The sequence below is a fragment of the Myripristis murdjan genome, chromosome 13, assembly GCF_902150065.1.
Source record: "Myripristis murdjan chromosome 13, fMyrMur1.1, whole genome shotgun sequence".
NCBI classification, from domain to species: domain Eukaryota; kingdom Metazoa; phylum Chordata; class Actinopteri; order Holocentriformes; family Holocentridae; genus Myripristis; species Myripristis murdjan.
This window is the reverse complement of record NC_043992.1, coordinates 2,423,929-2,496,017: the sequence shown is the minus strand read 5'-3', so window position 1 is coordinate 2,496,017 and position 72,089 is coordinate 2,423,929. Positions and strand designations below refer to the sequence as shown.

Genomic DNA, 72,089 nt, shown 5'->3' with positions numbered 1-72,089 from the left:
CAGGTCCTGATCTGATCAATTCTTTGGTGGGAGTTCTCTGTCGCTTTAGGAAGGAAGCAGTTGCCATCATTTGTGATATCGAGAGGATGTTCCATCAGTTCCTTGTGACACCTAAGCATCGCACTTACCTGAGATTTCTATGGTGGGAGCATGGAGACCTCGACAGCGAGCCCAAAGAATATCAGATGGCAGTTCACCTCTTCGGCGCTGCTTCTTCTCCAGGGTGCGCTAACTTCGGCCTCAAATATCTGGCACAGCAACTTAAGTCAGATTACCCAGCTGCTGCATCCTTTGTTGAAAGCAGTTTCTACGTCGATGATGGGCTGGCGAGTGTCTCTACAGTTAAGGAGGCCTCTGACCTGATCGTGAAAGCACAAGAGATGTGCAAAAGAGGAGGCCTGCGACTTCACAAATTTAACTCAAACATGAGTGAAGTTCTTTCCTCTGTGCATCCATCTGAAAGAGCAGCTAGCACAGAGCATATTGAGCTCAATTCAGGCTTGGCTTCAGTGGAGCATGCCCTGGGGATCCAGTGGCTAATAGAAAGTGACAGTTTCAGTTTCAATATAAACTTGAAAGACAAGCCAGCTACACGCCGTGGCATTCTATCTGTCATAGCTTCTCTGTATGATCCACTGGGCTTTGTAGCTCCATTTGTCTTGAGTGGAAAGTGTGTTCTGCAGGAGTTGTGTCGCAGAAGTGTTGGATGGGATGACCTGCTTCCGGATGATTTGCACCCACGGTGGGAGGAGTGGAAGGCTGGTCTTCAAAATCTATGCAGGGTGTCAATCCCAAGGTGTTACCATCCTAGAGACTTCGGCAAGATCGTAAGGGTAGAGCTGCACCACTTTTCAGACGCGAGTAATGTGGGATATGGTGCATGTTCTTACCTGAAATACAAGAATGATGAGAATAAAGTACACTGCAGTCTAGTCATGGCCAAGGCAAGAGTCGCTCCAACAAAGATCACAAGCATCCCTCGCTTAGAACTTTCAGCTGCTGTGACCGCAGCCAGACTGAGTATTCTGTTGAAATCAGAACTTGACATTAAGATTGATGAAGAATTCTTTTGGACAGATTCTCAAGTCACTCTGGCATACATCAACAATGACGCACGGAGATTTCATGTGTTTGTGGCAAATCGTGTCCAGTTGATAAGAGAGAACACCAATCCAAGCCAGTGGCGTTATGTTGACACAGCCAAAAATCCAGCTGACCACGCTTCCAGGGGTCTTAGAGCCTCTGATATTTTGTCAACAAACTGGCTGTCAGGGCCTGAATTCTTGTGGAAGGAAGAAGTTCATGAGGGAGTTAGACCATCAACTGACCTGCTGGTCGGCGACCCTGAGGTCAAAACCTCCAAGACCTTTGCCACGAGAATCAGTGATTGTACAGACATTCTCAACCGTCTGTCAAGATTTTCATCCTGGACAACACTTCTGAAGGTGGTGGCAAGAATTAAGAGACTAGCTTTAAGGCCAAAGTGTCTTATAAATTTTGTGACTGTCAAGGAGCATGAGAATGCTGTTGAAACTGTGATAAAGCTTGTTCAACAGCAAGCATTCAGCAGAGAGATGAAGGTGCTTGAGGCTGGGAAAAGCCTTCCTTCTTCTAGTCCCCTCTTCTGCCTCGATCCATTCTTGAAGGAGGGTAGACTGCATGTTGGTGGAAGACTTAAACATTCTTCTCTCAGTGAAGAATTCAGACATCCGCTTATTCTGCCGAAAGACAGCCATATCACTCAGCTTATCATATCTCACTATCACGTTCAAACATGTCACCAAGGTCGAAGTCAGACTCAAATGGAGCTCAGAGCAAATGGCTTTTGGATTATCAGCTGTAGCAAGTTGGTCGCTAAGTTGATCCACAAATGCGTTCTATGTAGGAAAATGAGGCGTCCAGTTGAGGAGCAGCGAATGGCTGAACTTCCTAAGGAGCGCATTGAAGCATCTGCCCCATTCACACACTGCGGCATGGATTGCTTTGGACCATTTGTCATTAAAAAGAATCGCAAAGAGCATAAGAGGTATGGCCTGATATTTACCTGTCTCTATTCTCGAGCTGTCCATCTTGAAATGTTAGAGGATCTATCCACTGATTCCTTCATCAACTCCTTACGGTGCTTTATCGGTCTGAGAGGGGCAGTGCGACAACTTTACTGTGACCAAGGCCGGAACTTCATAGGAGCAAGTAATGCACTAAAGGAATCACTCAAACAATGTGATCATCAAGCGTTGCAAGCATTTCTGGCCGAAAAGCAATGTGAGTTTATCTTTAATGCTCCATCAGCAAGCCATGCTGGTGGAGTTTGGGAGCGCCAGATACGCACTGTTCGAAATGTACTGAATGCCACCTTGGCTCAAAGCCTAGGAAGACTTGATGATGCTTCTTTAAGAACACTCTTTTATGAGGCCATGGCCATTGTCAATAGTCGGCCCTTGACTGTAGATGGGTTAAATGACCCCAATTCCCTTGAGCCCTTAACGCCCAATCATTTAATTCAAATGAAGTCAAAGATTGCTCTTCCACCTCCAGGGAAATTTGTGAGTGAAGATATGTATAGTGCAAAGCGCTGGCGTCGTGTTCAGTACTTGATTGAGCAGTTCTGGAGTCGATGGAAGAGGGAGTATCTCCTTAACATCTCCACCCGGCAGAAGTGGCATGTGCCTCGGCGCAATCTCAAGGTGAATGATGTGGTTATTGTGAAGGAGGACTTACTTCCAAGGAATCAGTGGCAGTTGGGACGAATAGTGGAAACAACTGTGGACAGTGACGGCCTAGTGAGAAGAGTGAAACTACAAGTGGGAGAGAAGGACTCAGGGAAGCTTCATTCCAAATCAAAGCCCACAACTGTGGAGAGACCAGTTCAAAAGTTAGTGTTGCTCTTTGAAAGTGAACAGTGAGATAGAATACATGTACACATATTTGCACAGACATGCACATTTAGCCCTTTACATAATGCAACCTTTTGTTTACTTGCACAACTCAAGGGTTAAATGGTCCTGAAGATTTTGAATCATTCAAGAATTGGATGTTTATTAATGAATGATTGGTGGGAGTGTAAAGGACCATATAGGCTAGATGGGATTTTGTGTTTGTTTACTTGAAATCAATAATAATATGGGATTGTTTCTGGGCATGTCTGTAATTTATTTTGTAACATTTTGAATGTGTTTTTTTTTTGTTTTGAGTGACCTCTATGTGTGACCCGGAAGCTATTCACCTGTGCCATTTGAAATTTGTCCCGGTAGCTCCGTAGTTCACAGCTTTCAAGGCAGCCAGCAGGTGAACACCTCGCTTGGGCCTGCTGGCTTATTGTCACCTCGCACGCATTTCTTTTGCCTGTCTTCCATACATTTATGGCTGAAAGAAGGACTACGGTATTTAATATGTGCATTCCTTGGAGAGCGCAGCGAGGTATGTTTGATTGTTATGACTACATGTGTATAAATTTTAGTGTAGCGATTTTATTTATTTACATAATATTTTTGGTGTGCTATTTGTGGGTGCGCTATTTTGTGAAATGTTTGCATATCTTTTTCAATGCAGTTTTCACGGTGTCGTATGAAGTGGAGCTTGATTAATAAAGAGAACTACGCATCAGTTGAGACTCTCAGTCGTTTTTACTCCGGGGGACTGCTACTGTACTTAACAAAAAAAGGTGAAATAACTGAAAACATGTTTTATATTCTAGTTTCTTCAAAATAGCCACCCTTTGCTCTGATTACTGCTTTGCACACTCTTGGCATTCTCTCGATGAGCTTCCAGAGGTAGTCACCTGAAATGGTTTTCACTTCACAGGTGTGCCTTATCAGGGTTCATTAGTGGAATTTCTTGCTTTATCAATGGGGTTGGGACCATCAGTTGTGTTGTGCAGAAGTCAGGTTACTACACAGCCGACAGCCCTATTGGACAACTGTTAAAATTCATATTATGGCAAGAACCAATCAGCTAACTAAAGAAAAACGAGTGGCCATCATTACTTTAAGAAATGAAGGTCAGTCAGTCCGGAAAATTGCAAAAACTTTAAATGTGTCCCCAAGTGGAGTCAAAAACCATCAAGCGCTACAACAAAACTGGCACACATGAGCACCGACCCAGGAAAGGAAGACCAAGAGTCACCTCTGCTTCTGAGGACAAGTTCATCCGAGTCACCAGCCTCAGAAATGGCAAGTTAACAGCAGCTCAGATCAGAGACCAGATAAATGCCACACAGAGTTCTAGCAGCAGACCCATCTCTAGAACAACTGTTAAGAGGAGACTGCGTCAATCAGGCCTTCATGGTCAAATAGCTGCTAGGAAACCACTGCTAAGGAGAGGCAACAAGCACCCAGCTGTGCTATATTTTTATTTTTAATATTTTATTTGCCCAATCTACCTTGTCAATAAATTAGTTTACACATAGTTCCACCTCTGCCTCTTGTGTGTCTGTGGTGTGGCCCGGGGATTTTACTCAATCAGTACAACCTTGTGACACGTCCACTTGGACACATGTGGCTCCACCTCCCGAATTAACTCGCCTATAATAAAATATATAATATGTATATAAAGCCAACTTGCTTTAGCCTCAGTAGAAGCCCTGAGAAAATCTACCTCCCTCTCTCCATCGCGGATTTAGGATTTAGGATTTAGGATAGCGCAGTCTGCCCTTAAAGGCAATGGCACCTGGCACACTGATTGGTTTAACTGGCGTAACACCCAGAACACGCCTATGCATAATATAGCGGGTAGCGGAGGTGTTTTGCGGATAGCGGGAGGTGCACAAGATAGCAACTTTTACGGGGGAACGCCTCTTCCTAAATCCTAAATCCGCAAATAGCGGGTTTAGGGAGTCTGGCGCAAGATAGGGCCCATAGTATACAATATAATAATACTGTTTGAAGCCATGACCACACACATCCTCAAATATCTACACTATTGCTGTCCCACACAGTATCATCTTATTCTTACAATCAGGCTTAGAAATCTGATCTGATCTACCTGTTGTTCCAGTACTTCCTTTTTCATTTTCATTCATTCTATATATTACAGATATGTTTTTTTTGTAATTATACAACACGTAGATCCGACCGAGCAATCTGATTGGTCAATCAGATGAGCAATTGAGCACGGCTAGCCGTGCTCAAATGAAAAAAACCTCTTCACTGAAAATATTACTCCGCCCGGCAATGTTATTGCCCGAGTCTGTGTGGTTTCCATGGCAACAAGAAACGCTTCACTGAAAACCCGCATCAAAAGCCGCTGTCAACTTTGTTAGTCTGCATAATGGACCGTTTTGTTGTCAATTTTGATATATTTGGCGACCTAAGTTTGGATAAACGGCTGAACGGGGAAGACAAGACAGAAGAGAAAAAGAAGAGAGTACGCGAGAGTGACGAGTGAAGGGCTGGACCAGCTGGAGAGGTCAGGAAATGAAGCCGGTACGGCCCGGTCAACGTCTTGGGCCGTCAAATGTCTACAAGACTACCCGACAAACACCAGGCAAACAGCTGATTTCTCACCTGTAAGGAAAGAAGAGCTAAACAAGATCCTCCGTGAATTTTATGGAGCTTTAATTTCTACAATAGAGAATGAAATGCGGAGTCAGCACCACGGACAGTACCTGTAAGATTTTCCACAGAGATGTGCGGCTATAGCTTTTTTCTTGTTATTAATGTGTTAATGTTATCAGTTATTAATTAGCCTATTAATCGTTATTAATTTGTTTAGTCTTTATGAGTTGCCTAGGCCATTGATTGAATTAGGCTAATTTGTCAATTTGTTTGCATCTGTACATTGAAATGAACATTTAATAAAGCAACACATCTGTGAAAACTGTCGTCTTTATTTCAGAGGTAAATTGATAACAGCCTGAAAAGGTGATTAGCAAAAGCCCCTGAAAGGTGGGGTTGAAATGATATAACTCTGTTCAGCCTTAATGTGACTGCTTAGGCCTACTGTTACTTTTGCTGCTTCGCCACATTAATCGGAGCTGACGTTAAACTGGAGTGACACACCGCCAGCTGAAATAAAACATCTGCCGGTGAGTTTATGAAAAGATTGTTTGTTGTGGTGCCGACACTGAAAAGCAGTAGCCTATATTTAAATATAGCCTAACTGTTCATATAAGATGGTTGTAGATAGACTAAAGATCAGCTATGCTGCTGAGTCGTTGTCACGGCACCTGTTAGATTAAAAATGACTGAGAAGTCGGCAGAAGTATAACTATCAGTCCATGAAAAAATATTTTTTCCCAGCGGATATTCTAGTAACAACATGATTGAGCTATCAGAGCAGTTTTTTTGCTATCTATCTGTGGTATTTATTCAGTTTTGGGAATTCACGATGTCTAGAAAACATGGTAAGTCCAAGTTGGCTGGCTGACAGGGACTAGTTAACGTCAGATCTCTCAGATTTCCACTGAAACGGAGAGAATAGGCCTACTAGCAAAAAAAAAAACTTTTACATTTTGGCAGCGAAATGCCCACAGTATGAATACATTTTGATTATACATTTTATTTTGTTGGTAATAGGCTAGTTGTATAATCGCATTATTACACTCACTTCAGTGATGCGGCCAGGAACGAGGCGCTTGACAATAATAACGGTCAAGCACACCCTCTCGTGTAATAATGCTTAAATGTATGGTATAGGAGATCATAAATAAAGCCTACGCTGCTGCGCAATAATCCATTTTTGTTTCCACTCTGGCTGACGTGTCACTGTGCTCTGACATATTTTGACTAGGCTACCACCAAAAATACAAAACAACACAAACAAACAAACAAACAAACAAAAACACATAGCTAACGGCAAGCCAAGTTGCATGGTGGACTTGGATGAGAGATGAAATAAAGTGAAATGTAAACTGTGTCAGGTAGGAATTATGTATCTAACACAGTTCAGTGTAACACGTTACAGGTGCAATAACCGCTTACGATCTCAGGTCTGTCAGTACTAAAACATTATCTGGCACCATACTGAGCTGACAAGTCAATCAGATTATGTTTTGGGTATGATTTTTTATTTTATTTTTCAGACTGGTATTGCTCATGTTTATACTCAAACAGCTTTTCCCCACCAACCTGTTATTATATAACAGCAGCAGACCAAACATGGTGACGGCCAGGAACATCAATCGTCTGAAAAACCTGCGCCTACACTGCTGCTGCTGATGGCCCCTTACGTCCATACTGGCTGCTTTCTGTAGGATGTGGTTTAGATGTGACTCCCAGAACCTGCCGAGAAAACCTGTGAAGAGGAAGTGAGTGAGTGTTTCTTGTCCTTTGACTCTGTTGCAGAACAGCTGCACAGTGGGTAGGAACTGTGCATTTGCATATATCAAAGTCTCACGAACTGCTGTATGGAACTTTCAGGGCTCTATTTTCACAGACCAGGCGAGGTGGGGGCGCAGCGCAACTGTGCTGCGCCAACTGGGTGTGGCCAAGTGGATTTTGCAATTTTAGCACGCCGTGCGCAGTGGCACAAGTACTCCGCCGTTCCTCCTACCGGCACAAGGGAGGAGAGAAGGCATGGAGTGGGTTTTACACAGCCCATTCACTTTAAACCAATCAATTGAGCCCCTGTCCTTGCCTTTAAAATGCGCTGTGCAAAGGCGTGATGAACGTTTACACAGTTGACAAGGAGGTCTACTGCCGCAGGCGGAGCAGACCCAGTGTAGTGCAACTTTGGCTGACAGGCGCGCAGTGCGCACACCAAAAACCTGGTCATGGGCAGGTTTCCAGAATGTCAGGCACATTAACAATGCAATAAATACCGACAAAAAGCACTATTCCACATTAATTTATCTCCATATCGACTGTCCCATCACAACTGACGTCAGGTCAAAGGAAATTGGCACCGTTTGTGCTGATTGTGAGGTTTGGTGACGTGTGCTCACTGCCCGCCTGTCAGCTGAAATTCCACTATGCCGCCCCGCTGCGCCTTGCGCTGAAAGTAGACGTGGTTTCAGATGGCGAGCTTTTGGCGCACCTCGGCGAAGCCTTTTGGCACGAAAATGTCACTGTGCCAAGCTGAATCTGTCGACACCTCCCCCTGCTGCGCCGCCACTCCCATCTCAGCGCACCTCGGTCTGCGAAAATACTAAACTGTGCGCGCCTCGGGTTGCGCTGGTCGAAAATAGCTCTGCACGGGGTGCGCCTCACTGTGCCACCCTGCGCTGCGCTGGGAAAATAGAGCTCTCAGTGTCAGCAATTATTTGTGGTCATCACTTCCCTTTTCCACAGTAAGTGGAGGAGGAAGATTCCATTGTGAAATAATTACTAAAACTGACTAAAGCTGGTCAACTGACCAAGTAAATGAAATGAATGCAGGGACTTTTATTGAGGAATTTCTCCAAAATGCTTTATTGGGGAATATCATTTGGTGAGTTTTATCAAGAGCTGAGTGTAATCCACTGGCAGGCAGTGAGTCAGTGAAATGAATTTGGGTCGGCAGTCTATTGGCTCCACAGATACAGAGAGCTTTGTATCATCAGCGTAAAAATGGTAACCCCCATATTTACATGGCCTAAAGGTAACATATAAACATCGCACAAAAAGTAAGGAAATGTGTGTTTGGTAGATTATTTCTTTGTTGTAACAATGCTTTTTGGCAATAAAGCCTGTATATTTCCCTTTTAAATGGTGCCACATTTGTAAGGAACATGCATTTGTGGGATGAGCAGCAGAGCTGAGTGTGTGAGTTGTGCCTATGAAAAATTTGCAATAACCACACCTGCAGTAACATAACCAAACCACACCTGTAGTAACAGAACACAGAACTACCGATAGTCGTCACATTTGGGAGGGAAAAAGCTCAACCTCCCACAAGAACTCTGATGTCTGGGGTGGTACATAAAGTATCTGACTCATAAACTTGGGTAACAATTTTTATTAAAATAATATTCTGGAGGTTTAAGTTGCTGGGCTCATATTGATCCTGGTTGATAAAAAAAGGTAACAGGAGGGTTAAAAGCATTTGGGAAAATACCAGATAATAAGGAGGACTTTAAAATGGGAAGCGCATGTGAAGAAAGGCTATGCAAAATATCCTTTAAGAGTCCAGTGGAAACAGGGTCAAGAAGTCAACAAGTAGATGACTCCATTCCATCATTACTATGCCAACTATACGTCTAGCTATTGGGGTAAAGTTATTCTGTGTTGCTATCAAACTCCACTGGAACTGTATTTTTGCCCTTCCACCACAGCACAGTTAGGTTAGGTGTTAAACCAAATTTCCCCTTATTGGACAGTAAAAGTTTGAATAGAGCTTGAGCTTTTAACTGAGGCAAAATGGCGTGGATCAAAAACAGAAGTGGCTCTTGTTCAACTGTGCTGAAGGATGGATTTTTTTTTTTTTAATTTTACATATCTAAGTGTTAATTTGCCTGTGCAGTGGCTTGAGGGCTGCGCTGAGCTCTGTGTTAAGCAATGCCTCCCACTCTCTCTGTGTTTCCTGTGTAAAGAGTCACTGTGCTGCAGACACAAACAGTCCCTGAGTGCTTTAGGCACCGCTATACTTCAGACTGATCTGTGCAGCACCTGAGATTCTCTCTTCATCTCTTCATCATGTACATTAATGACATATGCAAAGCATTGCCACTGCTCAAGTGTGTGCTATTTGCTGATGACACCAGTCTACATAGCTCCGGGAAAGATCTTGGGCAGCTCCTGCATGTAGTGGAAAGAGAACTAGAGATACTTAAGAAGTAGTTTGACGTCAATAAATTATCATTAAACCCCATCTAAAACGAAATGTATAATCTTTTCCATCAGGAAAATTAATACACCTGTCAAATTAATAATCAATGATGTTGAAATAGAACGTGTTTACAAGCATAAATTTCTGGGACTAACAATAGACAACAGACTCAGTTGGAAACCACACATAGATAACATTAAAACAAAAATATCAAAATCAATTGCAATACTACACAAGATGAAATATTTAGTAAATAAAAACTCACTCCGGGTGTGGGAGTATATGTATATGTGATTTGTGTTTTTATGTGTACTTGTGTGTAGGTGGTTTATGATTGGGTATGTACCCATCCAGGCTCTGTGGCCTACTAGCCACAGATTGTGGTGAGGCACTGTGGTTGATGTCCCTGGGAGTGGAGCCATGCTCTGGTTGATAGGTCATGTAGTAGGGTGCGGCATGTGAATTTTGCATTCTGCAAAACCTGACATCCTTTTTGTTTTTAAGTTTTGTTAATCCAGTGTTGATTTATTTAAAATTATGACTATTATGTACAAACTTTTTTCCTCAATTTGTTTTCAGTATATTTATACAATGTTTTAAAACTGTGAGGTTTTAAAACAGGTATGAATTCTCTCCTCTGCTATCAGTATTTATGATTTTCTGTAACAAGGAATACACATAGTATCTGACAGTTTGCCACAGAATCATTTTTTTTTCTCCAGTAAGGGTGAAGTGGACGGTACTTACATTTCTCATGCAAATGTCCATTCTTTTGAAAAGTCTCCAAGTCAGTCTTCTACAGAAGTGGTCATTTTCATGTGGCTCGGTGTGTTATTTATACTTTGGTGTGAAAAGTTTCTTTCACAAATTCCAAAGTTATTAGAGTAGCCTATCTCTGAGCTAAGTCTATCCGGTATCTAAAAAAATCAGTTTTGTTGTTTTTCCTCCCAAATAAATGCCAATTTTCATTTCTCTCTGTGAAAAACACCATCCGTCAGATCCACTGCACTGCAGTCTAACAAGTTAAAGAGGCAGGGGGAATTTTGTGTTATCAGTAGAGGAAGAGGAAGAGGGCGGAGGATGTCTCACAGTCATATTACAATAAACCTATCTAGACACCGCCTGCAGCACTGCAATTCATAATTATTATTTAACTGAAAATACATGTTACAAGAATGCTCCTATGTGTCTATGAGGTTACCATAGGGTTATTACAGGACAATTATTTCAAGACTATACACAGTGGTCACTGTAAACTGCACAATGTGTTGCGGTGTGACAGTGTTGCCGCAGTATAAAAGTCAAGTTATATATGTGTGTGTATGTTCATATCTATCTATCTATCTATCTGTGTGTCTGTGTGTGTATAATTATAAATGATCATTATAATTATATTATAATAATAGTAATAATAGTCAATGAACATAAAGTTACAATGAGAATGAGGGTTAATTGCAGAGCTGTGGGTCTGTATTTCTCATATCTTGTCTGAGAAGGTTCAAGAATCAAGTCAAATACATCTAACTACTGTAGATCCTTTGCACCACATTTGTTTTTCAGTTTACTACTAATACACACCCATAAAGCCAAGTAAGTCTTGTGATCACGTGTGCTGGGATTAGTCTGGTGAGTTTTGTCTTGTGTTAGGGTCACTAGTGACCCGTTTGAATTTTTAAATAATTAAAAACACTATATAGATATTTTTTATTGCATCAAGACTCCTTGACTTTGTCAGAAACATCAATTTAACCCCCCCAAAAAAATAATTAATTTTTTTTTAAATTATAAAATGCTCTGGTTAAAATACTGACCTTAATTGTGTTAGGGTCAGTTTTGACCCGGTTATAATTTAAGACTATAAAACAATAATAAGTGCCAAAACTGAAATCTTATTCACACTGTCAGCCAACAGCCCACAGCCTGGCCCTCCCCCAACCACTTCAGCCTGCCCAGGACAGCTGCAGGAGTGTCAGGCCACCACAGTTTACAGCTGGTGTCAGGTTACACACCAGGCTGTAAGACACTGTAAAAAAGCTCTGGATCACTTATTTGCTGAGAATGAGTCAGAGCACATAGCAATACAGATGAGCATTCAGCTCAGTTAGTTTTTACAGACACCACCACTGCTTTTTCCTACTGATAAGTAAATAAATAAATAAATACATAAATAAATAAATTAAATAAATAAATAAATGAATGAATAAATAAATAAATAAATAAATATGCTGGAATGTGATACTTATCTCCAGTCTTCACCCACTCTACTGATCTCCAGTCTTAACCCACTCTTCACCCAGTCTTCAAGAGGTACAAGTCCCCCCCAATGTTCAGGCACTCCAAAAATGCCCCCCACCCCGCCACCCCCACCCCCCCCAAAATATTGCAAGAATATATTAGCAATTCAGTCTTCAAGATTTCCAAAATGTCTGCCCCCACCAATACCCAAAATGGTGGAGTTGGCAGTGACTGTATCTACATTTACAGCAGAGCGAGCGTGAGCTCCCTCTGCTGGCAGCCCTGTAAATATATGCAAAATAGATGTTATTATAGTTAATAATATTAAAATAATAATAACAAAAATTATGAACATTTTAGAGATGTGTTCTAATACCCCTCAGTAATAGTCAGGTAGCATAACAACCTTTTATTTATCTATATAATTCTCTTGGGAATTTTTTGCAATTTTTTAATATTGAAAGCAAGCGGTATGGTGTCAAAGAAAGGCCCACAAAGGGGCACTAGAAAAATATTAAAACCAATCTTTTCATGGAAAAGGAAGCCTAACAAGGTAACCAAGAGATAAGAAACACAATGGATGAAAAATAATTGTTTTTTGTTGGTATTTTATGGCTGATTTAAACCACGGGTCAAAACTGACCCTAACACCGGGGGTGTTACCATGAAATCAACACAAGAGCAAGGTGAAAGAAGGAAGCTGTAAGACTTTGTTTAGTAATGTAACGCTATAGTCCTGTGACAGGAAACTGAACCGCTGTGTGTGTGTGTCTGTGTGCGAACTTGTATACAAGATGTAAAAGGTGAAATTATGAGAGAAACATATGGGGACAGACAGACGGACACACACACACACACACACACACAAAACAAGGAGATAGTGTCGTGGCAGAAAAGTGGCAGTTCAACGAGGAATCAGATGGACGAGACACAGGTATCAGATGGGGAGCTTTCTTTATTCACAGCGGCCCTACTAACAGCACAGGTCACAGACAATTCTTCTCCCCAATTACAGATCGTGCCATCCTTTTTTATACCTTATGTGCGAGTTGTTTTCGTCTTGTTTTGGTCGGACTCTCATAACACTTTGGCAAGCACAACTTCCCGATACGTGTGAGAACCCTTTTCAGTCTTGCTTATCTTGGACTCCCACCCATGGTCTCTGGTTACTTAATACCATAAGTGTGTGTGTGGTGTGCCTGTCCTTTTCCCAGAAATCGCCAGATGTTTCCCACTCATGTTTTCAGCCTATACTTGTCCGGTTTGGTGCCAGTGCTGGTCACAAGGACCTGGCAACACATACTTCGTGCCGCCAGAACAGAACATGATTTGACCTGTGTATTTGACCCTATCACTCTCCTACAATAGAGTGAGGCAGGAACAGGAAGACAGACTCAAATGAGACACAAGCCCAGAATCTGAGTGTATAAACTGTTGATGGGTAGCGCTGATATGTTGGCACGTGGCTTTGGCAATAAAGTTTTTTATTACAGCTGTGTTGGAAATGAGTTGTTGACGTGGTGTGGCCTTTTCGTTGTCTATAGCATCAAACACAAATACATAAAAATTCAATTTGTCAAAAAACTTTTTATAAGTTTTTAAGTTTGTCAAAAAACATTTTGCTTTATTTGAAATTTCTTTATTTGGATAAACCTTTGAGACGCATCATCTCATTTTCAAGGAGGTCCAGACATATAAACAAACATGGACTCAATATACAGAATACACAGAAACAGAAACGAATAAACAGAAAACAAAACAATACAATGACAAATAATAATGTGGCAAAACGGGTGGTTGAAAGAAATATTACTAAAAGGTTTGAATTTAAATGTGCTCGACAACGCCACCTGGGGGAATTTCACCCCCAGGAACTTAATTTACAGGTTCGTATGCACCCAGACCAGACGTGAAATCAGTATAAAAATATAGATTTATTATCACAATATTAAAACAAGGTGGAATACAACCAGTGACAAAAATTTCTTTTCAAATACTATAATACTGCAACAACAGAAACCTCACTTGGGGTCACCAGTACCAGTATGCTCCAACAAACAGGAAATCAAAGCAATTACAATTGAGAAAAAAAAACTCAAAACAACCAAAGGAATAAACAATGAATTAAACACACTCAAAACGAAAGAAAATAAAAGATAAAGCAAAGCAAATAGTAATAAACTCAAAACACCACAATATTCATAACAGGCAATATACAGGGAAACAATATAAAATGAATCAGGGCTTACTGAGGACTGACCCGAAAGTGGGCCAATTGTAGTTAGTCTCAGTGCACAATGGTGCGGGAGATCGGCTAATCACAGCACTTAAGGCTGAATTATGCTTCCGCGTAGGAAGAGCGTACGGAGGTTGTGCGAAGCTTACGGGGGTTGTGCGACCGCCGCAGAGCCTTGCCGCGCGCCTTGCCGCGCGCCTCCCAAAAATTGTAACTACGCGGACCCTCCGCAGCCCCACAAGAGCTGTGATTGGTCCGCCGAAGTACACTATTTCCGGCATTTCGTTGCAACCGGCATCACATTCCTGTTGTTGTGCCGTCAGCGCCGTTTTTTTTTTTTTTTTTTTTTTTTTTTTTTTTTAAACTGTTGTGTCTCGACTCGTCGGTTGTGTTTGAAAACTTTGGAGAGTGCCCGCACCTATACGACTCGTCCACTCGCCACAGAAGAGCAGCGACCATACGTCACAGGGTCTACGTTGGTGGGAGGAGAATTGCTCTGTGTTTGCAGAGGTATGTTGGACACACACGCGCTGCGTAGGAAATGCGTGCTTCGCACAACCCCCGTACGCTCTTCCAACGCTGAAGCATAATTCAGCCATTATAGTAGTCACTGGCAGTAAACAAGCGAAATAAAACAAAACGGTGGCGTGATTAAGGCCACAGCGGGAGACAACAATATATAGTGTAGCTGTGCAAAGCAGTGTAATGCAACTCGATATAGCACAAAAAAAACAACAGCTACAACAATAGCTACATGGCATAGATATAGACAAGACAGTGCAAGACACGACAAGACAAGATCCTGTTACAATTGGCCTTATAGTTCAATGTTTCTTGCATTATCCAATGTATTACATAGTTCAGGGCAGCTTGGCTGCTAAGCAGAGGATAGACACAGCAGGAGCCAGATGTACTTTCTCTATCTTGTTATTTAGGTCTGTTGCATTAGATACACACCCAGTCAACATTCACACACATAGCATCACACATTCCAGAAACAAGGCATGGACAGTGGTTGGCCTGTCCATGTCCGGGTAACTGGCCAATTATTCTCGGTTGCGTTTAAGTCCAACCTATGTACGGGGCAGGCCCAAGTCCAAGAACATAAATGTGTATCATTTCCTGATATTGGGGCTCATTCTGACTGAGATCCTGCGGGAGCTCTGTCACACTGAGACCAGCGCTGCCTTGCTTTATATGTGACCATAATAAATATTGCATCAGAAAATTGAAGACTGACTCCGGTCTGTTCTTGGGCTTTCAACAAAAGAATCGGGAGCTAACAATCCTAGACAAGACCATAGACAAGACAGCAGTAGAGTCCCGGTGCACTGGAGCGTTGACCGCCGGAGAGTGGAGCACCGCAGCGCAGTCAGGCCAAAGCGTGCCTATGAAGTGCGCACACAAAATAGCATTTACAGTTATGTTTGTTACAATGTGAATGACCAGGCGTAACCTGGCTACAGGCCACCTACCACAGAGCACAGGCACAGCGTCTCCCCTGGGGAGGAGAGGGAGAGCAACAGGCCGCAGTTAAACGCTGCTGAGAGACCAAGAAAGAAAGTTTAGCGGCTAGCCAGATAGCAGCCACTAGCGAGCTGGATTACAGCTGCCGTTGGGTTAACTGAGCCAACATACCTGGAGAGAGCGAACAACAGTGTAGACAAACTCCAGTCCCACACAGCCACAGCCAGCCGACAGCCTCACTGCAAGCACAACGTAAAGCAGGTGTAATGCCCAGAGACCGCAGAGACACCCAAACACCACAAGGCGAAAAGGACTTACAATTTCGGTGAGATGGAGAAGACCAGTCTGGCACAATCGGGAACGCCAACCGCCACACGGTTCAAACCACATGGAATGCCGTGACACACACGGACGCCAGCCCCGAGGGAGACAAGGTAGCACACTGAGCAAACACACACACTGGAGCAGGTAAAAGGCTAGCGGCTCCACCCCGCAATTAGTGCCGCGAGATGACCCACACCTGGTGTGGAGCAAGCAAAGAGGAGGGGGAAGGGGAGGAGTAAGAGACTATCCTGCTACAATAACAAAACAAAAATAAAAAACAGAAACAAATGACAAAAGACAAGCCACAGTTAACATCATGATGACATTAGGACAGTACAACCATAACATGGCCACAGTGGCCAATACTGAAACACCGAACAACAGCAATTAAATTCACCAAATCATTGGGATCAAGGAGCTTCAATGAAAGCAAGAGCAGGCCACCTTAAAGTGAGAAGACAAAGAACTCTTAAATATAACAAACGAAGAAATAGATCTGATATTGGAAGGAAAGTTATTCCAGTCTGTTGGTGCTTTAAACATAAATGATCTTCTGCCAAAGGATTTATTAACACTAGGAACAGAAAAATAAAGATGGGTAGAATGTCTAATGTGATAATTTGATGTATACGGTATAGTGTTGCAAAGGGGTGGAAAGTTTCGGGTAAATTTCCCGGAAAGTTTCCGGATATTCCTGTGGAAATTTTCGCTCTGGAATATTGGAAATTTTCAGAAGATTTTTGCTGTCACTTTTTTTCCCAATTTTTCCAAAAATTCCCGGGAAAATTCAGCTCGGGAATTTTGGGAATTTTCTTCTTTTTTTTTTCTTGTCATCAATTTGAATGAGGTTTTTAAAAAGTTTCCATGGAAATTTAAGCTTTTAAGAAATTAAGAAATTTCTTTTTTGTTGTTGCTAACTTAAGGTGAATGGGGCAAAAATAAACAATAATCAGTAAAATGAATGTCAACATCAATATCACCATTTTGGAAATGGAAACCCTAATCTCCTGAACTCAGGACTCACCTCTAACCCAAAGGCCACAATGCCAGCATACTGTAAAATCATCATCCCCATACCCCAGTGTGTGAAATAAAACTTAAATATAAAACTTAAATATAAACAGTCAACTTTGCATTTTGGTGGAAACAAATATGTTGCATGATTCAATGCAAATTCAACTGTACATATGCAAATAATTTTGAGCACATTTGATCATCATCAATCAGTAACCTATACTCCACTAGGCTACAGCACTTCCACTGAGACAGACGATCATCATATCAGCATCACGATTCAATTTCCTGCATTTCTATGCATTTTAATGGGTAGTTTGAACCACTTCATATGCACACCTTAACAATAGTACTGCACACAGTCCTATGCCTGAATTAATAGCCTACACCTCTTACTAACGCTGTATAACTGCTGGTCGTTGTATTACTATCCTACAACAGTACAGACAGAGGATTATTATAAAGAGAAAATTTGTTGCACACGGGTGATACCATTAATATCTTAATGTAGGATATTTACACAAAACGCCCCAATGGATCAGGTTAATTTAATCCACATGATAAAAAATTAATCCATGGACCACCAAAGTAACGTTTGACTGTTTAATTAAATCAACTTAAAATTACTCTGGCACGGTTGGAGGGGGTGTGCTCCAGTATGGTACGGGCGCTCATGCAGGAGCACATGCACGGTCATGCACACAGCGCGCGAACGTGGATACGACATAAATCATGCCGTCCTCCTGCTTCTGCAAAATTGTTTAATGCGCACAGCACGATTAACTGCGAATCGCGGCATTGCACAATCAATAATCAACTGATAATAATAATTAACCAGATCCGGCAGACGTGACTGGGTGGCCACGCACACCGTGTGGTGCTGGCCGGCACCGAGCAGGCACCGCTCCCCCAAAATTTCACAATGTAAACTAATTTATTGACAAGGTAGATTGGGCAAATAAAATATTAAAAATAAAAATATAGTTTTATCACAGCATGATAAAACAATAAAACGTGCTGGCGTAAGTGTCCAATTAAAACAGTCTTTCCTCTAAACAGTCTATATGAGTAATATAGACTATAAGCTCCGTCGGGGCGCGCATTGAAGCCGCCTGGGCGCGCTCTCCTAACAGCCCAAACTTTAGGGATAGCAGATAGCCGCTATCCGCTTTCCCTAAAGTGTGTGCGCAAGATAGCAACTTTAGGGATAGCGCATGAAACACGCCCAGACACACCTCCAGGCGCAAATGACGGAGTCGGCATAACGGATAGCGGGTAGCGTGGGCGCAAGATACCGTTTAGGGATAGCGGAAGTTCCTAAATCCGCAATTTGCGGGTAGCGGGTAGTGGCAGCGGATAGCGGGTGGCACAAGATAGGGCCCTTAGTCTTCTTGACGAAAATGCTTACTAGTCTTAGTCACATTTTTGTCATTGCTGTCCTTAATAGTTTTAGTCTAGTTTCAGATAGATAGATATAGATATAGATATGCAGTTAATGATATACTCAGGATTGTACATTACACACATGTAAAATTGATAACAGTGGAATCACTGGTCATTACACAAAGACAGTCAAGAAAGAAAACATTGTGTGTACTGTGCCACTAGAATTTAGATGATGCATTTGACTATTATGATGTAAAACTTAACAGACATCAAAATATACAACCCCAGTCTATATTTACCTGTTTGTTTTAGGTTTGGTAAACCGCGGTGTGGGCTTGTAGCTTATATCAGCTGTGTCCGCTGCGTGTCTCTGGCGTACACCGCAGTGTAAATGAGGCTGTGGGCCCAGATGTGCACATTCTCAACCAAACAAGCCACAGGATGCATTGTTCATATTTTGAGCTTTTGGCTGACAGATTGCACGCACAATTGGAGGAAATAATGCATTTGGAAAGTCCACTACACCACCTACTGACATTTTCGTCCCGCCTTGTCTTGAACCAGCATGGCTACCACAGCATCCTGCAGCGACATGCCATCCCATCCGGTTTGCGTTTAGTTGGACCATCATTTATTTTTTAACAGGACAATGAGCCCAAACACACCTCCAGGCTGTGTAAGGGCTATTTGACCAAGAAGGAGAGTGATGGAGTGCTGCGGCAGATGACCTGGCCTCCACAGTCATCGGACCTGAACCCAATCCAGATGGTTTGTGGTGAGCTGGACCGCAGAGTGAAGGCAAAGGGGCCAACAAGTGCTAAACACCTCTGGGAACTCCTTCAAGACTGTTGGAAAACCATTTCAGGTGACTACCTCTTGAAGCTCATCGAAAGAATGCCAAGAGTGTGCAAAGCAGTAATCAGAGCAAAGGGTGGCTATTTTGAAGAATCTAAAATATAAAACATGTTATTTGTCAGTTGAACTGACAAATAACCTTTGCAGATTGTAATAGAAGTTGAAGTAAATGGTACATATCTTTTTTTTAGTCTATTGTATTTGGCCAGTAGTTTGGGTACTGGATAGGCTTGGTGCAGCACTGCTGCTATACCTGCAAATGATGTATTGTATCCTGATGGGGCTACACCACTAAACTGGCCAAACTGATAACCACATCCTCTCCTTGTCAACACTTTGGTTTTATGGTGTAACATCATGGAAGTATTGTATTATTGTAACACTCGGGGCTATTTTAACGATGCATGCACATTGTCTGAAGAGCATGGGGCAAGTGTATTTAGGGTGTGTCCAAGTCCACTTTTGTGATTTTAACAGTGGAAAAAAGGATCGCAAGGTACATGAGTCAAAAAGGTGGTACTTAGTCTCTTGGAGTGTTTTGGGGGCGTAACATGCAACAAACCAAGCTGGATTCTTTTACACAAAGCCTCATATCATATGGTTCTTCACCTGAGGCAAGTAACTGCACACAAGCCAGTGGTTGTTAAAGACCACAATGTCAATCAGGTGGCCACATATAGATAACCTTCTCCGCTGGAAAACAGACATTGGCAACCTGTGCAACAAACTGCAGCAGAGACTGAGGCTTTATGGTCTTAGCAACCAGATCAGGCCGATCACACTTTTCTATAAAGCTATTCAAGGAAGCATCATCAAATGTGGAATCAAGATCTGGTTTGGTAACCTAACAGTAAAACTGAAAAACAGGTTGGTTAGCAGTGCACAGAACAGCGATGAAGATAACTGGCATGGAAAAGCCCTCTATACAGTCAATCAGTCATGAAACAAGCAACAAAAATCTCTTCAGACTCTACACATCCACTGTTTTCTGCATACAAAATCTTCCCATCAGGAAGAAGATTTCGAATGTAGTCTCTGTTTTTTAGGATGTTTTATGAGATGTAACAGTTTCTGTGATGGTGTTTTACATATTTCTGTGAAGTGATGGAATGGAGCACTTTGCCCAAGACAAATTCCCTTCGGGACAAGAAAGTTCATTCTTACCCTCTTACTCTAATATCAAAGGTTAGTAGGAACTAGCATTCACGCTCTTTTTTTTTTTTTTTTTTTTTTTTGTAATATAGGCAGGGTTAGGTGTGGGCAGCATGGCCTTAAAGTGCTGTTACATTATTATTTCTGCAGTAACATAGTTCATAACTGCAGCAACTCACAGTTGCCACAAAACAAGTGTTGAAAGCCTAATTTCAACATCAAAGTAACAGTTTCCCTTCAAGTTTTCAGTAAAAAAAAAAAAAAACCAAAAAACAACAAATAAGCCTTATCTCCTTACTTACTCAGGTGAGTTAAATTTCAGGTTCAGTCTCAAATCATGCCAACAAAAGAAATACCACTGCATCTTCAGAGCAATGATTTAGCTATAATATGCTGAGCCAGCGTAGTTGACACAGAATCCCTCATGATTTTCTAAATATGAAATTTGATCAAGAGACACAGGATCTACTTGCATGCTTAATATTGGGAACAGTGGTCAGGATGAGCATCAGCACCTACGTAACGTCTTAAGGATAAATTATATGGTGCTAAAGCAGCTAAAGGATAATTTATTTGGTGCCCAAGGCCATGACAGGACAGGCGGTTTGGGGCAACAGCTGCAGTTACGTGGTTGTTGTACCGGAACGTTTTGGTGAAGCCTGAAGGCAAAGCTCTCAATTTACTAGTCGATCTTCATTCCAGCCCTAAACTATGATCACAAGCTCTAGGTACTGATCAAAAGAACAAGATCACAGACAACAAGCAGGCATCTAGTCAGGATGCTTCCTGGGTGTGGAGGTGTGCGGCACCTCCGACTGGAAGGAAACCCCTGGGCAGACCCAGGACACGCTGTGGGGTCTACAAATCCCGGCTTCCAGAGAACACCTTGGGATCCTCCAGGAAAAACTGGTGGATGTGGCCTGGGAAAAGGATGTCTGGGCTGTCCCCTTTAATCTTCTACCACCGTGAACCGGTCCAGGATTAGCACTGGAAAATGGATCAGTGGATGGATGGATATTGGGAATGTTACAGTATTACAACTAAGAGAATCATTGTATTCTTGCTCTCACTAAACTTTGAGTTGAAACCACGGCGTCACATAAAAGATCTAATGTTGCTATAGTGTAATACTTCCACTGTGCTATTAGATAAAACAAAAGTGTTGACAAGGGGTGAACATGGCTATCACTGTATTGCCATCAAACAAAGGGTTGCCCCATTTACATCAGTGGTGTAGTCCAGTCACAGAGCAACACATCACTTTCAGGTGTAGCTACATTAACACCCTAAGCATGTCTGGCATCGACACTTTTAGACATACACCCACTCCGAGAACTTTATAGTGTGTTCCATGAAAGGTCAATCAATGCTAAATCACATGAGACACTGTTATGTCAACACACATACCAGCAACAGTTTTCTTCTCCATGTGATTTAGTGTTTTTTTTAATTCCATTTTCCTATCATAACGTATATACGTATTTAAAGGTTGGCATTCTAATTAAAACTGACCATAGTTATGAACTATTTATAGCTAATAGTAGACCCCCCTTTCCAACTAGACTACTATTTACTATTTTACTTCATTGTATTTTATTTATTTCACTATTTATTCACTTATTTATCTTACTGCACTTCTTAGTCTGTTTTTAATGTGGTTTTACTGTCTCTATTGTGTTGTGTGTGGCTGTTTTTTCTGCTGCTATGGCACTGTAATTTCCCTGCGGGGATTAATAAAGTTTATATCTATCTATCTTTCTATCTAATAGTGGCTCATCTTCACCTGCTCACACAATGGTATATTCTGCCGTGACTTTGCTCGTGACCGAGCCAGCGTCAAGCGCGCAATGCAAGTTAACAGAATAACGTCACACGACAAAATTTTGAAACGATTGGGGAAACGACTGCTCCCACCCTGGAGACAGGATCCTCATCCTCACAGCACAACAACCTCATCTAAGAGTCATGCAAATAGAAAATCAGATCACCTTACATACTGTTTGTTACAATTATTCTGTACTGATGTGATTTCACTGTAGCCTAAGTAAACAAATATGCCTGTGTAGACAAAACACTTAACTGTTCTTGACTCACCTTTACAAAATTAGCTTACCTAGGTAAGACTACCTGATTCTTACCACTGTTCTGTATTAATATTATTTCACTGTGTGGCCTTAGGAAACAAGCAAACCAGTAAAGACAAGATTTGTCTTTACTTTGTACATACAAACCCTGCTCACCTAGATAAGACTACTTTACCGTTTTTTTTTTTTTGTTTTTTTTAAAAAATATTATTCTGTATTAATATTATTTCACTACCTGTAAAGACAAAGCACTTACCATTTGTTAACTCAACTGTACCTGTTACAAAATCACATCACCTCATTCTTACCTAGGCATTACCATCAGTTTGTGTTTTTATTTTCTATAAAATATATATATATATATATTTAATACTTTATTTGTAGCCATCATTTGCTTTTCATCTTTTACATAGTTCTCTTGTCAAACAATGATGACATATATATATATATATATATATATATATATATACACACATTTTTTTATATGTGAATAAGTGAAACACCTTGGGCCCTATCTTGCGCCAGACTCCCTAAACACGCTATTTGCGGATTTAGGATTTAGGAAGAGGCGTTCTCCCGTAAAAGTTGCTATCTTGTGCACCTCCCGCTAGCCGCAAAACACCTCCGCTACCCGCTATATTATGTATAGGCGTGTTTTGGGTGTTACGCCAGCTAAACCAATCAGTGTGCCAGGTGCCATTGCCTTTAAGGGCAGGATGCGCTATCCTAAATCCTAAATCCTAAACCCGCGATGGAGAGAGGGAGGTAGATTTTCTCAGGGCTTCTACTGAGGCTAAAGCAAGTTGGCTTTATATATATATACATATGATATATTATATTATAGGTGAGTTAATTCGGGAGGTGGAGCCACATGTGTCCAAGTGGACGTGTCACAAGGTTGTACTGATTGAGTAAAATCCCTGGCCACACCACAGACACACAAGAGGCAGAGGTGGAACTATGTGTAAACTAATTTATTGACAAGGTAGATTGGGCAAATAAAATATTAAAAATAAAAATATAGCACAGCTGCTGGCTTATGATAAAACAATAAAACGTGCTGGCGTAAGTGTCCAATTAAAACAGTCTTTCCTCTAAACAGTCTATATGAGTAATATACTCAGTCCATTCCGGCGGCGTCCCGGTATCAGTCCGACCGTGTGCGTGGTGTGGCTCCGTCGGGGCGCGCATTGAAGCCGCCTGGGCGCAGCCCTCGTAACAGCCCAAACTTTAGAGAAAGCGGATAGCGGGTGGTCCTGACCACCCGCTGTCCGCTTTCCCTAAAGTGTGTGCGCAAGATAGCAACTTTAGGGATAGCGCATGAAACACGCCCACGAACACACCTCCAGGCGCAAATGACGGAGTCGGCATAAGGATAGCGGGTAGCGGGTGGCGCAAGATACCATTTAGGGATAGCGGAAGCTCCTAAATCCGCAATTTGCGGGTAGCGGGTAGTGGCAGCGGATAGCGGGTGGCACAAGATAGGGCCCCTTGTGCCTGTTACAATACAAAACGTAATTAATGAGTAGGTCTAATAGAAATAATAATATCAAATTTAAACAAACATCCATCTTCACCATACATTTCATTACAACTCGACAAAGATCTTCTATTTCCCTAGACCTCTGCTAAAAGAGTGTATGGGAAGTAATTGACCTTACTCAAGCGTACAGATAGACAACAAAAGCAGAAAGTGTAAACAGAAAGAAATCAAAAAAAAAAAAAAAAAAACAGCAGCAAAAACAGCAATAACAACAAAAACAACAACAACGAGTAAACAGACAGATAAGTAAATGAGTAGAGTACCAGCAGACACCAGTGAAAGCTACTACCATCTTCATATCTTCCTAAATCCTGGTACAAGTGATACAGAACAAACAACAAACGAAAATCCACAAGGGAAGAGAAAAAAAAAAAATTAAAAATTAAAAAATAACATGTTAAAGTGCCCTTAGTGCCCCCTACACTCCCATGGCTGTTAGCAGTTCCCTGTATTTTCACCTTTGTAGTAATAATTTGACCATTTAGACCATCTTTTTTCAAATAGTTTCAAATTTCCCCTCATTTTATATGTTAGGTATTCCATCTGATGTATTTGTTGTACCATTTCTCTCCATTTGTTTATCTCAGGGCTTGTTTTTTGAAGCCAATTCCTTGTTATTTGTTTCAGTGCTGTTAGCCGCAAAATTCGTAACAGATATTTATCGTTCATATTTTTACTTGTATCTATGGACTTACCCAACAGCACAAAATCTGTATTCAGATCTATTTTATAATGTAGAATGGTATTAATTTCCCTCTGTATGTTATTCCAAAATACTTGTAGGGTTGGACAAAACCAGAATACATGACTAAAATTGGCACTTAGTTCACCACACTCCCTCCAACATTTTGGTAGTATTTTACAGTTGTATTTAGCTTGTTGCACTGGTGTAATAAAATAACGGAACTGCACTTTCCATGCATACTCTCTCCAATAAGGGGATACTGTAGATGTGTGTACATTTCGATTCATTTCTTTCCAATTATCCCCTGATATGTCTATCTTAAGTTCTTCCTCCCATTTTAATTTTGAGGTTATTTCTAGTTGCTTATCTCTATTTTCTAACATACCATATACTATGGAGATCTGATGTGGAACTCTAATGTTGCCATAATTTTTTACCAGGAATTGAACGAGTGGGTGAAGATCTTTGCTCGTCTTATTACCAATTTTACTGTTCTGTATGTAACTCCTCATTTGCAAATATCTGAAGAAATGGGAGTGCGGTAAATCATATTGTTGCCTCAGGGATTCAAATGGGACCAATCCATTTTCATTAAGACATTGTGCAAATATAATCAGGCCCTTCTGTGCCCATATGTCAAAGGCTGTGTCATATTTGTTAGGGGTAAATTCTGGATCTTCCTTGATCTCTCTCAATACCATTAAGTCCTGCCTCATTTCACAGATTTTCTTCATTGTATTCCAAACCTCCAATGTATTTTTAATTTACAAGTTATCAGTTACTTGTATTCTTCGTTCATTTCCTATACAGAATGGTAATGTTTTCATGGAGATTCCATCTGTATTAATTTCTATTGGCCTCCATCTTGCCTCAGATTTGTCATTTAACCAGGTGCGAATAATTTGTATTTGTGCTGCATAAAAATAATATTTCAAATTTGGTAAAGCGAGTCCCCCTTTTTCTTTACTCAACTTAAGCACTTTTATTTTTACTCTTGGTTTTTTATCGTCCCATATAAATCGGCTTATCAATCAATCCAAATTTTTAAAGGCATTTACGGTTATGTATAAAGGTAGTGTCTGAAAAAGAAATAAGAAAGGAGGTAGAATATTCATTCTAATTGCCTCTATTCTTCTTCCCAATGATAAAAGGGTTGTTCTCCATCTTAAAAAGTCCTGTTTGATTTGTTTTTCCAAGCAGTTATAGTTCAACTCATAAAGATACTTGAAGTTTTTTGGTATTACAATTCCATGATATTTAATTCTGTCTTTATCCCATTGCCATAGGTATTCATCTTTTAATTCTTGACTAACAGGGCCACCTATTACCATCGCTTCACACTTCTGTGTATTCAATTTGTATCCTGAAGCCAAATTATATTTATTAATGATTTGCATAAGCGCAGGTAAAGATTTTTCAAAGTTTGTGATATATAAAACAACATCGTCTGCATACAAGGATAGTTTGTGACAGTGATCTGCTATTTTTACACCATTGATTTCGTTTGTTGTCCTTATCTGTGCTGCCAGAGGTTCAATACAAATAGCAAAAATTAATGGAGACAGTGGGTCCCCTTGTTTCGTGCCCCTTTGTAACTCAAAACTATTTGACAGGGTTCCATTTGTTCTAATTAGTGCTCTTGATGTTTTATACATTACTTTAAGCCATTTGACAAATGTGTCATGGAAACCAAATTTGGTACAAGTTTCAAAAATAAAGGGCCACGACACCCTGTCGAAGGCTTTCTCAGCATCCAAGGTAAGAATCAGTGTTTGAATATCTGTTTTTGTTGAATAATCTATAATGTTCAAAGTTCTTCTTACATTGTCATATAAATATCTTTTTGAAATGAACCCTGTTTGGTCTGAATCTATTATATGCGGAATGATTTTTGACAATCTTTCAGCTAAGATGCTGCTTAAGAGTGGTCGACATTCAATAAAGTTATTGGTCTATAAGAAACACAGTCAGAGGGATCCTTGCCCTCTTTATGTATAATTGTAATTATAGAGTTACACCAAGTGTTTGGCCACTTACTATGATCTAGTACCCAGTTAAATGTCCTCTGTAAGATTGGCAATAGTTCCTTTTCAAATTCCTTGTAAAACTCACATGTAAAACCGTCACTTCCTGGACATTTAGCATTTTTTTGATTTCTTTATTGCCAGCCTAGTTTCGTCCAGTGTAACTGGTGAAATTAAATTTGTATTTTGTTCCTCTGTTACTTGTGGTAGTTTTATTTCATCTAGATATTCCTTAATTCTATTTTGGGTAAATAAGTTATTTTCAGAAGTGTACAAGTGTTTATAATATTTAGCAAATTCTTGTGCTATTTCTTGTTTACCTTTCACCAGTACATCATCTGTTTTAATGGCAGCAATGTTTGTTTTTGTCAGCTGTTTTTTCAATTTATAGGCCAAATTTTTCATTGCTTTAGCTCCACTATCGAAGTATTATTGTTTTGTAAATGCCAGTATTTTCTCTACTTTTTCAGTTAGTAATCTATCCAAATCTTTCCTTAATATATTCAAAGATTGTAAATCTTTGCTTTGTGTTCAATTTCTGCTATCTTTATTATTATTATTTATTTCCTTAATTTTCTTTTCCCTTTCTTTCCTTTTGTACGATGCATATGAAATGATTTCCCCTCTCAGAACAGCTTTTGCACCTTCCCACAGTGTGACCGGGTCAATGTCCTCTGTATCATTAATTTCCAAGTAATTTTTGATTTGAGATCTTATTTTTTTATTTTTTTTTTTTTCAGTTTTTGAAAAAAGTTTGGGGACCCCTGTTTTACACAAATGGTACTGTTACCTTTTCAGCCAGTCAGTAATAAAAAATATATAAACTCTAACCCGAGGTCACCTATTACATGCCTGTTATATGTCCTTTTGAATGAGTCCAGCGTCTTTGAGCACAGTGTTGACGGCCTGGATGAGGCGGGCACTGTATCCCAGCAGTCGGCCGTCATAAATCAGCTTGTCTGGTGTCAGCCCGGTCTGCGATGGAGCCCTGGAAAGTAGTCAGGAATACAATATTTCCAACAGGCTTTTACTTTTGGCTTGGATTTTTCAGTTTGAGATTTAAATGATGTTAACAGATGGTGCTGGTACTTCCTGCTATTTTCACCAGCTTCTCTGTGGGAAATAATGTCCTCCCAAAAACAAGCCAATCAGTAATCAGCAGCACAACTGCAACTCAACAAAAATCAACTGATCATCTAGAATCTTAAATTTGCATCAGCCTGGCTGTGTTCTTTAGTAACTGGTTGGTTTGGCAGCAAGATATAAAACACATAATCACAAATATAAGTTGCATTCAGTGAATAAGGAGTCCAAAAACAAAGTCTGACCATGATGTAGCACCCAAATGTAAGGTTTCATCAAAGTGGATGACTTGCCCATGTCCTTTTTGCTTCAGGGCCATTTTCAGCAATTGCAAATATAAAATAAAACAACTGCCCAAAACCACTGGTCCAGGAAGCAAGATCGACAGTCTCTGTGTGGTGCATTAGGTGTCAACTGATGAAATGGTCTGAAAATATGTGCAATTTTATATTTTAAGTTTGGCGGTCTGCTATGACATCCCAGTTGAAATTTTGGTGTAAAAGAGTTAATACTGATGTAATTTCATGAAGATGTCACTTTTTAAAGGTGTTCTAATTGTTGCAGCAATTTCACTGGCTTGCTGCGAGTCAGGACTAAAGCTATGTACAATTATGTTTCAATGAGACTGCAGATTTTGTTTTCAAGTTCTTAAAGGCCCCATGGTGTACACTTTTCCAGGGTTTTATTTTAACTGCTGATATCCCTAGCATGATGTATTTGTGGTTGAACTTTTTTCATTTTCCGTAAATTTCACCCGAAAGCCAAATATCCCTAACTTTTTGTGAGTAGTGTATATGTCTGTGGAGTTGAGGCTAACTGGCTGAGTTCGCTAGCTTGGCAGCTGGTTGCCTGGGGACGCAGGCGCTGTGGGCGGAGTCACTGACGTCAGGAATTTGAGGTGCACACATCACAATCCCAACTAAACACAAAAACCCGTTATTGATTTCTCTAACTATCACCAAGAAAATAATATTTCAAAACTGGAAATCCAAACATTCCTGCCATATCACACACTGGACCAATTTACTCTCAGAACACATCTCAATAGAAAAAATAACAGCTTGCAAAACAAACAATATATCAGCCTTTGAGGAAACATGGAACATATTCATTAATCACCTAAAACTCCACCCAGACTCCAATCCAAATCAATAATCAAAGCCAGAGCCATGTACATGACCACATACATGACCACATATCAGACCACATACCCAACCCATAACAGACGTTTTTTTATTTAACTCACTCTTCCTTTCCGTTTTTTTCTCTTTTTTTGTTTTGCTTCTTCCCTCCCCGCTCCCTCTCATTTCAGCTATACATATATATCATTAATATGTCATCATAATAGGCTAATTATTGTTGTTTAGAAACTAAATATCGTTATCATTATTGTATTTATTATTATTATTATTATTACTACTACTATTATTATCACTACTATTGTCATTATTATTATGCCAGATACTACAAATTATACTATTATTATTGTTATCACTATTATTGTTTTTCCAGATATTATCAGTTACACTATTATTATTATTATTATTATTGCTGTTGTTGTTATTATTATCATTATCATTATTATTATTATTGTTATTACTGCCGTTCTGGTCCTTGAAAGTGGTGGCGGGGGCGGTAGAGGCAGTCGTAAATCCGGGTAATGTCTCCCGACTCCTTGCCCTCCGGTGGTATGGCTGCGGTCCTTGGCGAGGGCGGCGGGAGGTAGCTGGCTGGGGTACCTCCACCCCTACCCCTCTTATAGTAAAAAGGGGAAAGGAAAAACACTGGACAGACTCTCTCCCAAAGGGTCTGAGAGTGGTCCAGCTACGAAGTGGACTAGGTTTGGACTGTCTCCAAAACAGACAAACAAACAAACAAGAAGAGACGGAGAGGGGTAGAAGGGGAAAGAAGCAAAACAAACTAATACTATAGGAGGAATAGGCCTTAGCTGGTCTCAGCTGGTCTGCTCCTGGGCTGTGGCTGTGTTGCTAGGGGGGCTAGCTGTCGTGGGGGAGGGTGATGGTTTCCTCCCCTCCTTGGGCTCTGTGTGTTTGGCTCCACCCCCCATAGCCATATCAATTTAATTTAATTGATATAAACTTATTGAACCCATTTTGCTGTTATTGTGGCTGCCTCTGCTGCTACCGCCGCCACAGTATACTATCAAACAAGACTATTATCATTATTACTATATATTGTTGTATTGTTATCATTATTATTATTATTATTATTATTATTATTATATGTCATACTTTATTATTATTATATGTCATACTTTTGGAAGCACTGGAATAGATGTCTCTATGTGTTTTAATTTTTTTTTTTTTTTTGTTCTTTGTTGTTGTTTGTGTTCGTATGTATTCTTTTATATGGACCTGAGTCTGGAATAAAGTTTATATATATATATATATATATATATATATATATATATTATTACTATAATAATTATTAACGCTCTCACTTTTCTTCCTCCCACTACCTTTCTTCCCCTCCTCTTTCTCTCTCCTTTTCTTACTTTCATTCACTCACCCACCTTCCCTTTTCCCACAATCAATCCATATTGCTTAGTTGCTCTCTACGTTTACTATCTTTTTCATTGTAATATGATGTTGTCATTGCTGTTGTTTGTCATTATTTTTGTTTGTGTATTTGTTTGTCTATTTGCTTGATTTGTCTTTGATTTATGTATGTTTTTCCTTTCCACTGTCTTGTTAACAGTATCACCAATAAAAAAAAAAGCAATACTTGCCAAAACAAACAAACAAACAAACAAAAAAAGGAATTCGCGGTGCAAATCCGCTCGTTTTACAGGGACAGTTTCAAAAAACGGGCTGTGTGCACTTCTCCATTCATCATAGGTGAAATGCATGGGATAGTATTTATGTGGTCCCAAGACCTTCCCTATCACGCAAAAACAACGAAAATTGCATTTTTCAGGCGATGGGGCCTTTAATGTTTGATGCCATTTTCTGGTATAGCACCATAGTATCTGCTCATGGTAACAATACTTTCTCACCCTGAACGTTTCCTGGAAGGCAGCACTTCCTGACACTCAGAATAACTATAACTATAACCAAAACCGAAACCATAGCCTGCCAGCAGTGGGGGCAAAAAATGAAGGAAGACACCAAGAGACACGAAAGGCATGTGAGGCCTTTCCTCCACATCTTGTCTTCTGAAAACCATTGGTTGATTTAGCTCCAGTTATTTTTTAGAAATATGTCCATTTTTATGCTGTCACATTTTGAAGTTTGTTACAGTGTGGATTCTGGCTGTTAACAGTTATTACTGACCATTAGTAAAGCAGAGTGATGCATAACAGTAAAATGCCAGAGTGCTGTTATAGTGTATATGAGCTCTGATAGAATGCCTCCTGTCCAGTCAAATCACTCCGCCAGAACTAACTGTTGTCTAATGCATCTTATGACCCCACCCCTGTGTCCTTCAGCCAATCAGGGGAAACGTTATAGGTATTTGAAAACGGAAAGTTTAGCCAGAAAATGGAAAGTTTAGCCAGATGGTGACACACAAGTATCTTCAACCACATGCATCACGCTTTGTTAAACACTGACAAAGGAGGAAAAGAGCAAGAAGAAAAAATTTAATTAACAAGTTTTTTTTTTTAGTTTAGCTTTTTTTTTTTTTTTTTTTTAAACCTCTGGCTTACAGAGCCTTTGAACCAAAATAAATGGCTAAACCTCTCTCCGTAAAGATAAACACAAACAATAGTACAGTTATGCACTATAAATTTACTGAAGATATATTTCACATACACAGCACATAGCTTACCTTGTATGGTACATGCGTGCTAAGCTGTTGTCGACCCAAACACAGCTCGCATACGAGCTCAACAGTCCGTGGACGGAGGTTTCAATTACAGCTCTGGGGCTGACAATGATCTTGAAGTTGTCGCGCACTACTCTGGTGTTTGGTTCATGGTACAGATGGTCCAGGATGTTGACCCCAGATATGCCTTGCCAGGTGGGCTTTTCCTTGTCTTGCAGGTAATGATGAGTTTCAGAGACTGGAGGAGGCAGCTTGAAGGTGGGAGGAAATATGTAGTTCTCAAACATGTAGCACTTGTCAGCACCATTTTTCTGCTCCAGCAGGGGCATCAAGTCATTCCACCTGAAAAGAAAGTTTTGTTTTTTTTTGTTGTTTTTTTTTTAAGTTAAATGTGCACATCAGTTTTTCTTTTTGTTTCTCAGTATTTAAAAAATGTGACTTAAATTCTGTCAAATGGCTCTGTTTTGTATTAAAGACCATACCAGCGATTCTGCATATTTACCGTAATATCTACAAAATCGATATAGTTCATGTTTCTGCTAATCTTTTCCCAAAGCAACAAGTCATTTTTAGAACTATATCATTTTTCCTCCCTCCCTTTTCTCCAGCCACTGATTTCCATTCATTCCACTACAATATGAAAATGAATTTTCAGAGACTTCAAACTTTTCTCACAAAAGTATTCCGTTAATAAACAATCAGTTTATTATGACATTTGTTTTCCTGAAAGCAGCAATAGCCTACTGCTATGTTTTGGTGACTTGAATGGCTTGAGTTTGGGTGGAGTGAAATGATCCTTCTGCCAGGGAAAAAGTCCCCAGGGAAACGTTTTGAAGAAGATTCTGACATTCACCAATGTTTTCTTAGCTGAGATTTGTTCTGAGCTGAGAACAGAATCTATGCACACTCAAGAGCACTCTTACACACATTTGAGTACTGACATGTTTGTGCAAACTCATTAGCTGTTGTGTTTTCTTCATTTCTATTGTTGTACATAATTCATAACATTTTTAATCATTATTTTCATTATTTTACAAAGCATTATGGTCTGTTAAAAGAAACAAAACACTAACACAGATTTGAGCTCATACCTTTTTATGTTTTTTTTTTTTTTTTTTGTTAATCATTATCAGTTGTGCGTCCCTCTCCAGATGTAGCGTTCACAGTAGCAGCATCCGATGTATCTTATTTTCTGTTGCTTTATAGTCACTAGTGATGCTAAACTTGACCCCTGGGTTCTGCACCCTGGACGATTTCAGCTCTGTTGCACCATTGTAGCCCCTGTCATGCCGTCCTTTGTTGTGTTGATGCGAATGTGTGACTGCGCTATCTCTTTATGTGTCCCTGCACTTGTCCTCAGTTGTTTTGTAATTCCTTTCTGGCTCAAACTTAACACATATCTATGTGTCAAGTCATTTGGTGTTCACTTCCTGCAGCAGTACATACACTTCAATTCTATGGAAGTGTTTTTTTTTTTTAAATGTCTGTCAGGTGTCGGGTGCTCCAACATCTTTAGACTTTTGTCTCAACTTCTCTCAACTTGATCAGGTTCTGTATGTGAGTTGTGAGTTTGCACACGGCCCTGTAATCTCAAGCGCTTTTACGGGGACTGGTGGGGTATTTATCAATACTAAATAGGGTCAACTGGCACACACTTTCAATTTATGAGAGCACATCATGAATCTGATGTAGACTAGAACATTATTGGTTGAAAATTGAGGGTTTTGATTATATGTTGTGAAATCTGTAGTATGCCTGATATGTCTGATTAGTATGTATGATCTGCAAAAATGGTTTGTTGCAATGTAAAATGTGGGTAAATTGTAAATGGGCCAAACATACAAAATTTCTTTAATGAGGGCTTGATGGAGGTCTTGAAATTCCACAGCAAATTTTGGTAAAGATTGGTAATTTGACCTTGAAGCCTTTGGTCTATACATCAGGAGTGTATTTGAAATTTGGACATAATTTTGAGAAACAATGACCACTAGTGTGAGACAGAGGGAACCAACCAATCTTGATCATGGTCTAATTTATCTGTGGTAATTCTACCAAGCATGAAACAGCTTTAAGATAGATTTTAGCTTAAACAAATTTTATTTTCTAGGCAGTAATCTCATTTTGCAAAGTTAAACGAAGAATTTTTAGACTGTGGTTTTCATGTAACTACTCACATAACGAGAACAGTACCTGTCCACTGACTGGGGCAGAATGAGCTCGTCCACATCATGCAGGGCCACATATCTGGACTGGTACATGTATCTGTAGACACAGTCATTGAGAGCAGGGATCTGGCCGTAGTAGTGAAGGTCACCAGGAGCTTTTTCAGGCCTCCAACTCTTAGACACGTTCAGATGATCAGACATAGACCAGGGAATCACCTCAATAAAACCTGCAAGAGAGACACTGGAATCATTAGATTGGAAAGACAAAGGGCTCTAGTTTCGCAGACCTGGCGAGGCGGGGGCGTAGCGCAGATGCGCTTCGCCAACTGGGTGTGGCCAGGCGGATTTTCCAAGTTTGGCACGCCGTTCTCGGTGGCTCAAGTACTCCGCCGTCCCTCCTACCAGCGGAGGGGAGGAGAGAAGGCGTGGAGTGGGTTTGACACAGCCGATTCACATGTAGCCAATCAAATGAGCCCCTGTCCTCGCCTTTAAAATGCGCTGCGTGAATCACGGCGTAATGAAAGTTTACACAGCTGACATGGTCTATTGCCGCAGGCGGAGCGGAGCCCAGGAGACCCGCGCGGAGCGGAGACCGGCGAGCAGTGCGGACACGTCACCAAAACCTCACAGGCAGGCTTCCAGAATGTCAGGCACATGAACGATGCAATAAATACCGAAAAAAACACTATTCAATGCTACGATCACAATCAGCACATACATATATCTCCATATCAACTGTCCCGTCACAGCTGATGTCAGATCAAAGGAGATTGGCACCGTTTGTGCTGATCGTGAGGTTTTGGTGATGTGCGCCAGGCAGCCAAACTTCCACTGCGCCAGCTCCGCTCCGCCTTGCGCTGAAAGTAGACGTGGTTTCAGATGGCGAGCTTTTGGCGCACCTTGGCGAAGCCTTTTGGCACGAAACTGTCACTGCGCCAAGCTGAATCTGTCGGCACCTCCCCCCGCTGCGCCGCCACTCCCATCTCGGCGCACATCGGCCTGCGAAACTTGGAAACTGTCCACCTCTCCCGTTTCGCCGGTCGAAACTAGCTCTGCGCGGGGTTCGCCTCACTGCGCCACCCCACGCTGCGCCGGGAAACTAGAGCCCAAAGAGTTTTAGATGCACATTGTCTACTTACACAACCTAGGGTTTTGTCCCAATTTCTATTGATCATGATAGATTGTTAGGCTTTGGTTTTACTTTCATTTTTTTGAGTTACTGTAACCAAATTAAAGATTTCACAATAGTTCAGCTCCCTACTACACTGGCACTGAGAAAGCTTCCCAGAATAGAGAGGTGATGTAAGTGATGTAGGTGATGTACCACTAATAGAACCTGAATACTTGCAGGATAAATACCATGAGAATGGTACAAGATTACAAGAAGATAGTCAGTACCTTGCAAATTACAGAAACCAATGACTTACAGAATGAATGAATGAATCGCTTTAACCTCAGAGGCAGACATCATGGGCTCATCTTAAACAGCCTACACCTAGGCTCTACAGCAAAGGGTCTCTCAGCAGAGAACATCCACTGATACTCTCAAACAGAAGACAGACAGAAGTTTGCATCAAAATGTTCCATGGAGGACCTAGAGAGAGTATCTGAATTCACTGGGAGGCACAGGAAGCCCAACTCACCAGGAGCAACACGATGAGCACATTTTCAAGGACACGCAAACATCTCAGCAAAGCCTTTGGAAGCTTGGTGGTTAACTTGTGGTTATCCAGAGTGGACATTTGTCAAAACAGCAAAAACGAGGTGTCACACCAACAGCAAACCAAAACACTTTAAGGAGATGCAGAGTAGATCAAACAACAGTCATATAGCTGGACTGTTCAACTACATCCAAGCATAAACACAGCAACATAGTATAAGCTGTCCAATGCAGCAAGGAACACAAAACAAAAAACAAAACAGGGCAAACTCCAAGAATCAACAGTCTACCCCCACCTAAAGGACAAGGAACACACATTTGCAGACAACAAATTTTAAGATTTTGCACAGAGAAGACAGATGTTTGACCGAGGAGTGACTGAAGCCAGTCAGCCAGCGAGTCAAACTGGAACAGCCATCCCTAAACCCAAGGGAAGCCATCAACAGCACTGATCAGCCAGTCACTGACTCATTGAGTACGTTTACATGCACAGCATATTCCGGTTCGGGCCAATATTCCGGCTAAGGTAACTGCGCCGCGGCAACTGGAATATTCCGTTTACATGTTACTTGGCATGCCCCCGTGTTTCGGCGTATTCCACTCTCTTATGTAATGCGACACTCAGCCGCGGGGGGCAGCAGCACGCATATACGCGTCTGGTCTGCCGGAAATACAGAAGAAGAAGTCTTCTTCTTTTTCTTCTGTCACTAGTTCTATGTTTTCTCCCATCAATATCCTCCATGATATTTAAGTCTTTCATTAGCTGAAGGCAGACTGCAGTCTCCTGGCTCTTGCTGCTGTTCGCAATGCCGTTTTCCCCGCTTGCAGGTAACCATAGCAACAAAGACGGCACAGAATTCCTTGCAGGTCGAGCGTGCGCAGTCTTGACTGAATATTCCGGTTCGGGGCATTTTCCGACTAAGGTGTTTACATGCCCCAATATTCCGGTTGGAACAGGCATATGCCAGGGGTCTTATTCGGAATTCTCTCCAACCGGAATATGACCTTAATCGGGTTCGGTGCGTGTTTACATGACACGCGCGCAACCGGAATATTGCGAATATTCCGGTTAATACAGGAATAAGGTGTGCATGTAAACGTGCTCATTTACATGCACACCATATTCTGATTCGGGTCAATATTCTGGTTAAGGCAATATTCTGAATAAGGTGTTTATATTTGCTGCAGCAACTGGAATATTCTGCTTACATGTTACTTGGCATATTCCTGTGTTTCGGCATATTCCACGCTCTTATGTAATGCAACACTCAACCTGCAGGGGCAGCAGTACGTGTATAGGTGTCTGGTCTGCCGGAAATACAGAAGAAGAAGAAGCTCACGCTATTTCTGTGTTTTCTCTCATCGATATACTCTGTGATATTTAAGTCTTTCATTAGCTGAAGGCAGACTGCAGTTTCCTGGCTCTTGCTGCTTTTCGCCATGCCGTTCTCCCCGCTTGCAGAAACCATAGCAACAAAGACGTCCCAGGATTCCTTGTGAGTCGAGCATGCGCAGACGTAACTGAATATTCCGGTATGGGCATTTCCCAATTAAGGTGTTTACATGGCACAATATTCTGGTTTGAACAGGCATATGCCAGGGGTCTGATTCAGAGTTTTCTCCAACCGGAATATGACCTTAATCGGGTTTGCCACATGTTTACATGACTCGTGCGCAACCGGAATATTGCGGATATTTCGAATAATACAGGAATATGGTGTGCATGTAAATGTGATCACTACCTTGGTGATTTCACAACAGTTCACACCTCCACTCTGAAGCCCATCATGACTGCAATGTGATTTCAATGACTGACATGACTGTTATGTGAACCTAGATGTCGGACAACTCCCTACCACATAAGACAAAGTGAGGCAGCTTCTCAGATGAGCAGCATGGGCTGCCAACAAATTATTTTACCACATGACTGACTGACTGAGGTGATGTCCACACTGAGCCTAAATCTCAAAATGCTATTTTGGTCCTGTATTACGTATGTGCACATCTATGCATCTTTCACTGTACAATGCAGAACACAGACAGAGACATTTGGTAGGTCACATGGCAGTCTTACATCTTTGTTTTGAGAAAGCTCCTTGCTCGTTTTCTTCATCCATATGAAAACGCCAGGCCAGCATTTTCAAATTTATACACCATGGAGACCATTCTTCAAAAACAGACCACACATATACAAACACACACACACACACATGAACACAATACTTCACCTTTGTCTGTGTAGTAGTCCAGTAGCCTCTGTGTGTCTGCGTCACAGCTCGTCTTATAGATGACCACTCTGCTCACCCCCAGAAGCTGCAGCATTTCCATACTCTGGACCAGCTGAAAGGTAATGTGAACCCCTCACTTAGCCACAAGTGTTTTACTGTTCACTTCCTTCAATTGACTAAAGTACAAGCAGCCACAATTATGGCATACTTAGTGCTCTGACATTAGATTCTTGTAAATATTAAGCAGTCATGGAAGGTAGAGAAACATAGGTGGGTGAACTACTCATTTTTGAGTAGTGTGCATGTTTCCTGTCATGTACCAAAGCAGGTAATGAACACTTGGAAAAATACCACAACATGAAAACACACAAAAAGTAATGAGAAGAGGAGAGAAATAAGAGAACAGGGAAGTGTGATTTCACAGTTGTGATGTATACCTGCAGCACGTTGGTGAAGTCAAACATGGTGGATATGCAGACAGTGAAGTTGTGAGGGAAGGAGTCACTTGTCCTCTGGTTCAGCACCGCCAAAAACACTGGAGGCCCCACATCTGGATCTGACAGGCCAAAGACAAGACCCAGAGGTCTGACTAATGCAGACAAACATGGACCCTGAAGAAGACTGAGAGTCGATAAGCGTTGGTCTGCTCAGTTGCCTTGCTCAAAGAATTAGTCATTATTTTGCTTCATCCAAAGACTGAGTGCCTTAGTTTTTTGCATGGTTGTCTGCATCAACTTAATTTTTAATATCGAACAAGACTTCCAGGATTTTGTTTCTAAATCAATATAGTTTCTTTGATTATTAACTGTAAATGAACTATTAAATAAAGTTTTGTTAAGTATCAGTTTACATGGTTACTGTGTAATTTTTGAAATCCTTGCCTTGAAGCTGTCATAGAAAAGGCTTTTAATAAGTGTTTCATTTCATTCTCCTGTTGTGGATTCTATTGCTCTTATTTTTGCCCCCAGACATTATTTAATGATGTCTTGGTTCTATGGCTCCCTACTGGAAACCTCATGTAAAGAATGTTGGTGTTATTTTCAGTTCTTCTTTTAAATTAGACAGACAGAGCAAACCAGTTGCCAAAGCCAGCTTTTCTCAACTAAGTGTTTTAGCCAAGGTCAAACCCCTCCTTATTCTTAAAGACCATGAGAAGGACATTCATGCTTTTATTAAGGGAGTTTAGGAAAGATGAAAATTAGCTCATTAGATAATTTCAGCACATTTACAATGATATGAAATGAAGGAATCAATCAATCAGTCATGAGAAGTATTTGCAGATCCTATTGGATGCAAACTGTCACGTTCTAAAACCCTTCAGTACCTTCAGTACCTTCAGCAGCAGAGGTCACAGAGACATGAGAGGGAGTCTTGCACCCTGAGGGAACAGGGCACATGATGTCTGCTGTCCCATACTGGAAGCCAAAGTAGTCCTTATGGATGTTAACATGGCCCTCAGAGATGTGGAGTGATGTGGAGATGTTATGTCCCTCACAACAGAGGTGGCAGCGATAAGCAGCCGCCTCACTTCCCAACACAACAGCAATGACACGGACCTGAAGGATGACAAGACAAAAATAAGGACAGTTCCTTTGATTTATATATGTGGAAAGGGAGGTAACAGGAAGTCTGCAGGAAAAGGGGCAGAGTCTATAAAAGGAGGTGGGAAGCTCACCTGGGCCTTTCTTCCTGCACTTGGACACACCTGAGGGAGAGCAGCTTGATACCTGCCCTGCGTTCCAATACTCATACTACCATACGATCTACAGACGGCAGCGGAAGTGAGCGAGAGGGTCGGACTTCAGGGACGATGTATGTACACTCTAAAAACACTTGAGTTATTTCTTTAACTCAATTCCTGCGTTATTTGTGTTGGGTTACATTTCTGGGTTATTTTTCCAGAGCCATAACCATTTCTTGGGTTATAAGGATTTTATTTTGGGGGGCAGTGATAGAGTGGCCATTTTGCATGTGTGCTTTTGTGTGTGGTTTAAGTCACCTTAGTTTGCTGTGAATAGGCAAATTTGAGTGTTGCAGAACAATTTGATTTGGTTTAAATTGATAAGTGTGAAGTGGTGGTTTATTCATAATTGGCCTATATATTCTGTGACGATTTCACCCCTTTAACACATAACTCTATACTAACTCCCCTGATGGAGCAGTCCAGCCCCACATTAATCATTTTTATCTGTTAATTTAAGTTTTAATTAAATGACTAATTGCACTAATTGCCCAATCCTTGCTTTATTTTGGCTGACATTTAGGCCTCCTCTTGCCACAATCTACCTGAATGGAGACAAGTTGTTTATATTATGCATAGTAAATAAAATCTATATATTTTTGTACAGCAGTCTCTGGTTCCAGTTTATTCTGGGTCTTGCGCATTGAGTATCACCAGGTCACATATAGGGTAAGGAGATCAGCAAACCTTGGTGTGGACCTGTTGCCTCTCTACACTGAGAGTTAAGGAGGTTCAGGCACCTGGTAAGGAGGCCATGTTTGGACCCACTTGGAGAAGACCAAAGGGCAAAACCCAAGACATGAAGGAACTAGATCTCCCAATATATATAAGAGAGGAAGTGGATAGGAAACCTATCCCAGCATGCCTGTGAGAGCCTTGGAGACCTTAGAAGGAGCTGGTGGAACTTTGTGTGGAAAAGGACATCTGGGCTCCTGTTATTACCCTGCTGCCACCCCAACCCTGAGACGTTTAGCTGGCAAATCAATAGATGGATGAATATCTGATTTCTAAAGAAAAGTATAATTGATACTAAAGCCAAATGTGTACTTCTAAAGGGGTTTATCTCCAAAATAAATAAATATACACTATCCATTGTAGCTTGCTTATAGTACCATGAGTGCAAACAATTTCAGCTTATGTGGTCCCAGTGGGCAGTGGATCGAACCCTTAACTCTCCTTCTCCCTTAACGCAGGGAAAAGACACACTAACACCGTACATGTCAATGCCCTGCACTTGAACCTCCTCTGTTTTCTCCACTGACCTCTTGGTTTTCTGTGCGGTGCTCCAGGTAAGCTGACAACAGCAGTGTGTGCGTCCCATTGACTGGCAGGAGAGGCGCCTTTTCTCCAGGTGGATCTGAGAGCATTGTGTGGGAGGAGAAAGGTGGAAGAAATTAAAATAGATTAGAGGAGAGATGAAAACATGAAATAAACTTATGTTATTGTAAGAAGGAATCTGTCAAATGTGAAACCATAATGGAGTTGGCAAGATAAGGCTGTAATACCCAGGGAGGTAGTGGAGGAGAAAACTCCCATTAACTCCATTCAGTTAGCTTTTTTATTTGCAGGAAAGAGTTAAGCCATTTTATATTGACTTGAACTTTGATGATGTCAATTAATACTGCATTAATAACTTTTTTTTCCAACAGTGTTTGCCTTCTCGGCCAGTCAATCCCTTTTTAGCTGGAGACATTTCTTTGCTTGACATTGCAACAACAGACTGTGATTGGATGTGGTGGGCCATTTACATTATACACTACTCACAAAAAGTTAGGGATATTTGGCTTTCGGGTGAAATTTACGGAAAATGTAAAAAGTTCACGCTAGAGTGATATTATATCATGAAAGTAGGGCATTTAAGTAGAAGCATGCACTGGTGATTTCCTCATTTCAAACAATTTCTTGAAACAAAAGCCAACAACAGTGGTGGGTATACCACAACAAAAAATGTCAATGTCTCAATAACTTGTCATGTGCCCTTAAGCATCAATTACAGCTTGACAACGACGTCTCATGCTGTTCACAAGTCGACTTATTGTCTGCTGAGGCATGGCATCCCGCTCTTCTTGAAGGGTGGCCCTCAGGACATTGAGGTTCTGGGGTACAGAGCTCCGAGCCTCTACACGGTGACTCAGCTGATCCCATAGGTTTTCTATGGGATTCAGGTCTGAGAAAGTGCAGGCCACTCCATCTGAGGTAACCCAGTCATCAGCAGCCGTTCCCTAATGATGCGACCTAGATGAGCTGGAGCATTGTCGTCCATGAAGATGAAATTAGGCCTGTGTTGTTCATGCAGGGGCACAATGACTGGATTAATGATGTTATTCAGGTAGTATGGGCTTGTCACAAAGTGTAGGGCAGTTCTGTACTGACTAGACACACCTGCCCACACAGTAACACCACCACCACCAAAGGCTCGTCTGGTGACAACAGTGGCTGATGCATAGTGCTCTCCTTGACGTCTCCAACATCGTTGGCGGCCATCATTTCTGCTCAACATGAATCGGCTTTCATCAGAGAACAGCACTGAGGCCCACTGGTCCCTCGTCCAGCGCCCACTGGTCCCTCGTCCAGCGTAAATGCTCCCTGGCCCATGCAAGACGATGACACCTGTGCCTGGTGGTGTGGTCAGGTACCCTTGCAGGTCGTCTAGCACGCAGACCATGCTGATGTAAACGGTTTCGAATGGTCTGACATGACACTTGGGTGCCTCTCACCTCCCTTAAATGTGCCTGGAGTTGAGTGGCATTCATCATCCGGTTCCGCAGGGCACTGTTCACAATGAAGCAGTCATCAGTGTGGGATGTGGCCAAAGGACATCCACTTCTATGCCTTTCTGTGACTCTTCCAGTCTCTCTGTATCTCTGTTGCAACCTGCTGATGACACTCTAAGCTCAGTGGCCACTTCCGTCTGAGGACATCCTGTTTGAAGCCTCGCAATGGCGAGGTGCTGCTGATCAATTGTTAGGTGTCGTCTTGGTCTCATGATGTCAAAATGTGAACAGCATGATGAGGAGGACTGTTTAAATACCAATTCTAATTGAACCAGGAAATTTATTGGTCGATTCATGGATCAAACACCTGATGTGAATTTTGCCGTTAAACTCCTTGTTAGAGAACAGCAACTTGTGCAAAAAGTACTGAAACATTGAACAGTTGGACATGTGCATTCAAAAGTTTACAGAAGGTCACATTAAGTTCACCTGTAAAGGTTATAATGCATTTTAGGTTCATCCTGAAATTTCACCTGAAAGCCGAATATCCCTAACTTTTTGTGAGTAGTGTATTTAACGTTATTTATATAATACAATTTACCATCTATGCCTGTCTTGAGGCTAACTGCCAACCATGCAGCGTCTCTCTTCTTCTTGTTATCAGCCAAAGTTCAGTTGGAAACTGGATAGGGGAGCACAGGAAGAGCTATTGCCTCCTCCATGTTTATTTTGAGGTTAAAGTGCAGGTCAACTCTTTTGGCCAAACACAGCTACATCTTGCAAAATTTCAGTCGAAGGTGAGACATAAAGTTGCCTGATCTGTCTTGTACTGTTTGTTAATGCGTTTTTTAAACGTAGATTTTAACCCGTTTTTTAACTGATCTGTTGCACGAATGGTGTTTTTCCCTAAGAACTTTTAATGACGTGGAGTCATCATGGATTTTATTAGTTTTTTCATGAGTGTCTTGTTTATGGACTTGATTGCTCTGGACTCTGATAAACTTTCAACAAGATATCCATCCATAAAACTAGTGATTACCCATTGTAACCAAATTGAATGGTTCAAAATATCACATTTGAGAAGTACACACTAAAAACTGCTGGGTTAAAAAATAACCCAACTTTAACCCAACCCCTGGGTCAAAAAGGGTCCAACTACTTGCTGTGTTATTTTGACTCAAGAAACTGGGTTATGCATTTTGACCCATAATCTGGGTTAAATAAATAACCCAATTTTTCTTTGAACATGACCCAGGATTGTAGTCAATATAACCCAACTTATAGGTCATATTCATTTAGCTCACTCAACCCAAAAGTTGAGTGGGCTAAAACTTTTCACACAGTATTCTTAGTAATTAAGCACTTCCATATTTATATGATTTTACTGCACATTTCCACACAGTGTTACAGACACTAACACACATAACGCTATTCAATTCTGAATAGGCAATCACCCGCAAGTGCGGTATCAGCGGCTAATTCAATTGTACGCTCAGAGGTGGAGTCAAGCCCTGACTACAACCCAAGCCTGTTACACTGTTACATTATCAAGTTGTAAATTATTCAATAAATAGACAGTAAATAGTCTGTATAAAATGTGGAAATATGCAATGTGCAATTATTCTGTGCAAACCAATAATAAAGTGCAAATATTGTGACTAAAGTACCAAGTTCCATTATTAACGTGCATAGTTAAGTTGTATGTTTAAAGTGCATTTTCTACCAACCATGTTGTGCAATATTTACAAGCAAAGCTATCAGTCACTAGTAATGAAGTGCTCCTCGTTACACAAACTGTTCGTAAAGTATTCAATCAATCAATCAATAAGCAATCAATCAATCAAATCCAAGTCTCTGACCCAACAATGGGTTACTCTCAGAAAAAATAACCCAGAAATATTACCCAACTGGAAAAACCCACAAATTGTGTCAAAATAAAATCCTTATAACCCAAGAAATGGTTATGGCTCTGGAAAAATAACCCAGAAATGTAACCCAACACAAGTAACACAGGAACTGGGTTAAAGAAATAACCCAGGTGTTTTTAGAGTGTATAAGAGACAGAAACAGTGTAACCTTAGTACAGACAAACTCCTCACTTAGTACAAACTCCTGCTTCTAAAACCTAGATGATTGACATCATTAGATATGCACTACTCTTGCAAAGACAATGCAGTATAGTCATACATTTATTATAAAATTCCATGTGAAGTCACACACACAACAGGTAACAGGTGAAATCACAAGAAATGAGAAAAAAATAGAGCCTTCATTCATGTAACATAATTTATTAAGAAGCATTAGTTCAGCTAATTCATAAATTAAAGAATGTATTTGCCTCTTTACATGGTTCATCTGAAGCTGCTGTGCTGTCCACCAGAGAAAAAACTACTTCCTAGTGTCTGTTTCAGTCGCGTAGCAATCAGCGCCACATACGTGCACGCCGTGCGCCCTACTCTACACGCGTGTGCATGCTGCTCTGCGCCGTCATAGATCTATGTGCGCTGTACCCAGCGCAGAGCGCAGCCCAAACCATGCGGTAAGTGAAAGCCGCATCACAATGTATAATCTTTGTTCGGAGGGGGGGCCACAGCGGGGTCCAGACTCAGTGTTACGGGGGCACTGGCCCCTGCTGGCCCCTCCCCAGAGCCGCCAGTGACTGGACTACCGAGGCTACACAGACCGGCTGACAGACGACAACTGACAGCGGTACGAGGGAGGAGGCATGGACGGAGGGAAGGGGTGCATCAGAGGCTACGCAAACTCGGACTGCGCCGCTTGCCACTTCCGTCTATTATCCTTGGAAATGCGCAGTCGCTGAGGAACAAAATCGATGAGCTTCAAGCATGCGTAAAGTGCGCACCAGAGCATTTTACTTACCACGGGAAATCCCGCAAGTTTTTATTACAGTAGTCTATATTCATCCTAAGGCCAACATTAAGGGCCCTATCTTGTGCCACCCGCTATCCGCTGCCACTACCCGCTACCCGCAAATTGCGGATTTAGGAACTTCCGCTATCCCTAAACGGTATCTTGCGCCACCCGCTACCCGCTATCCCTTATGTCGACTCCGTCATTTGCGCCTGGAGGTGTGTCCGTGGGCGTGTTTCATGCGCTATCCCTAAAGTTGCTATCTTGCGCACACACTTTAGGGATCCGCTAAAGTTTGGGCTGTTACGAGAGCGCGTCCAGGCTGCTTCAATGCACGCCCCGATGGAGCGTCGCCACGCACACGGTCAGACTGATACCGGGACGCCGCCGGAATGGACTGAGTATATTACTCATATAAACTGTTTAGAGGAAAGACTGTTTTAATTGGACACTTACGCCAGCACGTTTTATTGTTTTATCATAAGCCAGCAGCTGTGCTATATTTTTATTTTTAATATTTTATTTGCCCAATCTACCTTGTCAATAAATTAGTTTACACATAGTTCCACCTCTGCCTCTTGTGTGTCTGTGGTGTGGCCCGGGGATTTTACTCAATCAGTACAACCTTGTGACACGTCCACTTGGACACATGTGGCTCCAGGCACCTGGCACACTGATTGGTTTAAGTGGTGTAACGCCCAAAACACGCCTATGCATAATATAGCGGGTAGCGCAGGTGTTTCGCGGATAGCGGGAGGTGCACAAGATAGAAACTTTTACGGGGGAACGCCTCTTCCTAAACCCTAAATCCGCAAATAGCGGGTTTAGGGAGTCTGGCGCAAGATAGGGCCCTAAGGATGCAACATCCACTATTGTTAAACTTGTCCACTGTTTCCAAAGCATTTCCCCTGATGCCCCACATTTCATACTTGGTGATTTCAATACTTGCAGTCTTAAAAAGGCCCTTGGTCACCTTTACCAGTATGTAACCTGTCCAACAAGACATGGTAAGGTGCTGGACTTGTGCTATGGCACTATAAAAGGGGCATATAAATCTTATACTATTGCGCCACTTGGCTCTTCCGACCACAACTGCGACTTTTTAGCACCAGTCTATCAACTGGCCCTCAAGAGAGGAAAAGTGGAATGCAAAGAGGTTGCTGTGTGGACTGAGGGCACTGTTCACCAGCTGAATGGCTGTTTTAACAGCACCAACTGGGATGTTTTTAAAGACACCTGCACTGGCTTAGATGAGCTGACAGACACTGCATCAGGATACATTTCCTTTTGTGAACAAATGATTGTCCCCAGGAAGACAATTACTAGGGATGAGCCGGATACTCGGCTGAAACGAGTATCCGGTATGGATAAAGCACTTTTGCCGAGTACGAGTATGATCCGAGTAATATCAATGTCAATTTCCGTGCTCATGATGAATGAAAATCTTCATTAGGTAGCTGACTGTGTCCATGTTGTGTGATAGACCAGTCACACACAGCGCTTCTCCCATACATACACACAGTACAGAGGCGCGCCGCTCACACACAACACACACAGCGACCCACCACTATGCCGTGTGCCCCGCTCACACACACACACACACACACACACACACACACACACACACAGGGACAACCTCAGCTGTCACTCACTCAGGTGTGACAGCTCACGTCTCTCTTCAGTAGCGGTCAGGTTTTTTCAGCTCGCTCTTCCCTCAGTTTGTAATCACTGATAGTCAGTAGAGTTTCTGCTGAACTTGACTGGTAACAGACGCGCTGCTTTTGAGCAGAGTTAGGGTTAGAGTTAGGTTTTTTTTTTTTTTTTTTTTTACCATCTGCTCCCTCTTACCAGCTGGTTTCTGATATAAAGTAGCCTAAGTTAGAAAACTTTGCTCGTACCGGACGCGGTGCAGAGTCACAGTCTTAACACACCCACCACGTACACACATAGCTTACATTAGCTCAACACACAAAGTATATTATTATTTCAATTTTATTTTGGCTGCATGCACTGAGAGTCTGACACTTTCTCACTGTAGCTAGTTCATAAAAAATAAATATAGTAGTAGTATAAATATTACAAATTAAGCTATATATCTATATAAATATAAATGTATCTATATCTATATCTATCTATCTATCTATCTATCTATATACACTCTCTCTCTAGCACTTCATAATTGCCTACTGCATGTGTTGTATTCATTGATGCACTTAAGAATATTCATGTTCTATGTTTATAAAAAGCTTGTTCTGTAAATAGTTTGTTCACTATTGTGATCAAAAACATTGATCTGAAGCTTCTGAGACTGTTCTGTAAATAGTTTTCCAATAAACAATAAATATAGCAACTTCTGATCAACCCTCGCTCATCCCTAACAATTACAATATACCCAATTAATAAACCTTGGGTCACTAAATCTCTTAAGAATCTTCTAAATCAGAAAAAGCTAGCTTTCCACCAAGGAGACATTCACCAACAAAAAGAGGCCCAAAGGTTGGTGAAGAAGGAAATAAAGCTCGCCAAAATGAAATTCAAAGGGAAAGTAGAGGATGAACTCAGGAGTGGCAACTCCCACAACGCCTGGAGAGGAGTTAAATCTATGGTGGCATTACAGTTTTTTTCAGTCGCTTTTTCCAGTATAATGAAACTGGGATCCACTTTGTCGTCATCTTCACCTCCAAACCACAGCAGAAGTTTTCTTTTGCAAATGTGTCATGTCATAGAAATTATGTTTTGTTTTGTTAAGTTTTATGTCATGTCTTGTCTCGTAACTTCCTGTTTTATTTTGAAATCCCACTCTCCTCTTGTGTCAGGTCACTTGCCCTTCCCCTTGTGTGTTTCCCTCTAGTCTGATTGTCTGCCACGCCCTGATTGTTTCCACCTGTTCCCCATTACCTTGTGTGTAGTGTGTAGTCCGTGTTTCCCTTTGTCCTGTGCGAGTTCGTCCTGTTTGATCCTGCTTTGTCTTGCCACGTTCATGTTCCTTGTCACGTCACGTCACGTCAAGTCAAGTCAGGTTTTGTATTTTCTTTGATACTTTGCTTTGTCATAGTTAAGTTTCATGTTCTTTTGATACTTTTGTCTTGCCTTCGTTTGTAATTATATCCTCGTCAAGAGTGATTTTCGGTTGTTACTTGGTATTGTGGATTTTAGTTGATACTTTAGTTGAACTCTTGTTGAGTCGTGCGTTTGGGTTCAATCCTTGTAGTCATAGTCTCGACAAAATGTGTTCATACCTTTTCATTGGATTCACACATTTTTCAGGCTCTTTTGCACAACACTTCTCACATGTAGTCATTTACATGGCCCTGACTCCATTGACTTCACTGTGGTAGTCAAAAGCAAAACATCTGCTCACAGCTGATAGAAATGAGCTGCATCACTGTGAAATCACTAGTGCACCTGCATCACTACCCTTTCCACAAATCACCATTCACCAATCAATCAGTATGCACCTACAAAAAAGGGGCCTATAAATTGTATTTGGTATTTTTTTTTCAACTCCTTTGAGTTTTTCTGTGTAATACTGTATGTGAATTACAGTATTTCAGTTTTTGCCATCAATACAGTAAAATTTCACTCCAAGGTCTTTCTGAGTTTGGATGCAATTCTTTACTGCAAGTTCACATTTGAATGTGTAGCTCACAGGAGAACCTCATTCAAACTGACAGCTGTATTTTGTATTCTGCTGTCAGCTGTGTTACAGTACAGTAGAGCTGATTGAAGGAATCTACTCATTTGGGCAGAAGTTGAGTTGTTTGAGGGAAATATTGGCTTTTGCTACTTGCTTTACAATATGTAACTATGGAAATTGTCAAAAAAAAAGACTTCAATACACACAGGAAAAAGTAAGGTTGAACCTGCTCAGACTAAAAAGGGTATGTTGCATTTTGGTGTTGAGTATGAAGTGAGTGAGTGGCTGGATTAGTTGTATTGGGCGGTGACAAAATGTGTTTTTGCTGCATGTTTGAAATGTTTTGTCATGGTAAGAGCCTTTTGCAAACAAAATGTGTTATTTTGGGAACAGTGCCTCATTACGCCTATATATTAACTGTTTTGATACCAGGGTTTCTGAGTTGACAGAGGAGGTAAAGCGATTGGAAAAAAACTGTATTAAACTTTGCCAAAAAATCACTGGCATTAGCTTGCAGCAGCTTGACAATGTCTACCAAGCAAGAGCCATTCAGAGGGCAAAGGTCATCTTGGCAAACCCACATCACCCTCTTTATGCTGAGTTTCGGCTTTTGCCATCAGGAAAGAGGTATACCTTCCCTAAGAGGGCCAAATCAAACAGGTACCTCAGATCATTTGTTCGCTCAGCTGTAGGGTTTCTGAATAAGCTTTACGCTTGTGTCCTTGTACTGTACAACTATGGTCATGATAACTCACCTGATGACATTCACTGTTTGTATTTATGCTTTTATGTATTGTACTATTTGTTTGTTGACTACTGTTGCAAATCAAATTGCCCCTCGGGGACAAAAAAGACTTCTAATCTAATCTAATCTAATCCAGAGGTGGGTAGTAACAAGTTACATTTACTCCGTTACATTTATTTGAGTAGGTTTTTGAAAAAAATGTACTTCTAGGAGTAGTTTTAAATCACTATACTTTTACTTGAGTAGATTTGCAAAGAAAAAACTGTACTCTTACTCCGCTACATTAGGCTATACTGAGCTCGTTACTTTTCTTTTATTCCCTGCGTACAGATCATTTTAATGTTTTATTTTGTTAAAGAGAGAGAGACATCCGCCAGGCTAAACCATGTGACTGTGTTTCACCAATCAAACGTAGCTGTAGCCGTGCACCCTCGTCACGTGACCATACTCAATCTCAGTGGCGGGAGTGGGACAGGAGTTGACAGTTTTTTCACAGTCAGTCGGAGCAAATCAAATGAAAATGGCAGAATCAACGGTCAGCGGGTCATGTCTTCCTTTTAACTAAAAGACGTTTTTGTTCCTTTTAATCAGACATAGGGATGTTTATTTACCTTGATAGTTTTGGAGGTAACTTCCTCCTTCAGAAAGCGTCCAACTGACAGCCGGAGCGACACCTGTCAGATCCGGCAGACCTGACCTGACTGGGTGGCCGCGCACACCGTACGATGCTGCGGCCGGTGCCAGCCGGCACCAGGTCTGCCGGATCTAACGGGTGTGCCGCGCACACAGATAATTATTGGATAACCGCTCGAATTTCATATCTCGCCACCGTGCATGCCTCTCTGCTCTGCCGCTCTGACCAACTGAAGTAGCAGCACCTGAGCAGCAGATGGACGTCACTGACGTAATGATGGTAATGTTTTCAGCGAATCAACAATCAGAGAAAATATAACACATCAGACACTGGAGTGGTTTAGAGCCTATGTAAGACTTGAGCTTGTTTATAGTCACAAATGAGTACACATGATGAGTGGAAAAATTTACAATAGAAAATCTGATTTCAGATTTGGTGTGAGGTTTCTCTCTTGAGCGTGAGAGTGTGAGATTGAGGCTGAATGCGTGACTGTCACGGCCAATGCGTGAGAGTTGGCAGCCCTGCATAGTTTAGACGGTCTGGAGTGATTCTATTTATCAGCACTGGAGTTATCATGAGACTTTTGACAATGTCAGTGAATGAATGGGGAAGAGAAATATGACAGCTGCCTTGGAGATGCTCCAGAACCTGGACATTTTATTTATTTATTTTATTTTTATTTATTTTACTTGATTATTTTAATTTAAGCTATTTTTTGATTTAATTAATTTTATTGATTGGATGAACTTTAATTTGCCTGAATATGATTATTTTGTATTGTTGTCTGTCTGATTGAATGCTTGTGTTAAAAAATAAAGACGTTACTCAACAGTTACTCAGTACTTCAGTAGTTTTTCCACCAAGTACTTTTTCACTCTTACTCAAGTAATTATTGACTACTTTTTACTTCTACTTTTTACTTCTACTTGAGTCATATTATTCTGAAGTAACAGTACTTTTACTTGAGTACAATTTTTGGCTACTCTTCCCAGCTCTGATCTAATCTAATCTGATCTAATCTAATCTAATCTAATCTAATCTTTATATGGTTTAATGATACATGGTACAGGCATGAAATATACTTCCATTTCAAATACATTACTTTTAAAGTCATGATGACTGTCACAAAAAAAATAAATAAAAAATAAAAAATAAAAAATGGATAATTTGTGTCTGTGGACACAAATTAGAACAACATTCAACATGTCATGCTGTCCTCAAAGTGATGAGTGAGGATTGCTCACCTTGTCCCACTGCTCCACAAGCTGTTTTTCTGGGTTTTGCTTTGAATTGAGCCTGGCTGGCCGGTTTGTAGTTACTCCAGGTCTGATTACTTTTAGCAGGCCTGTGGGTACACAAGAATATGTTAAATTATCAGTTAAATTACTGTAGTTTAACCCTTACACCTTGCAAAGACTCAATGAGTCCTCGCTCACTTTTCTTTTGACCAGCATTTTGGCTGCGATTATACTTAAGCAATTTTTTTTGGTGCAAAAGCAGCATTTCTCAATGAATGTTGAAATTAAAAAAAACAACAACTGAGAAAGCGTTCTCTCAGTGTGTCGCTTAATTTATAGCTTTCACCCTGTTAAGGACACATTGAGTCCTTGTGACGGCTGAAGGTATAACTTCTATATGGATTTATCGTTTCAGATTTTTTTTTTTTTAGTATGTCATTGAAGTTCAATCCAACCATTACTGTTATAATTCAATCAATAAAATTGAATAATTAACCCTTTACAGACCAGTTTCCATTATGTACCACTCATTTTTTCTCATTTCCTGGCTGGCCCTGGAAATGACCAGGGCCCGGTTAATGCCCGGTCGCCGACCGGGCGACCGGGGGGGGGGGGGGGGGGGTGAGGAGGCTGTAGTGGAGCGCCGACCGTGTGTGTAGTCAGACTACTGGAAGTAGTCGGTGGGTGCATGATTTACCACATCATTCGCCAGTGACCTTAAATCACTGACGATGGCTCTCAAAACACTTTCCATTGTGTTTTACACAGTAGCTAGTAGGGCATTAATGTAAACATCGACCCGTCGAAAGTCGAAGAAACACACACACACCCACACACACACCCCCACACACACGGTCGGCGCTCCACTACAGCCTCCTCGCCCCCCTGGTCGCCCGGTCGGCGCTCCACTACAACGCTTCCCTCCCTCCGGTTGGAGCCCCGCTAGCCCCCCAAAAATCTCCCGGTGTTGACGGGTCGACGTAACGTCGACGACGTGGAAAAGTCTGGCGTTGTTAATGCCCTAGTAGCTAGCTAGTCCACTTCTATCCACTGCTACTGCCAGTCCAGTAGTAGCAGTGGATAGGATCACACCCACAAACCAATCGTGCTTAAGACTAATGTAAGAACCGCCCACCTTATTAACATACGACACAGAAATACAGAAATAAATAAATGTGGAAATGTAGAAATACAGAAATAAATGTAGGAATAAATAAATAAATGTAGGAATAAACAAATAAATGTAGAAATAAATAAATAAATGTAGAAATAAAAGAAGGAATAAATAAATGAATAAATGTAGAAATAAATAAAAGTATAAATAAATAAATGTAAAAATAAATATATAAATAAATAAATGAATAAATAAATGTAGAAATAAATAAATAAATAAATGTAAAAATAAATAAATAAATACATGCATAAATGTATAAATACACAAATAAATAAATAAATGCATGAATAAAAACAGAAATGAATAAATAAATAAATGTAGAAATATTTATTAATTTAATTATTTATGCATTTATATATTTATATGCGTATTTATTTATTTATTCATTTATTTATTGTTTTGTCATTTTTCGTCCCTCATACTTAAGATCCAACAGTGCAAAATATAAATTCTTGCAATTTTTCCGCTGGTCTTAAAATTTTGATCAGGAGTTTATCATCATGTGAATTTCATGTTTACCCGGTAGTACCCATTACATTAGGAACACTCATTAAATATGAAGCAAAAAAAAAAATGATGTTAATCATTTATTTATAGACGTTAAACATTGGCTGGGGTCAAATTGACCCCAAACATAGGGTTAAACAGGGTGCAAGGGTTAACTTAACAGAATTGATGCAATAAACTCAATAAATGCTTAGCAATAAATGCTCGAGCGGAGCAATAAATGCTCCGCTCAGACACAACTGAGTGAAGCTTCAGTGGTCAGAGCCAAACAACTATATGTTTGTGTCTCACTAAGACTACAGTGAAAATATACCATACCATACCATACCATACCACTTTATTTATATAGCACATTTAAAATCAACAAAATATATTTTGAGAGCAGAGGCAGTAATAGTATGAAGCCTAGTGTGCTTGCTGCCAACTCATGTTTTTCTTCCTGAGACTACCAATAATCCCAGCAGCAGCTTTTTGGACTAGTTAGATATTAGAGAGGCTGCCTGACTGATACCTAAATCTAGCATATCAACTGTGTCAATACTGAAGTGCAGGGTTTAAACACATGTAATGTTGGCCAACACCTCATCACTTTTTAGCAAAACTATGTTCAGTGTCAAAAACCAATAAATCTTGAAACATCTAAAAACAGCAGAGCAAAGCTGTTTTGTGCCAAACTCCAATGTGAGTATCATCCTGCAGAAACATTAGAGCTGTTACTTGTGCTCATCTGCTGCTGAATGCTTGGCCAGTAGAAAAAGCCTTATTTTCTAAAATTCAGTGTTTGCTCTGACTTGCTTGTTGGGAGGACAGTTTAAGAAAGAAGATTGTTTAAGGATAAAGTATGGAAAAAAAAAAAAATTAAAACACTTGATAAGTGACGAAAAATGATTGGCAAAAGTGTAAGTGAGTTGATAAATACGTTCTTTGTATCTGCTCTTGTTATTTGATCTGCTTTAAGACAGATAACTGACCATTGTTTATTTTATCTTTACTCTAAGCCTTGAAATTTATGACTGCAGATAACATTTTACATAATGTAGTTTGGACCAGTATGTTTATACAGATAGGTGACATATTACAGGAAAAAACAACCTGTAAGGTTTTGTGCCATGACGAGCCACCACAACAGCTTCAGTGCTCCTTGGCAGAGATTGTCCTCGATGACGGCGTGTTGGACAGTGCTCTCCACCGCCATCGTCAAAACACCAAATGAGAGAATATCTTTTGGAAGAGGGCAGCTCCATCACAGACTTGGGAGGATCTGCACTAAGGAGCACTCAGTCTGTTCTGGTGGCTCGTGTTGGCCCAATATGACATATAGTATACAACATAATAATACCGTTTGAAACCATGAGCACACACATCCTCAAATATCTGCACTATTGCTGTGCCACACAGTATCATCTTATTCTTACAATCAGGCTTAGAAATCTGATCCGTACAAGTCCACCTGTTGTTCCTGTACTTCCTTTTTCATTTTCATTAAGTGCTCTATTTTGTTTTGTTTTGTTTAAATTAAGAGTACAAACGCGTAATTGTACAAAAAACATTGAATAAAAAATTGTTTTGCTGGCACTTTAGTTAGTATAGTTGAAGTCTATATGGCATAGGAGATCATAAATAAAGCCTATGCTGCTGCACAATAATCCATTTTTGTTTCCACTCTGGCTGACGTGTCACTGTGCTCTGACGTATTTTGACTAGGCTACCACCAAAAATACAAAACAACACAAACAAACAAACAAAAACACATAGCTGACGGTAAGCCAAGTTGCATGGTGGACTTGGATGAAAGATGAAATAAAGTGAAATGTAAACTGTGTCAGGTAGGAATTATGTATCTAACACAGTTCAGTGTAACACGTTACAGGTGCAATAACCGCTTACGATCTCAGGTCTGTCAGTACTAAAACATTATCTGGCGCCATACTGAGCTGACAAGTCAATCAGATTATGTTTTGGGTATGATTTTTTATTTTATTTATTTTATTTTTCAGACTGGTATTGCTCATGTTTATACTCAAACAGCTTTTCCCCACCAACCTGTTATTATAGAGCAGCAGGACGAGAGAAATGATGGCGATGGAAAGACTCCAGAATGTCCATCGTTTGACACTCCTGAGTTTAAGCTGCTGCTGCTGATGGCCCCTCACGTCCATAATGGCTGCTTTCTGTAGGATGTGGTTTAGGTGTGACTCCCAGAACCTGCTGAGAAAACCTGTGAAGAGGAAGTGAGCGAGTGTTTCTTGTCCTTTGACTTTGTTACAGAGCAGCTGCACAGTGGGTAGGAGCAAATGTCATAAAGTAGGGAGGTGCGGGAAAAAAAATCTACAAACCTGTCCTTGTGTGATCACATTTAAAAACAAAAAATAAAACAAACCAAAAAAGAGTTTGAGGAAGCTCACAATGAAATTTGACTTTCATAACACCTGCCATCTCCTGCCAAGATCATGTTTTTGATATTAACCTTTATTTTCATGAACTTTGCGTAAAATGAAATTCTCACAAACTGCTGTATGCAACTTTCAGTGTCAACAGTTATTTGTGGTCATCACTTCCCTTTTCCACAGTAAGTGAAGGAGGAAGATTCCATTGTGAAGTAATTACTAAAACTGACTAAAGCTGGTCAACTGACCAAGTAAATGAAATGAATGCAGGGACTTTTATTGAGGAATTTCTCCAAAATGCTTTATTGGGGAATATCATTTGGTGAGTTTTATCAAGAGCTGAGTGTAATCCACTGGCAGGCAGTGAGTCAGTGAAATGAATTTGGGTCGGCAGTCTATTGGCTCCACAGATACAGAGAGCTTTGTATCATCAGCGTAAAAATGGTAACCCCCATATTTACATGGCATATAAACATATAAACATCGGACAAAAAGTAAGGAAATGTGTGTTTGGTAGATTATTTCTTTGTTGTAACAATGCTTTTTGGCAATAAAGCCTGTTTATTTCCCTTTTAAATGGTGCCACATTTGTAAGGAACATGCATTTGTGGGATGAGCAGCAGAGCTGAGTGTGTGAGTTGTGCCTATGAAAAATTTGCAATAACCACACCTGCAGTAACATAACCAAACCACACCTGTAGTAACATAACACAGAACTACCCATAGTCGTCACATTTGGGAGGGAAAAAGCTCCACCTCCCACAAGAACTCTGATGTATGGGGTGGTATTTTAAGGGAGTCAGGAAGACACATAAAGTATCTGACTCATAACCTTGGGTAACAATTTTTATTAAAATAATATTCTGGAGGTTTAAGTTGCTGGGCTCATATTGATCCTGGTTGATAAAAAAAAGGTAACAGGAGGGTTAAAAGCATTTGGAAAATACCAGATAGTAAGGAGGACTTTAAGAGGCCACTCACACTGGCAAGTTTGATCCGCGCCAAAGCACGATTGCCCTTAAAATCCGGATTCTTTGACCAGTGTGATCGCTCCGTATCGTGCTTGAATACAGTACACTTCCCCCGCTCTGGCACGGTTGGAAGGGGTGTGCTTCAGCGCGGTACGGGCGCGTACATGAGCACATGCACGGTCACGCACGCAGTGCGCGGATGTAAATCATGCAACTTTCCTCCTGCCTCTGCAAAACTGTTTAATGCGCGCAGCGCGATTACCGGCGAATGGCCGCGTTGCGCAATCAATAATCAACCATGTTGTCTGTGTCGCTGTCCGTTGTGCTGCTGCAACCGCGTATAAACAAAAGTCGGTTTATAATGAAAGTACAGCAGTCTGTGTGCGGAGATCCGGCAGACCTGGTGCTGGCCGGCACCGCGTCAGCACCGGCCGGCACTGGCCGCGGCACCGCGCGGTGTGCGGCCACCCGGTCACCCGGTCTGCCGGATCTGCCAGGTGCCGCTCCAGCTGTCAGTTAGACCTTTCTGAAGAAGGAGGAAGTTACCTCCGAAACTGTCAAGGTAAATAAACATCCCATGTCTGATTAAAAGGACCAAAAACGTTTTTTAGTTAAAAGGAAGACATGATGAATGTATTTGAACTACAGTGATTTATAATGACGTCGGGCCATGCCTGTTGTTGTTGTATTTCAACGTGATGACGTGCACACCGGGGGCAATCGTGCTTGGGCGCGTTTGGGAAAAAGGTAATGTGAGTGCAGGCCACTGGGTAGGGGGGGATTTTGGCTTTAGCACGATACGGGCTCAAACTTGCCAATGTAAGTGGGCCCTAAAATGGGAAGCGCATGGGAAGAAAGGCTGTGCAAAATATCCTTTAAGAGTCCAGTGGGAACAGGGTCAAGAAGTCAACAAGTAGATGACTCCATTCCATCATTACTATGCCAACTATACGTCTAGCTATTGGGGTAAAGTTATTCCATGTTGCTATCAAACTCCACTGGAACTGTATTTTTGCCCTTCCACCACAGCACAGTTAGGTTAGGCGTTAAACCAAATTTCCCCTTATTGGACAGTAAAAGTTTGAATAGAGCTTGAGCGTTTAACTGAGGCAAAATGGCGTGGATCAGAAGCAGAAGTGGCTCTTGTTCAACCGTGCTGAAGGGTGGATTTTTTAAATTTTACATATCTAAGTGTTAATATGCCTGTGCAGTGGCTTGAGGGCTGCGCTGAGCTCTGTGTTAAGCAATGCCTCCCACTCTCTCTGTGTTTCCTGTGTAAAGAGTCACTGTGCTGCAGACACAAACAGTCCCTGAGTGCTTTAGGCACCGCTATACTTCAGACTGATCTGTGCAGCACCTCAGAGATTCTCTCTTCATCTCTTCATCATGTACATTAATGACATATGCAAAGCATTGCCACTGCAAGTGTGTGCTATTTGCTGATGACGCCAGTCGACATAGCTCCGGGAAAGATCTTGGGCAGCTCCTGCATGTAGTGGAAAGAGAACTAGAGATACTTAAGAAGTAGTTTGACGTCAATAAATTATCATTAAACCCCATCTAAAACGAAATGTATAATCTTTTCCATCAGGAAAATTAATACACCTGTCAAATTAATAATCAATGATGTTGAAATAGAACGTGTTTACAAGCATAAATTTCTGGGACTAACAATAGACAACAGACTCAGTTGGAAACCACACATAGATAACATTAAAAAAAAAATATCAAAATCAATTGCAATACTACGCAAGATGAAATATTTAGTAAATAAAAACTCACTCCGGGTGTGGGAGTATATGTATATGTGATTTGTGTTTTTATGTGTACTTGTATGTAGGTGGTTTATGATTGGGTATGTACCCATCCAGGCTCTGTGGCCTACTAGCCACAGATTGTGGTGAGGCACTGTGGTTGATGTCCCTGGGAGTGGAGCCATGCTCTGGTTGATAGGTCATGTAGTAGAGTGCGGCATGTGAATTTTGCATTCTGCAAAACCTGACATCCTTTTTGTTTTTAAGTTTTGTTAATCCAGTGTTGATTTATTTAAAATTATGACTATTATGTACAAACTTTTTTCCTCAATTTGTTTTCAGTATATTTATACAATGTTTTAAAACTGTGAGGTTTTAAAACAGGTATGAATTCTCTCCTCTGCTATCAGTATATATGGTTTTCTGTAACAAGGAATACACATAGTATCTGACAGTTTGCCACAGGAACATTTTTTTTTTCCCCAGTAAGGGTGAAGTGGACGGTAACTTACATTTCTCATGCAGATGTCCATTCTTTTAAAAGTATCCAAGTCAGTCTTCTACAGAAGTGGTCATTTTCATGTGGCTCGGTGTGTTATTTATACTTTGGTGTGAAAAGTTACTTTCACACATTCCAAAGTTATTAGAGTAGCCTATCTCTGAGCTAAGTCTATCCGGTATCTAAAAAAATCAGTTTTGTTGTTTTTCCTCCCAAATAAATGCCAATTTTTCATTTCTCTCTGTGAAAAACACCATCCGTCAGATCCACTGCACTGCAGTCTAACAAGTTAAAGAGGCAGGGGGAATTTTGTGTTATCAGTAGAGGAAGAGGAAGAGGAGGAAAGGGCGGAGGATGTCTCACAGTCAAATTACAATAAACCTATCTAAACACCGCCTGCAGTATTGCAATTCATAATTATTATTTAACTGAAAATACATGTTACAAGAATGCTCCTATGTGTCTATGAGGTTACTATAGGGTTATTACAGGACAATTATTTCAAGACTATACACAGTGGTCACTGTAAACTGCACAATGTGTTGCGGTGTGACAGTGTTGCCACAGTATAAAAGTCAAGTTATATATGTGTGTGTATGTTTATATCTATCTATCTATCTATCTATCTATCTATCTGTGTGTCTGTGTGTGTATAATTATAAATGATAATTATAATTATATTATAATAATAGTAATAATAGTCAATGAACATAAAGTTACAATGAGAATGAGGGTTAATTGCAGAGCTGTGGGTTTGTATTTCTCATATCTTGTCTGAGAAGGTTCAAGAATCAAGTCAAATACAACTAACTACTGCAGATCCTTTGCACCACATTTGTTTTTCAGTTTACTACTAATATACACCCATAAAGCCAAGTAAGTCTTGTGATCACGTGTGCTGGGATTAGTCTGGTGAGTTTTGTCTTGTGTTAGGGTCACTAATGACCCGTTTGAATTTTTAAATAATTAAAAACACTATATAGATATTTTTTATTGCATCAAGACTCCTTGACTTTGTCAGAAACATCAATTTAACCCCCCCAAAAAAATAATTAATTTTTTTTTAAATTATAAAATGCTCTGGTTAAAATACTGACCTTAATTGTGTTAGGGTCAGTTTTGACCCGGTTATAATTTAAGACTATAAAACAATAATAAGTGCCAAAACTGAAATCTTATTCACACTGTCAGCCAACAGCCCACAGCCTGGCCCTCCCCCAACCACTTCAGCCTGCCCAGGACAGCTGCAGGAGTGTCAGGCCACCACAGTTTACAGCTGGTGTCAGGTTACACACCAGGCTGTAAGACACTGTAAAAAAGCTCTGGATCACTTATTTGCTGAGAATGAGTCAGAGCACATATCAATACAGATGAGCATTCAGCTCAGTTAGTTTTTACAGACACCACCACTGCTTTTTCCTACTGATAAGTAAATAAATAAATAAATACATACATAAATAAATAAATAAATAAATTAAATAAATAAATAAATGAATAAATAAATAAATAAATAAATATGCTGGAATGTGATACTTATCTCCAGTCTTCACCCACTCTACTGATCTCCAGTGTTAACACACTCTTCACCCAGTCTTCAAGAGGTACAAGTCCCCCCCAATGTTCAGCCCCCCCCCCCCCCCCCCAAGGAGCATGAGCTCCCTCTGCTGGCAGCCCTGTAAATATATGCAAAATAGATGTTATTATAGTTAATAATATTAAAATAATAATAACAAAAATTATGAACATTTTAGAGATGTGTTCTAATACCCCTCAGTAATAGTCAGGTAGCATAACAACCTTTTATTTATCTATATAATTCTCTTGGGAATTTTTTGCAATTTTTTAATATTGAAAGCAAGCGGTATGGTGTCAAAGAAAGGCCCACAAAGGGGCACTAGAAAACTATTAAAACCAATCTTTTCATGGAAAAGGAAGCCTAACAAGGTAACCAAGAGATAAGAAACACACTGGATGAAAAATAGTTGTTTTTTGTTGGTATTTTATGGCTGATTTAAACCACGGGTCAAAACTGACCCTAACACCGGGGGTGTTACCATGAAATCAACACAAGAGCAAGGTGAAAGAAGGAAGCTGTAAGACTTTGTTTAGTAATGTAACGCTATAGTCCTGTGACAGGAAACTGAACCGCTGTGTGTGTGTCTGTGTGCGAACTTGTATACAAGATGTAAAAGGTGAAATTATGAGAGAAACATATGGGGACAGACAGACGGACACACACACACACACACACACACACACACACACACAAAACAAGGAGATAGTGTCGTGGCAGAAAAGTGGCAGTTCAACGAGGAATCAGATGGACGAGACACAGGTACAGTATCAGATGGGGAGCTTTCTTTATTCACAGCGGCCCTACTAACAGCACAGGTCACAGACAATTCTTCTCCCCAATTACAGATCGTGCCATCCTTTTTTATACCTTATGTGCGAGTTGTTTTCATCTTGTTTTGGTCGGACTCTCATAACACTTTGGCAAGCACAACTTCCCGATACGTGTGAGAACCCTTTTCAATCTTGCGTATCTTGGACTACCACCCATGGTCTCTGGTTACTTAATACCATAAGTGTGTGTGTGGTGTGCTTGTCCTTTTCCCAGAAATCGCCAGATGTTTCCCACTCATGTTTTCAGCCTATACTTGTCCGGTTTGGTGCCAGTGCTGGTCACAAGGACCTGGCAACACATACTTCGTGCCGCCAGAACAGAACATGATTTGACCTGTGTATTTGACCCTATCATTCTGCTACAATAGAGTGAGGCAGGAACAGGAAGACAGACTCAAATGAGACACAAGCCCAGAATCTGAGTGTATAAACTGTTGATGGGTAGCGCTGATATGTTGGCACGTGGCTTTGGCAATAAAGTTTTTTATTACAGCTGTGTTGCAAATGAGTTGTTGACGTGGTGTGGCCTTTTCGTTGTCTATAGCATCAAACACAAATACATAAAAATTCAATTTGTCAAAAAACTTTTTATAAGTTTTTAAGTTGGTCAAAAAACATTTTGCTTTATTTGAAATTTCTTTATTTGGATAAACCTTTGAGACACATCATCTCGTTTTCAAGGAGGTCCAGACATATAAACAAACATGGACTCAATATACAGAATACACAGAAACAGAAACGAATAAACAGAAAACAAAACAATACAATGACAAATAATAATGTGGCAAAACAGGTGGTTGAAAGAAATATTACTAAAAGGTTTGAATTTAAATGTGCTCGACAACGCCACCTGGGGGAATTTCACCCCCAGGAACTTAATTTACAGGTTCGTATGCACCCAGACCAGACGTGAAATCAGTATAAAAATATAGATTTATTATCACAATATTAAAACAAGGTGGAATACAACCAGTGACAAAGATTTCTTTTCAAATACTATAATACTGCAACAACAGAAACCTCACTTGGGGTCGCCAGTACCAGTATGCTCCAACAAACAGGAAATCAAAGCAATTACAATTGAGAAAAAAAACTCAAAACAACCAAAGGAATAAACAATGAATTAAACACACTCAAAACGAAAGAAAACAAAAGATAAAGCAAAGCAAATAGTAATAAACTCAAAACACCACAATATTCATAACAGGCAATATACAGGGAAACAATATAAAATGAATCAGGGCTTACTGAGGACTGACCCGAAAGTGGGCCAATTGTAGTTAGTCTCAGTGCACAATGGTGCGGGAGATCGGCTAATCACAGCACTTATAGTAGTCACTGGCAGTAAACAAGCGAAATAAAACAAAACGGTGGCGTGATTAAGGCCACAGCGGGAGACAACAATATATAGTGTAGCTGTGCAAAGCAGTGTAATGTAACTCGATATAGCACAAAAAAAACAACAGCTACAACAGTAGCTACATGGCATAGATATAGACAAGACAGTGCAAGACACGACAAGACAAGATCCTAGACAAGACCATAGACAAGACAGCAGTAGAGTCCCGGTGCACTGGAGCGTTGACCGCCGGAGAGTGGAGCACCGCAGCGCACAGCCAGGCCAAAACGTGCCTACGAAGTACGCACACAAAATAGCATTTACAGTTATGTTTGTTACAATGTGAATGACCAGGCGTAACCTGGCTACAGGCCACCTACCACAGAGCACAGGCACAGCATCTCCCCTGGGGAGGAGAGGGAGAGCAACAGGCCGCAATTAAACGCTGCTGAGAGACCACAAAAAGAAAGTTTAGCGGCTAGCCGGATAGCAGCCACTAGCGAGCTGGATTACAGCTGCCGTTGGGTTAACTGAGCCGACATACCTGGAGAGAGCGAACAACAGTGTAGACAAACTCCAGTCCCACACAGCCACAGCCAGCCGACAGCCTCACTGCAAGCACTACGTAAAGCAGGTGTAATGCCCAGAGACCGCAGAGACACCCAAACACCACAAGGCGAAAAGGACTTACAATTTCGGAGAGATGGAGAAGACCAGTCTGGCACTATCGGGAACGCCAACCGCCACACGGTTCAAACCACATGGAATGCCGTGACACACACGGACGCCAGCCCCGAGGGAGACAAGGTAGCACACTGAGCAAACACACACACTGGAGCAGGTAAAAGGCTAGCGGCTCCACCCCGCAATTAGTGCCGCGAGATGACCCACACCTGGTGTGGAGCAAGCAAAGAGGAGGGGGAAGGGGAGGAGTAAGAGACTATCCTGCTACAATAACAAATCAAAAATAAAAAACAGAAACAAATGACAAAAGACAAGCCACAGTTAACATCATGATGACATTAGGACAGTACAACCATAACATGACCACAGTGGCCAATACTGAAACACCGAACAACAGCAATTAAATTCACCAAAACATTGGGATCAAGGAGCTTCAATGAAAGCAAGAGCAGGCCACCTTAAAGTGAGAAGACAAAGAACTCTTAAATATAACAAACGAAGAAATAGATCTGATATTGGAAGGAAAGTTATTCCAGTCTGTTGGTGCTTTAAACATAAATGATCTTCTGCCAAAGGATTTATTAACACTAGGAACAGAAAAATAAAGATGGGTAGAATGTCTAATGTGATAATTTGATGTATACGGTATAGTGTTGCAAAGGGGTGGAAAGTTTCGGGTAAATTTCCCGGAAAGTTTCCGGATATTCCTGTGGAAATTTTCGCTCTGGAATATTGGAAATTTTCAGAAGATTTTTGCTGTCACTTTTTTTCCCAATTTTTCCAAAAATTCCCGGGAAAATTCAGCTCGGGAATTTTGGGAATTTTCTTTTTTTTTTTTTCTTGTCATCAATTTGAATGAGGTTTTTAAAAAGTTTCCATGGAAATTTAAGCTTTTAAGAAATTAAGAAATTTCTTTTTTTGTTGTTGCTAACTTAAGGTGAATGGGGCAAAAATAAACAATAATCAGTAAAATGAATGTCAACATCAATATCACCATTTTGGAAATGGAAACCCTAATCTCCTGAACTCAGGACTCACCTCTAACCCAAAGGCCACAATGCCAGCATACTGTAAAATCATCATCCCCATACCCCAGTGTGTGAAATAAAACTTAAATATAAAACTTAAATATAAACAGTCAACTTTGCATTTTGGTGGAAACAAATATGTTGCATGATTCAATGCAAATTCAACTGTACATATGCAAATAATTTTGAGCACATTTGATCATCATCAATCAGTAACCTATACTCCACTAGGCTACAGCACTTCCACTGAGACAGACGATCATCATATCAGCATCACGATTCAATTTCCTGCATTTCTATGCATTTTAATGGGTAGTTTGAACCACTTCATATGCACACCTTAACAATAGTAGTGCACACAGTCCTATGCCTGAATTAATAGCCTACACCTCTTACTAACGCTGTATAACTGCTGGTCGTTGTATTACTATCCTACAACAGTACAGACATAGGATTATTATAAAGAGAAAATTTGTTGCACACGGGTGATACCATTAATATCTTAATGTAGGATATTTACACAAAACGCCCCAATGGATCAGGTTAATTTAATCCACATGATAAAAAATTAATCCATGGACCACCAAAGTAACGTTTGACTGTTTAATTAAATCAACTTAAAATTACTCTGGCACGGTTGGAGGGGGTGTGCTCCAGTATGGTACGGGCGCTCATGCAGGAGCACATGCACGGTCATGCACACAGCGCGCGAACGTGGATACGACATAAATCATGCCGTCCTCCTGCTTCTGCAAAATTGTTTAATGCGCACAGCACGATTAACTGCGAATCGCGGCATTGCACAATCAATAATCAACTGATAATAATAATTAACCAGATCCGGCAGACGTGACTGGGTGGCCACGCACACCGTGTGGTGCTGGCCGGCACCGAGCAGGCACCGCTCCCCCAAAATTTCACAATGTAAACTAATTTATTGACAAGGTAGATTGGGCAAATAAAATATTAAAAATAAAAATATAGTTTTATCACAGCATGATAAAACAATAAAACGTGCTGGCGTAAGTGTCCAATTAAAACAGTCTTTCCTCTAAACAGTCTATATGAGTAATATACTCAGTCCATTCTGGCGGTGTCCTGGTATCAGTCCGACCGTGTGCGTGGTGAGGCTCCGTCGGGGCGCGCATTGAAGCCGCCTGGGCGCAGCCCTCGTAACAGCCCAAACTTTAGAGAAAGCGGATAGCGGGTGGTCCTGACCACCCGCTGTCCGCTTTCCCTAAAGTGTGTGCGCAAGATAGCAACTTTAGGGATAGCGCATGAAACACGCCCAGACACACCTCCAGGCGCAAATGACGGAGTCGGCATAACGGATAGCGGGTAGCGTGGGCGCAAGATACCGTTTAGGGATAGCGGAAGTTCCTAAATCCGCAATTTGCGGGTAGCGGGTAGTGGCAGCGGATAGCGGGTGGCACAAGATAGGGCCCTTAGTCTTCTTGACGAAAATGCTTACTAGTCTTAGTCACATTTTTGTCATTGCTGTCCTTAATAGTTTTAGTCTAGTTTCAGATAGATAGATATAGATATAGATATGCAGTTAATGATATACTCAGAATTGTACATTACACACATGTAAAATTGATAACAGTGGAATCACTGGTCATTACACAAAGACAGTCAAGAAAGAAAACATTGTGTGTACTGTGCCACTAGAATTTAGATGATGCATTTGACTATTATGATGTAAAACTTAACAGACATCAAAATATACAACCCCAGTCTATATTTACCTGTTTGTTTTAGGTTTGGTAAACCGCGGTGTGGGCTTGTAGCTTATATCAGCTGTGTCCGCTGCGTGTCTCTGGCGTACACCGCAGTGTAAATGAGGCTGTGGGCCCAGATGTGCACATTCTCAACCAAACAAGCCACAGGATGCATTGTTCATATTTTGAGCTTTTGGCTGACAGATTGCACGCACAATTGGAGGAAATAATGCATTTGGAAAGTCCACTACACCACCTACTGACATTTTCGTCCCGCCTTGTCTTGAACCAGCATGGCTACCACAGCATCCTGCAGCGACATGCCATCCCATCCGGTTTGCGTTTAGTTGGACCATCATTTATTTTTTAACAGGACAATGAGCCCAAACACACCTCCAGGCTGTGTAAGGGCTATTTGACCAAGAAGGAGAGTGATGGAGTGCTGCGGCAGATGACCTGGCCTCCACAGTCATCGGACCTGAACCCAATCCAGATGGTTTGTGGTGAGCTGGACCGCAGAGTGAAGGCAAAGGGGCCAACAAGTGCTAAACACCTCTGGGAACTCCTTCAAGACTGTTGGAAAACCATTTCAGGTGACTACCTCTTGAAGCTCATCGAAAGAATGCCAAGAGTGTGCAAAGCAGTAATCAGAGCAAAGGGTGGCTATTTTGAAGAATCTAAAATATAAAACATGTTATTTGTCAGTTGAACTGACAAATAACCTTTGCAGATTGTAATAGAAGTTGAAGTAAATGGTACATATCTTTTTTTTAGTCTATTGTATTTGGCCAGTAGTTTGGGTACTGGATAGGCTTGGTGCAGCACTGCTGCTATACCTGCAAATGATGTATTGTATCCTGATGGGGCTACACCACTAAACTGGCCAAACTGATAACCACATCCTCTCCTTGTCAACACTTTGGTTTTATGGTGTAACATCATGGAAGTATTGTATTATTGTAACACTCGGGGCTATTTTAACGATGCATGCACATTGTCTGAAGAGCATGGGGCAAGTGTATTTAGGGTGTGTCCAAGTCCACTTTTGTGATTTTAACAGTGGAAAAAAGGATCGCAAGGTACATGAGTCAAAAAGGTGGTACTTAGTCTCTTGGAGTGTTTTGGGGGCGTAACATGCAACAAACCAAGCTGGATTCTTTTACACAAAGCCTCATATCATATGGTTCTTCACCTGAGGCAAGTAACTGCACACAAGCCAGTGGTTGTTAAAGACCACAATGTCAATCAGGTGGCCACATATAGATAACCTTCTCCGCTGGAAAACAGACATTGGCAACCTGTGCAACAAACTGCAGCAGAGACTGAGGCTTTATGGTCTTAGCAACCAGATCAGGCCGATCACACTTTTCTATAAAGCTATTCAAGGAAGCATCATCAAATGTGGAATCAAGATCTGGTTTGGTAACCTAACAGTAAAACTGAAAAACAGGTTGGTTAGCAGTGCACAGAACAGCGATGAAGATAACTGGCATGGAAAAGCCCTCTATACAGTCAATCAGTCATGAAACAAGCAACAAAAATCTCTTCAGACTCTACACATCCACTGTTTTCTGCATACAAAATCTTCCCATCAGGAAGAAGATTTCGAATGTAGTCTCTGTTTTTTAGGATGTTTTATGAGATGTAACAGTTTCTGTGATGGTGTTTTACATATTTCTGTGAAGCGATGGAATGGAGCACTTTGCCCAAGACAAATTCCCTTCGGGACAAGAAAGTTCATTCTTACCCTCTTACTCTAATATCAAAGGTTAGTAGGAACTAGCATTCACGCTCTTTTTTTTTTTTTTTTTTTTTTGTAATATAGGCAGGGTTAGGTGTGGGCAGCATGGCCTTAAAGTGCTGTTACATTATTATTTCTGCAGTAACATAGTTCATAACTGCAGCAACTCACAGTTGCCACAAAACAAGTGTTGAAAGCCTAATTTCAACATCAAAGTAACAGTTTCCCTTCAAGTTTTCAGTAAAAAAAAAAAAAACCAAAAAACAACAAATAAGCCTTATCTCCTTACTTACTCAGGTGAGTTAAATTTCAGGTTCAGTCTCAAATCATGCCAACAAAAGAAATACCACTGCATCTTCAGAGCAATGATTTAGCTATAATATGCTGAGCCAGCGTAGTTGACACAGAATCCCTCATGATTTTCTAAATATGAAATTTGATCAAGAGACACAGGATCTACTTGCATGCTTAATATTGGGAACAGTGGTCAGGATGAGCATCAGCACCTACGTAACGTCTTAAGGATAAATTATATGGTGCTAAAGCAGCTAAAGGATAATTTATTTGGTGCCCAAGGCCATGACAGGACAGGCGGTTTGGGGCAACAGCTGCAGTTACGTGGTTGTTGTACCGGAACGTTTTGGTGAAGCCTGAAGGCAAAGCTCTCAATTTACTAGTCGATCTTCATTCCAGCCCTAAACTATGATCACAAGCTCTAGGTACTGATCAAAAGAACAAGATCACAGACAACAAGCAGGCATCTAGTCAGGATGCTTCCTGGGTGTGGAGGTGTGCGGCACCTCCGACTGGAAGGAAACCCCTGGGCAGACCCAGGACACGCTGTGGGGTCTACAAATCCCGGCTTCCAGAGAACACCTTGGGATCCTCCAGGAAAAACTGGTGGATGTGGCCTGGGAAAAGGATGTCTGGGCTGTCCCCTTTAATCTTCTACCACCGTGAACCGGTCCAGGATTAGCACTGGAAAATGGATCAGTGGATGGATGGATATTGGGAATGTTACAGTATTACAACTAAGAGAATCATTGTATTCTTGCTCTCACTAAACTTTGAGTTGAAACCACGGCGTCACATAAAGATCTAATGTTGCTATAGTGTAATACTTCCACTGTGCTATTAGATAAAACAAAAGTGTTGACAAGGGGTGAACATGGCTATCACTGTATTGCCATCAAACAAAGGGTTGCCCCATTTACATCAGTGGTGTAGTCCAGTCACAGAGCAACACATCACTTTCAGGTGTAGCTACATTAACACCCTAAGCATGTCTGGCATCGACACTTTTTAGACATACACCCACTCCGAGAACTTTATAGTGTGTTCCATGAAAGGTCAATCAATGCTAAATCACATGAGACACTGTTATGTCAACACACATACCAGCAACAGTTTTCTTCTCCATGTGATTTAGTGTTTTTTTTTTATTCCATTTTCCTATCATAACGTATATACGTATTTAAAGGTTGGCATTCTAATTAAAACTGACCATAGTTATGAACTATTTATAGCTAATAGTAGACCCCCCTTTCCAACTAGACTACTATTTACTATTTTACTTCATTGTATTTTATTTATTTCACTATTTATTCACTTATTTATCTTACTGCACTTCTTAGTCTGTTTTTAATGTGGTTTTACTGTCTCTATTGTGTTGTGTGTGGCTGTTTTTTCTGCTGCTATGGCACTGTAATTTCCCTGCGGGGATTAATAAAGTTTATATCTATCTATCTTTCTATCTAATAGTGGCTCATCTTCACCTGCTCACACAATGGTATATTCTGCCGTGACTTTGCTCGTGACCGAGCCAGCGTCAAGCGCGCAATGCAAGTTAACAGAATAACGTCACACGACAAAATTTTGAAACGATTGGGGAAACGACTGCTCCCACCCTGGAGACAGGATCCTCATCCTCACAGCACAACAACCTCATCTAAGAGTCATGCAAATAGAAAATCAGATCACCTTACATACTGTTTGTTACAATTATTCTGTACTGATGTGATTTCACTGTAGCCTAAGTAAACAAATATGCCTGTGTAGACAAAACACTTAACTGTTCTTGACTCACCTTTACAAAATTAGCTTACCTAGGTAAGACTACCTGATTCTTACCACTGTTCTGTATTAATATTATTTCACTGTGTGGCCTTAGGAAACAAGCAAACCAGTAAAGACAAGATTTGTCTTTACTTTGTACATACAAACCCTGCTCACCTAGATAAGACTACTTTACCGTTTTTTTTTTTTTTGTTTTTTTTAAAAAATATTATTCTGTATTAATATTATTTCACTACCTGTAAAGACAAAGCACTTACCATTTGTTAACTCAACTGTACCTGTTACAAAATCACATCACCTCATTCTTACCTAGGCATTACCATCAGTTTGTGTTTTTATTTTCTATAAAATATATATATATATATTTAATACTTTATTTGTAGCCATCATTTGCTTTTCATCTTTTACATAGTTCTCTTGTCAAACAATGATGTCATATATATATATATATATATATATATATATATATATATATGTATATATATACACACATTTTTTTATATGTGAATAAGTGAAACACCTTGGGCCCTATCTTGCGCCAGACTCCCTAAACACGCTATTTGCGGATTTAGGATTTAGGAAGAGGCGTTCTCCCGTAAAAGTTGCTATCTTGTGCACCTCCCGCTAGCCGCAAAACACCTCCGCTACCCGCTATATTATGTATAGGCGTGTTTTGGGTGTTACGCCAGCTAAACCAATCAGTGTGCCAGGTGCCATTGCCTTTAAGGGCAGGATGCGCTATCCTAAATCCTAAATCCTAAACCCGCGATGGAGAGAGGGAGGTAGATTTTCTCAGGGCTTCTACTGAGGCTAAAGCAAGTTGGCTTTATATATATATACATATGATATATTATATTATAGGTGAGTTAATTCGGGAGGTGGAGCCACATGTGTCCAAGTGGACGTGTCACAAGGTTGTACTGATTGAGTAAAATCCCTGGCCACACCACAGACACACAAGAGGCAGAGGTGGAACTATGTGTAAACTAATTTATTGACAAGGTAGATTGGGCAAATAAAATATTAAAAATAAAAATATAGCACAGCTGCTGGCTTATGATAAAACAATAAAACGTGCTGGCGTAAGTGTCCAATTAAAACAGTCTTTCCTCTAAACAGTCTATATGAGTAATATACTCAGTCCATTCCGGCGGCGTCCCGGTATCAGTCCGACCGTGTGCGTGGTGTGGCTCCGTCGGGGCGCGCATTGAAGCCGCCTGGGCGCAGCCCTCGTAACAGCCCAAACTTTAGAGAAAGCGGATAGCGGGTGGTCCTGACCACCCGCTGTCCGCTTTCCCTAAAGTGTGTGCGCAAGATAGCAACTTTAGGGATAGCGCATGAAACACGCCCACGAACACACCTCCAGGCGCAAATGACGGAGTCGGCATAAGGATAGCGGGTAGCGGGTGGCGCAAGATACCATTTAGGGATAGCGGAAGCTCCTAAATCCGCAATTTGCGGGTAGCGGGTAGTGGCAGCGGATAGCGGGTGGCACAAGATAGGGCCCCTTGTGCCTGTTACAATACAAAACGTAATTAATGAGTAGGTCTAATAGAAATAATAATATCAAATTTAAACAAACATCCATCTTCACCATACATTTCATTACAACTCGACAAAGATCTTCTATTTCCCTAGACCTTTGCTAAAAGAGTGTATGGGAAGTAATTGACCTTACTCAAGCGTACAGATAGACAACAAAAGCAGAAAGTGTAAACAGAAAGAAATCAAAAAAAAAAAAAAAACAGCAGCAAAAACAGCAATAACAACAAAAACAACAACAACGAGTAAACAGACAGATAAGTAAATGAGTAGAGTACCAGCAGACACCAGTGAAAGCTACTACCATCTTCATATCTTCCTAAATCCTGGTACAAGTGATACAGAACAAACAACAAACGAAAATCCACAAGGGAAGAGAAAAAAAAAAAATTAAAAATTAAAAAATAACATGTTAAAGTGCCCTTAGTGCCCCCTACACTCCCATGGCTGTTAGCAGTTCCCTGTATTTTCACCTTTGTAGTAATAATTTGACCATTTAGACCATCTTTTTTCAAATAGTTTCAAATTTCCCCTCATTTTATATGTTAGGTATTCCATCTGATGTATTTGTTGTACCATTTCTCTCCATTTGTTTATCTCAGGGCTTGTTTTTTGAAGCCAATTCCTTGTTATTTGTTTCAGTGCTGTTAGCCGCAAAATTCGTAACAGATATTTATCGTTCATATTTTTACTTGTATCTATGGACTTACCCAACAGCACAAAATCTGTATTCAGATCTATTTTATAATGTAGAATGGTATTAATTTCCCTCTGTATGTTATTCCAAAATACTTGTAGGGTTGGACAAAACCAGAATACATGACTAAAATTGGCACTTAGTTCACCACACTCCCTCCAACATTTTGGTAGTATTTTACAGTTGTATTTAGCTTGTTGCACTGGTGTAATAAAATAACGGAACTGCACTTTCCATGCATACTCTCTCCAATAAGGGGATACTGTAGATGTGTGTACATTTCGATTCATTTCTTTCCAATTATCCCCTGATATGTCTATCTTAAGTTCTTCCTCCCATTTTAATTTTGAGGTTATTTCTAGTTGCTTATCTCTA

General features: G+C 40.8%; 1 protein-coding gene across 1 annotated transcript; it reads right to left on the bottom strand.

Moving 5' to 3' along the window:
* Nucleotides 1-27,540: 27,540 nt before the first annotated feature.
* On the bottom strand, nucleotides 27,541-58,518 carry LOC115370695 (uncharacterized). Its single transcript, XM_030067832.1, has 10 exons — nucleotides 58,494-58,518; nucleotides 54,913-55,087; nucleotides 51,195-51,295; nucleotides 40,612-40,706; nucleotides 38,942-39,164; nucleotides 38,046-38,164; nucleotides 37,609-37,720; nucleotides 33,746-33,947; nucleotides 31,559-31,897; nucleotides 27,541-27,674 (listed from the first exon to the last, which is right to left on the bottom strand). The coding sequence occupies exons 2-10, from the start codon at nucleotides 55,026-55,028 to the stop codon at nucleotides 27,542-27,544; spliced, it is 1,440 nt and encodes a 479-aa protein (XP_029923692.1). The 5' UTR covers nucleotides 55,029-55,087; nucleotides 58,494-58,518; the 3' UTR covers nucleotide 27,541.
* Nucleotides 58,519-72,089: the final 13,571 nt, after the last annotated feature.

What these genes read in the sequence shown, in the direction of transcription:
- LOC115370695 (XM_030067832.1), bottom strand. Translation starts at nt 55,028, where the DNA reads ATGGACGTGAGGGGCCATCAGCAGCAGCAGCTTAAACTCAGGAGTGTC. An exon ending in TGTGACCTCTGCTGCTGAAG is followed by an intron (nt 38,165 to 38,941) that starts GTACTGAAGGTA and finishes TTGGCCTGTCAG; the next exon opens with ATCCAGATGTGGGGCCTCCA. An exon ending in GGACTACTACACAGACAAAG is followed by an intron (nt 33,948 to 37,608) that starts GTGAAGTATTGT and finishes TCTCTCTTGCAG; the next exon opens with GTTTTATTGAGGTGATTCCC.